At 38.7% G+C, this 70984-nt stretch overlaps 3 protein-coding genes across 3 annotated transcripts; all 3 read left to right on the top strand.

Annotated features, from left to right (window-relative positions):
* Nucleotides 1-42850: 42850 nt before the first annotated feature.
* Nucleotides 42851-45394, top strand: LOC115136968 (apolipoprotein A-I-1). The gene is made up of 4 exons (XM_029672910.2): nucleotides 42851-42901; nucleotides 43734-43785; nucleotides 43986-44130; nucleotides 44444-45394. The coding sequence occupies exons 2-4, from the start codon at nucleotides 43743-43745 to the stop codon at nucleotides 45042-45044; spliced, it is 789 nt and encodes a 262-aa protein (XP_029528770.1). The 5' UTR covers nucleotides 42851-42901; nucleotides 43734-43742; the 3' UTR covers nucleotides 45045-45394.
* A 2009-nt stretch (nucleotides 45395-47403) lies between these two features.
* LOC115137810 (T-box transcription factor TBX1-B) lies at nucleotides 47404-52566 on the top strand. The gene is given in 8 exon segments (XM_029674121.2): nucleotides 47404-47410; nucleotides 47512-47686; nucleotides 47836-47937; nucleotides 48276-48447; nucleotides 48663-48818; nucleotides 51377-51444; nucleotides 51899-52017; nucleotides 52150-52566. Coding segments are annotated over 8 exon segments (990 nt in total). The 3' UTR covers nucleotides 52341-52566.
* Nucleotides 52567-52772: 206 nt separating this feature from the next.
* Nucleotides 52773-69706, top strand: LOC115136967 (beta-secretase 1-like). The gene is made up of 9 exons (XM_029672909.2): nucleotides 52773-53747; nucleotides 58259-58347; nucleotides 58627-58843; nucleotides 59618-59755; nucleotides 61512-61646; nucleotides 61992-62093; nucleotides 62352-62501; nucleotides 63008-63179; nucleotides 66955-69706. Exons 1-9 carry the CDS (start codon nucleotides 53433-53435, stop codon nucleotides 67197-67199), a joined length of 1563 nt encoding a protein of 520 aa, XP_029528769.1. The 5' UTR covers nucleotides 52773-53432; the 3' UTR covers nucleotides 67200-69706.
* The last annotated feature ends 1278 nt before the right edge of the window (nucleotides 69707-70984 follow it).

Genomic DNA, 70984 nt, shown 5'->3' with positions numbered 1-70984 from the left:
TGAGATTCTAGGGGTTAGGTTTGTATAGGCTGAGATTCTAAATTGTTAGGTTTGTATAGGCTGAGATTCTAAATTGTTAGGTTTGTATAGGCTGAGATTCTAAATTGTTAGGTTTGTATAGGCTGAGATTCTAAATTGTTAGGTTTGTATAGGCTGAGATTCTAAATTGTTAGGTTTGTATAGGCTGAGATTCTAAATTGTTAGGTTTGTATAGGCTGAGATTCTAAGGGGTTAGGTTTGTATAGGCTGAGATTCTAAATTGTTAGGTTTGTATAGGCTGAGATTCTAAATTGTTAGGTTTGTATAGGCTGAGATTCTAAATTGTTAGGTTTGTATAGGCTGAGATTCTAAATTGTTAGGTTTGTATAGGCTGAGATTCTAAATTGTTAGGTTTGTATAGGCTGAGATTCTAAATGGTTAGGTTTGTATAGGCTGAGATTCTAAATTGTTAGGTTTGTATAGGCTGAGATTCTAAATTGTTAGGTTTGTATAGGCTGAGATTCTAAATTGTTAGGTTTGTATAGGCTGAGATTCTAAATTGTTAGGTTTGTATAGGCTGAGATTCTAAATTGTTAGGTTTGTATAGGCTGAGATTCTAAATTGTTAGGTTTGTATAGGCTGAGATTCTAAATTGTTAGGTTTGTATAGGCTGAGATTCTAAATTGTTAGGTTTGTATAGGCTGAGATTCTAAATTGTTAGGTTTGTATAGGCTGAGATTCTAAATTGTTAGGTTTGTATAGGCTGAGATTCTAAATTGTTAGGTTTGTATAGGCTGAGATTCTAAATTGTTAGGTTTGTATAGGCTGAGATTCTAAATTGTTAGGTTTGTATAGGCTGAGATTCTAGGGGTTAGGTTTGTATAGGCTGAGATTCTAAATTGTTAGGTTTGTATAGGCTGAGATTCTAAATTGTTAGGTTTGTATAGGCTGAGATTCTAAATTGTTAGGTTTGTATAGGCTGAGATTCTAAATTGTTAGGTTTGTATAGGCTGAGATTCTAAATTGTTAGGTTTGTATAGGCTGAGATTCTAAATTGTTAGGTTTGTATAGGCTGAGATTCTAAATTGTTAGGTTTGTATAGGCTGAGATTCTAAATTGTTAGGTTTGTATAGGCTGAGATTCTAAATTGTTAGGTTTGTATAGGCTGAGATTCTAAATTGTTAGGTTTGTATAGGCTGAGATTCTAAATTGTTAGGTTTGTATAGGCTGAGATTCTAAATTGTTAGGTTTGTATAGGCTGAGATTCTAGGGGTTAGGTTTGTATAGGCTGAGATTCTAAATTGTTAGGTTTGTATAGGCTGAGATTCTAAATTGTTAGGTTTGTATAGGCTGAGATTCTAAATTGTTAGGTTTGTATAGGCTGAGATTCTAAATTGTTAGGTTTGTATAGGCTGAGATTCTAAATTGTTAGGTTTGTATAGGCTGAGATTCTAAATTGTTAGGTTTGTATAGGCTGAGATTCTAAATTGTTAGGTTTGTATAGGCTGAGATTCTAAATTGTTAGGTTTGTATAGGCTGAGATTCTAGGGGTTAGGTTTGTATAGGCTGAGATTCTAAATTGTTAGGTTTGTATAGGCTGAGATTCTAAATTGTTAGGTTTGTATAGGCTGAGATTCTAAATTGTTAGGTTTGTATAGGCTGAGATTCTAAATTGTTAGGTTTGTATAGGCTGAGATTCTAAATTGTTAGGTTTGTATAGGCTGAGATTCTAAATTGTTAGGTTTGTATAGGCTGAGATTCTAAATTGTTAGGTTTGTATAGGCTGAGATTCTAAATTGTTAGGTTTGTATAGGCTGAGATTCTAAATTGTTAGGTTTGTATAGGCTGAGATTCTAAATTGTTAGGTTTGTATAGGCTGAGATTCTAAATTGTTAGGTTTGTATAGGCTGAGATTCTAAATTGTTAGGTTTGTATAGGCTGAGATTCTAGGGGTTAGGTTTGTATAGGCTGAGATTCTAAATTGTTATTTTTGTATAGGCTGAGATTCTAGGGGTTAGGTTTGTATAGGCTGAGATTCTAAATTGTTAGGTTTGTATAGGCTGAGATTCTAAATTGTTAGGTTTGTATAGGCTGAGATTCTAAATTGTTAGGTTTGTATAGGCTGAGATTCTAAATTGTTAGGTTTGTATAGGCTGAGATTCTAGGGGTTAGGTTTGTATAGGCTGAGATTCTAAATTGTTAGGTTTGTATAGGCTGAGATTCTAAATTGTTAGGTTTGTATAGGCTGAGATTCTAAATTGTTAGGTTTGTATAGGCTGAGATTCTAAATTGTTAGGTTTGTATAGGCTGAGATTCTAAATTGTTAGGTTTGTATAGGCTGAGATTCTAAATTGTTAGGTTTGTATAGGCTGAGATTCTAAATTGTTAGGTTTGTATAGGCTGAGATTCTAGGGGTTAGGTTTGTATAGGCTGAGATTCTAAATTGTTAGGTTTGTATAGGCTGAGATTCTAAATTGTTAGGTTTGTATAGGCTGAGATTCTAAATTGTTAGGTTTGTATAGGCTGAGATTCTAAATTGTTAGGTTTGTATAGGCTGAGATTCTAAATTGTTAGGTTTGTATAGGCTGAGATTCTAAATTGTTAGGTTTGTATAGGCTGAGATTCTAGGGGTTAGGTTTGTATAGGCTGAGATTCTAGGGGTTAGGTTTGTATAGGCTGAGATTCTAAAGGGGTTAGGTTTGTATAGGCTGAGATTCTAAATTGTTAGGTTTGTATAGGCTGAGATTCTAAATTGTTAGGTTTGTATAGGCTGAGATTCTAAATTGTTAGGTTTGTATAGGCTGAGATTCTAAATTGTTAGGTTTGTATAGGCTGAGATTCTAGGGGTTAGGTTTGTATAGGCTGAGATTCTAAATTGTTAGGTTTGTATAGGCTGAGATTCTAAATTGTTAGGTTTGTATAGGCTGAGATTCTAAATTGTTAGGTTTGTATAGGCTGAGATTCTAAATTGTTAGGTTTGTATAGGCTGAGATTCTAAATTGTTAGGTTTGTATAGGCTGAGATTCTAAATTGTTAGGTTTGTATAGGCTGAGATTCTAAATTGTTAGGTTTGTATAGGCTGAGATTCTAAATTGTTAGGTTTGTATAGGCTGAGATTCTAGGGGTTAGGTTTGTATAGGCTGAGATTCTAAATTGTTAGGTTTGTATAGGCTGAGATTCTAGGGGTTAGGTTTGTATAGGCTGAGATTCTAAATTGTTAGGTTTGTATAGGCTGAGATTCTAAATTGTTAGGTTTGTATAGGCTGAGATTCTAAATTGTTAGGTTTGTATAGGCTGAGATTCTAAATTGTTAGGTTTGTATAGGCTGAGATTCTAGGGGTTAGGTTTGTATAGGCTGAGATTCTAAATTGTTAGGTTTGTATAGGCTGAGATTCTAAATTGTTAGGTTTGTATAGGCTGAGATTCTAAATTGTTAGGTTTGTATAGGCTGAGATTCTAAATTGTTAGGTTTGTATAGGCTGAGATTCTAAATTGTTAGGTTTGTATAGGCTGAGATTCTAAATTGTTAGGTTTGTATAGGCTGAGATTCTAAATTGTTAGGTTTGTATAGGCTGAGATTCTAGGGGTTAGGTTTGTATAGGCTGAGATTCTAAATTGTTAGGTTTGTATAGGCTGAGATTCTAAATTGTTAGGTTTGTATAGGCTGAGATTCTAAATTGTTAGGTTTGTATAGGCTGAGATTCTAAATTGTTAGGTTTGTATAGGCTGAGATTCTAAATTGTTAGGTTTGTATAGGCTGAGATTCTAAATTGTTAGGTTTGTATAGGCTGAGATTCTAGGGGTTAGGTTTGTATAGGCTGAGATTCTAGGGGTTAGGTTTGTATAGGCTGAGATTCTAGGGGTTAGGTTTGTATAGGCTGAGATTCTAAATTGTTAGGTTTGTATAGGCTGAGATTCTAAATTGTTAGGTTTGTATAGGCTGAGATTCTAAATTGTTAGGTTTGTATAGGCTGAGATTCTAAATTGTTAGGTTTGTATAGGCTGAGATTCTAGGGTTAGGTTTGTATAGGCTGAGATTCTAAATTGTTAGGTTTGTATAGGCTGAGATTCTAAATTGTTAGGTTTGTATAGGCTGAGATTCTAAATTGTTAGGTTTGTATAGGCTGAGATTCTAAATTGTTAGGTTTGTATAGGCTGAGATTCTAAATTGTTAGGTTTGTATAGGCTGAGATTCTAAATTGTTAGGTTTGTATAGGCTGAGATTCTAAATTGTTAGGTTTGTATAGGCTGAGATTCTAAATTGTTAGGTTTGTATAGGCTGAGATTCTAAAGGGGTTAGGTTTGTATAGGCTGAGATTCTAAATTGTTAGGTTTGTATAGGCTGAGATTCTAAAGGGTTAGGTTTGTATAGGCTGAGATTCTAAATTGTTAGGTTTGTATAGGCTGAGATTCTAAATTGTTAGGTTTGTATAGGCTGAGATTCTAAATTGTTAGGTTTGTATAGGCTGAGATTCTAGGGGTTAGGTTTGTATAGGCTGAGATTCTAAATTGTTAGGTTTGTATAGGCTGAGATTCTAAGGGGTTAGGTTTGTATAGGCTGAGATTCTAAATTGTTAGGTTTGTATAGGCTGAGATTCTAAATTGTTAGGTTTGTATAGGCTGAGATTCTAAATTGTTAGGTTTGTATAGGCTGAGATTCTAAATTGTTAGGTTTGTATAGGCTGAGATTCTAAATTGTTAGGTTTGTATAGGCTGAGATTCTAAATTGTTAGGTTTGTATAGGCTGAGATTCTAGGGGTTAGGTTTGTATAGGCTGAGATTCTAAATTGTTAGGTTTGTATAGGCTGAGATTCTAAATTGTTAGGTTTGTATAGGCTGAGATTCTAAATTGTTAGGTTTGTATAGGCTGAGATTCTAAATTGTTAGGTTTGTATAGGCTGAGATTCTAAATTGTTAGGTTTGTATAGGCTGAGATTCTAAATTGTTAGGTTTGTATAGGCTGAGATTCTAAATTGTTAGGTTTGTATAGGCTGAGATTCTAAATTGTTAGGTTTGTATAGGCTGAGATTCTAAATTGTTAGGTTTGTATAGGCTGAGATTCTAAATTGTTAGGTTTGTATAGGCTGAGATTCTAAATTGTTAGGTTTGTATAGGCTGAGATTCTAAATTGTTAGGTTTGTATAGGCTGAGATTCTAAATTGTTAGGTTTGTATAGGCTGAGATTCTAGGGGTTAGGTTTGTATAGGCTGAGATTCTAAATTGTTAGGTTTGTATAGGCTGAGATTCTAAATTGTTAGGTTTGTATAGGCTGAGATTCTAAATTGTTAGGTTTGTATAGGCTGAGATTCTAAATTGTTAGGTTTGTATAGGCTGAGATTCTAAATTGTTAGGTTTGTATAGGCTGAGATTCTAAATTGTTAGGTTTGTATAGGCTGAGATTCTAAATTGTTAGGTTTGTATAGGCTGAGATTCTAAATTGTTAGGTTTGTATAGGCTGAGATTCTAAATTGTTAGGTTTGTATAGGCTGAGATTCTAGGGGTTAGGTTTGTATAGGCTGAGATTCTAAATTGTTAGGTTTGTATAGGCTGAGATTCTAAATTGTTAGGTTTGTATAGGCTGAGATTCTAAATTGTTAGGTTTGTATAGGCTGAGATTCTAAATTGTTAGGTTTGTATAGGCTGAGATTCTAAATTGTTAGGTTTGTATAGGCTGAGATTCTAAATTGTTAGGTTTGTATAGGCTGAGATTCTAAATTGTTAGGTTTGTATAGGCTGAGATTCTAAATTGTTAGGTTTGTATAGGCTGAGATTCTAAATTGTTAGGTTTGTATAGGCTGAGATTCTAAATTGTTAGGTTTGTATAGGCTGAGATTCTAGGGGTTAGGTTTGTATAGGCTGAGATTCTAAATTGTTAGGTTTGTATAGGCTGAGATTCTAAATTGTTAGGTTTGTATAGGCTGAGATTCTAAATTGTTAGGTTTGTATAGGCTGAGATTCTAAATTGTTAGGTTTGTATAGGCTGAGATTCTAGGGGTTAGGTTTGTATAGGCTGAGATTCTAAATTGTTAGGTTTGTATAGGCTGAGATTCTAAATTGTTAGGTTTGTATAGGCTGAGATTCTAAATTGTTAGGTTTGTATAGGCTGAGATTCTAAATTGTTAGGTTTGTATAGGCTGAGATTCTAAATTGTTAGGTTTGTATAGGCTGAGATTCTAAATTGTTAGGTTTGTATAGGCTGAGATTCTAAATTGTTAGGTTTGTATAGGCTGAGATTCTAGGGGTTAGGTTTGTATAGGCTGAGATTCTAAATTGTTAGGTTTGTATAGGCTGAGATTCTAAATTGTTAGGTTTGTATAGGCTGAGATTCTAAATTGTTAGGTTTGTATAGGCTGAGATTCTAAATTGTTAGGTTTGTATAGGCTGAGATTCTAAATTGTTAGGTTTGTATAGGCTGAGATTCTAGGGGTTAGGTTTGTATAGGCTGAGATTCTAAATTGTTAGGTTTGTATAGGCTGAGATTCTAAGGGGTTAGGTTTGTATAGGCTGAGATTCTAAGGGGTTAGGTTTGTATAGGCTGAGATTCTAGGGGTTAGGTTTGTATAGGCTGAGATTCTAAATTGTTAGGTTTGTATAGGCTGAGATTCTAAATTGTTAGGTTTGTATAGGCTGAGATTCTAAATTGTTAGGTTTGTATAGGCTGAGATTCTAAATTGTTAGGTTTGTATAGGCTGAGATTCTAAATTGTTAGGTTTGTATAGGCTGAGATTCTAAATTGTTAGGTTTGTATAGGCTGAGATTCTAAATTGTTAGGTTTGTATAGGCTGAGATTCTAAATTGTTAGGTTTGTATAGGCTGAGATTCTAAATTGTTAGGTTTGTATAGGCTGAGATTCTAAATTGTTAGGTTTGTATAGGCTGAGATTCTAAATTGTTAGGTTTGTATAGGCTGAGATTCTAAATTGTTAGGTTTGTATAGGCTGAGATTCTAAATTGTTAGGTTTGTATAGGCTGAGATTCTAAGGGGTTAGGTTTGTATAGGCTGAGATTCTAAATTGTTAGGTTTGTATAGGCTGAGATTCTAAATTGTTAGGTTTGTATAGGCTGAGATTCTAAATTGTTAGGTTTGTATAGGCTGAGATTCTAAATTGTTAGGTTTGTATAGGCTGAGATTCTAAATTGTTAGGTTTGTATAGGCTGAGATTCTAAATTGTTAGGTTTGTATAGGCTGAGATTCTAGGGGTTAGGTTTGTATAGGCTGAGATTCTAAATTGTTAGGTTTGTATAGGCTGAGATTCTAAATTGTTAGGTTTGTATAGGCTGAGATTCTAAATTGTTAGGTTTGTATAGGCTGAGATTCTAAATTGTTAGGTTTGTATAGGCTGAGATTCTAAATTGTTAGGTTTGTATAGGCTGAGATTCTAAATTGTTAGGTTTGTATAGGCTGAGATTCTAAATTGTTAGGTTTGTATAGGCTGAGATTCTAGGGGTTAGGTTTGTATAGGCTGAGATTCTAAGGGGTTAGGTTTGTATAGGCTGAGATTCTAAATTGTTAGGTTTGTATAGGCTGAGATTCTAAATTGTTAGGTTTGTATAGGCTGAGATTCTAAATTGTTAGGTTTTAGGCTGAGATTCTAAATTGTTAGGTTTGTATAGGCTGAGATTCTAAATTGTTAGGTTTGTATAGGCTGAGATTCTAAATTGTTAGGTTTGTATTGAGATTCTATTGTTAGGTTTGTATAGGCTGAGATTCTAAATTGTTAGGTTTGTATAGGCTGAGATTCTAAATTGTTAGGTTTGTATAGGCTGAGATTCTAAATTGTTAGGTTTGTATAGGCTGAGATTCTAAATTGTTAGGTTTGTATAGGCTGAGATTCTAAATTGTTAGGTTTGTATAGGCTGAGATTCTAGGGGTTAGGTTTGTATAGGCTGAGATTCTAAATTGTTAGGTTTGTATAGGCTGAGATTCTAGGGGTTAGGTTTGTATAGGCTGAGATGAGGCTCTAGGGGTTAGGTTTGTATAGGCTGAGATTCTAAATTGTTAGGTTTGTATAGGCTGAGATTCTAAATTGTTAGGTTTGTATAGGCTGAGATTCTAAATTGTTAGGTTTGTATAGGCTGAGATTCTAAATTGTTAGGTTTGTATAGGCTGAGATTCTAAATTGTTAGGTTTGTATAGGCTGAGATTCTAAATTGTTAGGTTTGTATAGGCTGAGATTCTAAATTGTTAGGTTTGTATAGGCTGAGATTCTAAATTGTTAGGTTTGTATAGGCTGAGATTCTAAATTGTTAGGTTTGTATAGGCTGAGATTCTAAATTGTTAGGTTTTAAATTGTTAGGTTTGTATAGGCTGAGATTCTAAATTGTTAGGTTTGTATAGGCTGAGATTCTAAATTGTTAGGTTTGTATAGGCTGAGATTCTAAATTGTTAGGTTTGTATAGGCTGAGATTCTAAATTGTTAGGTTTGTATAGGCTGAGATTCTAGGGGTTAGGTTTGTATAGGCTGAGATTCTAAATTGTTAGGTTTGTATAGGCTGAGATTCTAGGGGTTAGGTTTGTATAGGCTGAGATTCTAAATTGTTAGGTTTGTATAGGCTGAGATTCTAAATTGTTAGGTTTGTATAGGCTGAGATTCTAAATTGTTAGGTTTGTATAGGCTGAGATTCTAAATTGTTAGGTTTGTATAGGCTGAGATTCTAGGGGTTAGGTTTGTATAGGCTGAGATTCTAAATTGTTAGGTTTGTATAGGCTGAGATTCTAAATTGTTAGGTTTGTATAGGCTGAGATTCTAAATTGTTAGGTTTGTATAGGCTGAGATTCTAAATTGTTAGGTTTGTATAGGCTGAGATTCTAAATTGTTAGGTTTGTATAGGCTGAGATTCTAAATTGTTAGGTTTGTATAGGCTGAGATTCTAATGGTTAGGTTTGTATAGGCTGAGATTCTAGGGGTTAGCTTTGTATAGGCTGAGATTCTAAATTGTTAGGTTTGTATAGGCTGAGATTCTAAATTGTTAGGTTTGTATAGGCTGAGATTCTAAATTGTTAGGTTTGTATAGGCTGAGATTCTAAATTGTTAGGTTTGTATAGGCTGAGATTCTAAATTGTTAGGTTTGTATAGGCTGAGATTCTAGGGGTTAGGTTTGTATAGGCTGAGATTCTAGGGGTTAGGTTTGTATAGGCTGAGATTCTAAATTGTTAGGTTTGTATAGGCTGAGATTCTAGGGGTTAGGTTTGTATAGGCTGAGATTCTAAATTGTTAGGTTTGTATAGGCTGAGATTCTAAATTGTTAGGTTTGTATAGGCTGAGATTCTAAATTGTTAGGTTTGTATAGGCTGAGATTCTAAATTGTTAGGTTTGTATAGGCTGAGATTCTAGGGGTTAGGTTTGTATAGGCTGAGATTCTAAATTGTTAGGTTTGTATAGGCTGAGATTCTAAATTGTTAGGTTTGTATAGGCTGAGATTCTAAATTGTTAGGTTTGTATAGGCTGAGATTCTAAATTGTTAGGTTTGTATAGGCTGAGATTCTAAATTGTTAGGTTTGTATAGGCTGAGATTCTAAATTGTTAGGTTTGTATAGGCTGAGATTCTAAATTGTTAGGTTTGTATAGGCTGAGATTCTAAATTGTTAGGTTTGTATAGGCTGAGATTCTAAATTGTTAGGTTTGTATAGGCTGAGATCTAAAGGGGTTAGGTTTGTATAGGCTGAGATTCTAAATTGTTAGGTTTGTATAGGCTGAGATTCTAAATTGTTAGGTTTGTATAGGCTGAGATTCTAAATTGTTAGGTTTGTATAGGCTGAGATTCTAAATTGTTAGGTTTGTATAGGCTGAGATTCTAAATTGTTAGGTTTGTATAGGCTGAGATTCTAAAGTTAGGTTTGTATAGGCTGAGATTCTAAATTGTTAGGTTTGTATAGGCTGAGATTCTAAATTGTTAGGTTTGTATAGGCTGAGATTCTAAATTGTTAGGTTTGTATAGGCTGAGATTCTAAATTGTTAGGTTTGTATAGGCTGAGATTCTAAATTGTTAGGTTTGTATAGGCTGAGATTCTAAATTGTTAGGTTTGTATAGGCTGAGATTCTAAATTGTTAGGTTTGTATAGGCTGAGATTCTAAGGGGTTAGGTTTGTATAGGCTGAGATTCTAAATTGTTAGGTTTGTATAGGCTGAGATTCTAAATTGTTAGGTTTGTATAGGCTGAGATTCTAAATTGTTAGGTTTGTATAGGCTGAGATTCTAAATTGTTAGGTTTGTATAGGCTGAGATTCTAAATTGTTAGGTTTGTATAGGCTGAGATTCTAGGGGTTAGGTTTGTATAGGCTGAGATTCTAAATTGTTAGGTTTGTATAGGCTGAGATTCTAGGGGTTAGGTTTGTATAGGCTGAGATTCTAAATTGTTAGGTTTGTATAGGCTGAGATTCTAAATTGTTAGGTTTGTATAGGCTGAGATTCTAAATTGTTAGGTTTGTATAGGCTGAGATTCTAATGGTTAGGTTTGTATAGGCTGAGATTCTAAATTGTTAGGTTTGTATAGGCTGAGATTCTAAGGGGTTAGGTTTGTATAGGCTGAGATTCTAAATTGTTAGGTTTGTATAGGCTGAGATTCTAAATTGTTAGGTTTGTATAGGCTGAGATTCTAAATTGTTAGGTTTGTATAGGCTGAGATTCTAAATTGTTAGGTTTGTATAGGCTGAGATTCTAAATTGTTAGGTTTGTATAGGCTGAGATTCTAAATTGTTAGGTTTGTATAGGCTGAGATTCTAAATTGTTAGGTTTGTATAGGCTGAGATTCTAGGGGTTAGGTTTGTATAGGCTGAGATTCTAAATTGTTAGGTTTGTATAGGCTGAGATTCTAAATTGTTAGGTTTGTATAGGCTGAGATTCTAAATTGTTAGGTTTGTATAGGCTGAGATTCTAAATTGTTAGGTTTGTATAGGCTGAGATTCTAAATTGTTAGGTTTGTATAGGCTGAGATTCTAAATTGTTAGGTTTGTATAGGCTGAGATTCTAGGGGTTAGGTTTGTATAGGCTGAGATTCTAAATTGTTAGGTTTGTATAGGCTGAGATTCTAGGGGTTAGGTTTGTATAGGCTGAGATTCTAAATTGTTAGGTTTGTATAGGCTGAGATTCTAAATTGTTAGGTTTGTATAGGCTGAGATTCTAAATTGTTAGGTTTGTATAGGCTGAGATTCTAAATTGTTAGGTTTGTATAGGCTGAGATTCTAAATTGTTAGGTTTGTATAGGCTGAGATTCTAAATTGTTAGGTTTGTATAGGCTGAGATTCTAAATTGTTAGGTTTGTATAGGCTGAGATTCTAAATTGTTAGGTTTGTATAGGCTGAGATTCTAAATTGTTAGGTTTGTATAGGCTGAGATTCTAAATTGTTAGGTTTGTATAGGCTGAGATTCTAAATTGTTAGGTTTGTATAGGCTGAGATTCTAAATTGTTAGGTTTGTATAGGCTGAGATTCTAAATTGTTAGGTTTGTATAGGCTGAGATTCTAAATTGTTAGGTTTGTATAGGCTGAGATTCTAAATTGTTAGGTTTGTATAGGCTGAGATTCTAAATTGTTAGGTTTGTATAGGCTGAGATTCTAAATTGTTAGGTTTGTATAGGCTGAGATTCTAAATTGTTAGGTTTGTATAGGCTGAGATTCTAAATTGTTAGGTTTGTATAGGCTGAGATTCTAAGGGGTTAGGTTTGTATAGGCTGAGATTCTAAATTGTTAGGTTTGTATAGGCTGAGATTCTAAATTGTTAGGTTTGTATAGGCTGAGATTCTAAATTGTTAGGTTTGTATAGGCTGAGATTCTAAATTGTTAGGTTTGTATAGGCTGAGATTCTAAATTGTTAGGTTTGTATAGGCTGAGATTCTAAATTGTTAGGTTTGTATAGGCTGAGATTCTAAATTGTTAGGTTTGTATAGGCTGAGATTCTAAATTGTTAGGTTTGTATAGGCTGAGATTCTAAATTGTTAGGTTTGTATAGGCTGAGATTCTAGGGGTTAGGTTTGTATAGGCTGAGATTCTAAATTGTTAGGTTTGTATAGGCTGAGATTCTAAATTGTTAGGTTTGTATAGGCTGAGATTCTAAATTGTTAGGTTTGTATAGGCTGAGATTCTAAATTGTTAGGTTTGTATAGGCTGAGATTCTAAATTGTTAGGTTTGTATAGGCTGAGATTCTAAATTGTTAGGTTTGTATAGGCTGAGATTCTAAATTGTTAGGTTTGTATAGGCTGAGATTCTAAATTGTTAGGTTTGTATAGGCTGAGATTCTAGGGGTTAGGTTTGTATAGGCTGAGATTCTAAATTGTTAGGTTTGTATAGGCTGAGATTCTAAATTGTTAGGTTTGTATAGGCTGAGATTCTAAATTGTTAGGTTTGTATAGGCTGAGATTCTAAATTGTTAGGTTTGTATAGGCTGAGATTCTAAATTGTTAGGTTTTTATAGGCTGAGATTCTAAATTGTTAGGTTTGTATAGGCTGAGATTCTAGGGGTTAGGTTTGTATAGGCTGAGATTCTAAATTGTTAGGTTTGTATAGGCTGAGATTCTAAATTGTTAGGTTTGTATAGGCTGAGATTCTAAATTGTTAGGTTTGTATAGGCTGAGATTCTAAATTGTTAGGTTTGTATAGGCTGAGATTCTAAATTGTTAGGTTTGTATAGGCTGAGATTCTAAATTGTTAGGTTTGTATAGGCTGAGATTCTAAATTGTTAGGTTTGTATAGGCTGAGATTCTAGGGGTTAGGTTTGTATAGGCTGAGATTCTAAATTGTTAGGTTTGTATAGGCTGAGATTCTAAATTGTTAGGTTTGTATAGGCTGAGATTCTAAATTGTTAGGTTTGTATAGGCTGAGATTCTAAATTGTTAGGTTTGTATAGGCTGAGATTCTAAATTGTTAGGTTTGTATAGGCTGAGATTCTAGGGGTTAGGTTTGTATAGGCTGAGATTCTAGGGGTTAGGTTTGTATAGGCTGAGATTCTAGGGGTTAGGTTTGTATAGGCTGAGATTCTAGGGGTTAGGTTTGTATAGGCTGAGATTCTAGGGGTTAGGTTTGTATAGGCTGAGATTCTAAATTGTTAGGTTTGTATAGGCTGAGATTCTAAATTGTTAGGTTTGTATAGGCTGAGATTCTAAATTGTTAGGTTTGTATAGGCTGAGATTCTAGGGGTTAGGTTTGTATAGGCTGAGATTCTAAATTGTTAGGTTTGTATAGGCTGAGATTCTAAATTGTTAGGTTTGTATAGGCTGAGATTCTAAATTGTTAGGTTTGTATAGGCTGAGATTCTAAATTGTTAGGTTTGTATAGGCTGAGATTCTAAATTGTTAGGTTTGTATAGGCTGAGATTCTAAATTGTTAGGTTTGTATAGGCTGAGATTCTAAATTGTTAGGTTTGTATAGGCTGAGATTCTAAGGGGTTAGGTTTGTATAGGCTGAGATTCTAAATTGTTAGGTTTGTATAGGCTGAGATTCTAAATTGTTAGGTTTGTATAGGCTGAGATTCTAAATTGTTAGGTTTGTATAGGCTGAGATTCTAAATTGTTAGGTTTGTATAGGCTGAGATTCTAAATTGTTAGGTTTGTATAGGCTGAGATTCTAAATTGTTAGGTTTGTATAGGCTGAGATTCTAAATTGTTAGGTTTGTATAGGCTGAGATTCTAAATTGTTAGGTTTGTATAGGCTGAGATTCTAGGGGTTAGGTTTGTATAGGCTGAGATTCTAAATTGTTAGGTTTGTATAGGCTGAGATTCTAAATTGTTAGGTTTGTATAGGCTGAGATTCTAAATTGTTAGGTTTGTATAGGCTGAGATTCTAAATTGTTAGGTTTGTATAGGCTGAGATTCTAAATTGTTAGGTTTGTATAGGCTGAGATTCTAAATTGTTAGGTTTGTATAGGCTGAGATTCTAAATTGTTAGGTTTGTATAGGCTGAGATTCTAAATTGTTAGGTTTGTATAGGCTGAGATTCTAGGGGTTAGGTTTGTATAGGCTGAGATTCTAAATTGTTAGGTTTGTATAGGCTGAGATTCTAAATTGTTAGGTTTGTATAGGCTGAGATTCTAAATTGTTAGGTTTGTATAGGCTGAGATTCTAAATTGTTAGGTTTGTATAGGCTGAGATTCTAAATTGTTAGGTTTGTATAGGCTGAGATTCTTGTTAGGTTTGTATAGGCTGAGATTCTAAATTGTTAGGTTTGTATAGGCTGAGATTCTAAATTGTTAGGTTTGTATAGGCTGAGATTCTAAATTGTTAGGTTTGTATAGGCTGAGATTCTAAATTGTTAGGTTTGTATAGGCTGAGATTCTAAATTGTTAGGTTTGTATAGGCTGAGATTCTAAATTGTTAGGTTTGTATAGGCTGAGATTCTAGGGGTTAGGTTTGTATAGGCTGAGATTCTAAATTGTTAGGTTTGTATAGGCTGAGATTCTAGGGGTTAGGTTTGTATAGGCTGAGATTCTAGGGTTTAGGTTTGTATAGGCTGAGATTCTAAATTGTTAGGTTTGTATAGGCTGAGATTCTAAATTGTTAGGTTTGTATAGGCTGAGATTCTAAATTGTTAGGTTTGTATAGGCTGAGATTCTAAATTGTTAGGTTTGTATAGGCTGAGATTCTAAATTGTTAGGTTTGTATAGGCTGAGATTCTAAATTGTTAGGTTTGTATAGGCTGAGATTCTAAATTGTTAGGTTTGTATAGGCTGAGATTCTAAATTGTTAGGTTTGTATAGGCTGAGATTCTAAATTGTTAGGTTTGTATAGGCTGAGATTCTAAATTGTTAGGTTTGTATAGGCTGAGATTCTAAATTGTTAGGTTTGTATAGGCTGAGATTCTAAATTGTTAGGTTTGTATAGGCTGAGATTCTAAATTGTTAGGTTTGTATAGGCTGAGATTCTAAATTGTTAGGTTTGTATAGGCTGAGATTCTAAATTGTTAGGTTTGTATAGGCTGAGATTCTAAATTGTTAGGTTTGTATAGGCTGAGATTCTAAATTGTTAGGTTTGTATAGGCTGAGATTCTAAATTGTTAGGTTTGTATAGGCTGAGATTCTAAATTGTTAGGTTTGTATAGGCTGAGATTCTAAATTGTTAGGTTTGTATAGGCTGAGATTCTAAATTGTTAGGTTTGTATAGGCTGAGATTCTAAATTGTTAGGTTTGTATAGGCTGAGATTCTAAATTGTTAGGTTTGTATAGGCTGAGATTCTAAATTGTTAGGTTTGTATAGGCTGAGATTCTAAATTGTTAGGTTTGTATAGGCTGAGATTCTAAATTGTTAGGTTTGTATAGGCTGAGATTCTAAATTGTTAGGTTTGTATAGGCTGAGATTCTAAATTGTTAGGTTTGTATAGGCTGAGATTCTAAATTGTTAGGTTTGTATAGGCTGAGATTCTAAATTGTTAGGTTTGTATAGGCTGAGATTCTAAATTGTTAGGTTTGTATAGGCTGAGATTCTAAATTGTTAGGTTTGTATAGGCTGAGATTCTAAATTGTTAGGTTTGTATAGGCTGAGATTCTAAAGGGGTTAGGTTTGTATAGGCTGAGATTCTAAATTGTTAGGTTTGTATAGGCTGAGATTCTAAGGGGTTAGGTTTGTATAGGCTGAGATTCTAAATTGTTAGGTTTGTATAGGCTGAGATTCTAAATTGTTAGGTTTGTATAGGCTGAGATTCTAAATTGTTAGGTTTGTATAGGCTGAGATTCTAAATTGTTAGGTTTGTATAGGCTGAGATTCTAAATTGTTAGGTTTGTATAGGCTGAGATTCTAAATTGTTAGGTTTGTATAGGCTGAGATTCTAAATTGTTAGGTTTGTATAGGCTGAGATTCTAAATTGTTAGGTTTGTATAGGCTGAGATTCTAAATTGTTAGGTTTGTATAGGCTGAGATTCTAAATTGTTAGGTTTGTATAGGCTGAGATTCTAAATTGTTAGGTTTGTATAGGCTGAGATTCTAAATTGTTAGGTTTGTATAGGCTGAGATTCTAAATTGTTAGGTTTGTATAGGTTTGAGATTCTAGGGGTTAGGTTTGTATAGGCTGAGATTCTAAATTGTTAGGTTTGTATAGGCTGAGATTCTAAATTGTTAGGTTTGTATAGGCTGAGATTCTAAATTGTTAGGTTTGTATAGGCTGAGATTCTAAATTGTTAGGTTTGTATAGGCTGAGATTCTAAATTGTTAGGTTTGTATAGGCTGAGATTCTAAATTGTTAGGTTTGTATAGGCTGAGATTCTAAATTGTTAGGTTTGTATAGGCTGAGATTCTAAATTGTTAGGTTTGTATAGGCTGAGATTCTAAGGGGTTAGGTTTGTATAGGCTGAGATTCTAAATTGTTAGGTTTGTATAAGCTGAGATTCTAAATGGTTAGGTTTGTATAGGCTGAGATTCTAAATTGTTAGGTTTGTATAGGCTGAGATTCTAAATTGTTAGGTTTGTATAGGCTGAGATTCTAGGGGTTAGGTTTGTATAGGCTGAGATTCTAAATTGTTAGGTTTGTATAGGCTGAGATTCTAGGGGTTAGGTTTGTATAGGCTGAGATTCTAGGGGTTAGGTTTGTATAGGCTGAGATTCTAAATTGTTAGGTTTGTATAGGCTGAGATTCTAAATTGTTAGGTTTGTATAGGCTGAGATTCTAAATTGTTAGGTTTGTATAGGCTGAGATTCTAAATTGTTAGGTTTGTATAGGCTGAGATTCTAAATTGTTAGGTTTGTATAGGCTGAGATTCTAAATTGTTAGGTTTGTATAGGCTGAGATTCTAAATTGTTAGGTTTGTATAGGCTGAGATTCTAAATTGTTAGGTTTGTATAGGCTGAGATTCTAAATTGTTAGGTTTGTATAGGCTGAGATTCTAAATTGTTAGGTTTGTATAGGCTGAGATTCTAAATTGTTAGGTTTGTATAGGCTGAGATTCTAAATTGTTAGGTTTGTATAGGCTGAGATTCTAAATTGTTAGGTTTGTATAGGCTGAGATTCTAAATTGTTAGGTTTGTATAGGCTGAGATTCTAAATTGTTAGGTTTGTATATTGTTAGGTTTGGCTGAGATTCTAAATTGTTAGGTTTGTATAGGCTGAGATTCTAGGGGTTAGGTTTGTATAGGCTGAGATTCTAAATTGTTAGGTTTGTATAGGCTGAGATTCTAAATTGTTAGGTTTGTATAGGCTGAGATTCTAAATTGTTAGGTTTGTATAGGCTGAGATTCTAAATTGTTAGGTTTGTATAGGCTGAGATTCTAAATTGTTAGGTTTGTATAGGCTGAGATTCTAGGGGTTAGGTTTGTATAGGCTGAGATTCTAAATTGTTAGGTTTGTATAGGCTGAGATTCTAAATTGTTAGGTTTGTATAGGCTGAGATTCTAAATTGTTAGGTTTGTATAGGCTGAGATTCTAAATTGTTAGGTTTGTATAGGCTGAGATTCTAAATTGTTAGGTTTGTATAGGCTGAGATTCTAAATTGTTAGGTTTGTATAGGCTGAGATTCTAAATTGTTAGGTTTGTATAGGCTGAGATTCTAAATTGTTAGGTTTGTATAGGCTGAGATTCTAAATTGTTAGGTTTGTATAGGCTGAGATTCTAAATTGTTAGGTTTGTATAGGCTGAGATTCTAAATTGTTAGGTTTGTATAGGCTGAGATTCTAAATTGTTAGGTTTGTATAGGCTGAGATTCTAAATTGTTAGGTTTGTATAGGCTGAGATTCTAGGGGTTAGGTTTGTATAGGCTGAGATTCTAGGGGTTAGGTTTGTATAGGCTGAGATTCTAGGGGTTAGCTTTGTATAGGCTGAGATTCTAAATTGTTAGGTTTGTATAGGCTGAGATTCTAAATTGTTAGGTTTGTATAGGCTGAGATTCTAAATTGTTAGGTTTGTATAGGCTGAGATTCTAAATTGTTAGGTTTGTATAGGCTGAGATTCTAAATTGTTAGGTTTGTATAGGCTGAGATTCTAAATTGTTAGGTTTGTATAGGCTGAGATTCTAAATTGTTAGGTTTGTATAGGCTGAGATTCTAAATTGTTAGGTTTGTATAGGCTGAGATTCTAAATTGTTAGGTTTGTATAGGCTGAGATTCTAAATTGTTAGGTTTGTATAGGCTGAGATTCTAAATTGTTAGGTTTGTATAGGCTGAGATTCTAAATTGTTAGGTTTGTATAGGCTGAGATTCTAAATTGTTAGGTTTGTATAGGCTGAGATTCTAAATTGTTAGGTTTGTATAGGCTGAGATTCTAAATTGTTAGGTTTGTATAGGCTGAGATTCTAGGGGTTAGGTTTGTATAGGCTGAGATTCTAAATTGTTAGGTTTGTATAGGCTGAGATTCTAAATTGTTAGGTTTGTATAGGCTGAGATTCTAAATTGTTAGGTTTGTATAGGCTGAGATTCTAAATTGTTAGGTTTGTATAGGCTGAGATTCTAAATTGTTAGGTTTGTATAGGCTGAGATTCTAAATTGTTAGGTTTGTATAGGCTGAGATTCTAAATTGTTAGGTTTGTATAGGCTGAGATTCTAAATTGTTAGGTTTGTATAGGCTGAGATTCTAAATTGTTAGGTTTGTATAGGCTGAGATTCTAGGGGTTAGGTTTGTATAGGCTGAGATTCTAAATTGTTAGGTTTGTATAGGCTGAGATTCTAAATTGTTAGGTTTGTATAGGCTGAGATTCTAAATTGTTAGGTTTGTATAGGCTGAGATTCTAAATTGTTAGGTTTGTATAGGCTGAGATTCTAAATTGTTAGGTTTGTATAGGCTGAGATTCTAAATTGTTAGGTTTGTATAGGCTGAGATTCTAAATTGTTAGGTTTGTATAGGCTGAGATTCTAAATTGTTAGGTTTGTATAGGCTGAGATTCTAGGGGTTAGGTTTGTATAGGCTGAGATTCTAAATTGTTAGGTTTGTATAGGCTGAGATTCTAGGGGTTAGGTTTGTATAGGCTGAGATTCTAAATTGTTAGGTTTGTATAGGCTGAGATTCTAAATTGTTAGGTTTGTATAGGCTGAGATTCTAAATTGTTAGGTTTGTATAGGCTGAGATTCTAAATTGTTAGGTTTGTATAGGCTGAGATTCTAAATTGTTAGGTTTGTATAGGCTGAGATTCTAAATTGTTAGGTTTGTATAGGCTGAGATTCTAAATTGTTAGGTTTGTATAGGCTGAGATTCTAAATTGTTAGGTTTGTATAGGCTGAGATTCTAAATTGTTAGGTTTGTATAGGCTGAGATTCTAAATTGTTAGGTTTGTATAGGCTGAGATTCTAAATTGTTAGGTTTGTATAGGCTGAGATTCTAAATTGTTAGGTTTGTATAGGCTGAGATTCTAAATTGTTAGGTTTGTATAGGCTGAGATTCTAAATTGTTAGGTTTGTATAGGCTGAGATTCTAAATTGTTAGGTTTGTATAGGCTGAGATTCTAAATTGTTAGGTTTGTATAGGCTGAGATTCTAAATTGTTAGGTTTGTATAGGCTGAGATTCTAGGGGTTAGGTTTGTATAGGCTGAGATTCTAAATTGTTAGGTTTGTATAGGCTGAGATTCTAAATGGTTAGGTTTGTATAGGCTGAGATTCTAAATTGTTAGGTTTGTATAGGCTGAGATTCTAGGGGTTAGGTTTGTATAGGCTGAGATTCTAAATGGTTAGGTTTGTATAGGCTGAGATTCTAAATTGTTAGGTTTGTATAGGCTGAGATTCTAAATTGTTAGGTTTGTATAGGCTGAGATTCTAAATTGTTAGGTTTGTATAGGCTGAGATTCTAGGGGTTAGGTTTGTATAGGCTGAGATTCTAGGGGTTAGGTTTGTATAGGCTGAGATTCTAGGGGTTAGGTTTGTATAGGCTGAGATTCTAGGGGTTAGGTTTGTATAGGCTGAGATTCTAAATTGTTAGGTTTGTATAGGCTGAGATTCTAAATTGTTAGGTTTGTATAGGCTGAGATTCTAAATTGTTAGGTTTGTATAGGCTGAGATTCTAGGGGTTAGGTTTGTATAGGCTGAGATTCTAAATTGTTAGGTTTGTATAGGCTGAGATTCTAAATTGTTAGGTTTGTATAGGCTGAGATTCTAAATTGTTAGGTTTGTATAGGCTGAGATTCTAAATTGTTAGGTTTGTATAGGCTGAGATTCTAAATTGTTAGGTTTGTATAGGCTGAGATTCTAAATTGTTAGGTTTGTATAGGCTGAGATTCTAAATTGTTAGGTTTGTATAGGCTGAGATTCTAAATTGTTAGGTTTGTATAGGCTGAGATTCTAGGGGTTAGGTTTGTATAGGCTGAGATTCTAAATTGTTAGGTTTGTATAGGCTGAGATTCTAGGGGTTAGGTTTGTATAGGCTGAGATTCTAAATTGTTAGGTTTGTATAGGCTGAGATTCTAAATTGTTAGGTTTGTATAGGCTGAGATTCTAAATTGTTAGGTTTGTATAGGCTGAGATTCTAAATTGTTAGGTTTGTATAGGCTGAGATTCTAAATTGTTAGGTTTGTATAGGCTGAGATTCTAAATTGTTAGGTTTGTATAGGCTGAGATTCTAGGGGTTAGGTTTGTATAGGCTGAGATTCTAAATTGTTAGGTTTGTATAGGCTGAGATTCTAAATTGTTAGGTTTGTATAGGCTGAGATTCTAAATTGTTAGGTTTGTATAGGCTGAGATTCTAAATTGTTAGGTTTGTATAGGCTGAGATTCTAAATTGTTAGGTTTGTATAGGCTGAGATTCTAGGGGTTAGGTTTGTATAGGCTGAGATTCTAAATTGTTAGGTTTGTATAGGCTGAGATTCTAAATTGTTAGGTTTGTATAGGCTGAGATTCTAAATTGTTAGGTTTGTATAGGCTGAGATTCTAAATTGTTAGGTTTGTATAGGCTGAGATTCTAAATTGTTAGGTTTGTATAGGCTGAGATTCTAAATTGTTAGGTTTGTATAGGCTGAGATTCTAAATTGTTAGGTTTGTATAGGCTGAGATTCTAAATTGTTAGGTTTGTATAGGCTGAGATTCTAAATTGTTAGGTTTGTATAGGCTGAGATTCTAGGGGTTAGGTTTGTATAGGCTGAGATTCTAAATTGTTAGGTTTGTATAGGCTGAGATTCTAGGGGTTAGGTTTGTATAGGCTGAGATTCTAAATTGTTAGGTTTGTATAGGCTGAGATTCTAAATTGTTAGGTTTGTATAGGCTGAGATTCTAAATTGTTAGGTTTGTATAGGCTGAGATTCTAAATTGTTAGGTTTGTATAGGCTGAGATTCTAAATTGTTAGGTTTGTATAGGCTGAGATTCTAAATTGTTAGGTTTGTATAGGCTGAGATTCTAAATTGTTAGGTTTGTATAGGCTGAGATTCTAAATTGTTAGGTTTGTATAGGCTGAGATTCTAAATTGTTAGGTTTGTATAGGCTGAGATTCTAAATTGTTAGGTTTGTATAGGCTGAGATTCTAAATTGTTAGGTTTGTATAGGCTGAGATTCTAAATTGTTAGGTTTGTATAGGCTGAGATTCTAAATTGTTAGGTTTGTATAGGCTGAGATTCTAAATTGTTAGGTTTGTATAGGCTGAGATTCTAAATTGTTAGGTTTGTATAGGCTGAGATTCTAAATTGTTAGGTTTGTATAGGCTGAGATTCTAAATTGTTAGGTTTGTATAGGCTGAGATTCTAAATTGTTAGGTTTGTATAGGCTGAGATTCTAGGGGTTAGGTTTGTATAGGCTGAGATTCTAAATTGTTAGGTTTGTATAGGCTGAGATTCTAAATTGTTAGGTTTGTATAGGCTGAGATTCTAAATTGTTAGGTTTGTATAGGCTGAGATTCTAAATTGTTAGGTTTGTATAGGCTGAGATTCTAAATTGTTAGGTTTGTATAGGCTGAGATTCTAAATTGTTAGGTTTGTATAGGCTGAGATTCTAGGGGTTAGGTTTGTATAGGCTGAGATTCTAAATTGTTAGGTTTGTATAGGCTGAGATTCTAAATTGTTAGGTTTGTATAGGCTGAGATTCTAAATTGTTAGGTTTGTATAGGCTGAGATTCTAAATTGTTAGGTTTGTATAGGCTGAGATTCTAAATTGTTAGGTTTGTATAGGCTGAGATTCTAGGGGTTAGGTTTGTATAGGCTGAGATTCTAAATTGTTAGGTTTGTATAGGCTGAGATTCTAAATTGTTAGGTTTGTATAGGCTGAGATTCTAAATTGTTAGGTTTGTATAGGCTGAGATTCTAAATTGTTAGGTTTGTATAGGCTGAGATTCTAAATTGTTAGGTTTGTATAGGCTGAGATTCTAGGGGTTAGGTTTGTATAGGCTGAGATTCTAAATTGTTAGGTTTGTATAGGCTGAGATTCTAAATTGTTAGGTTTGTATAGGCTGAGATTCTAAATTGTTAGGTTTGTATAGGCTGAGATTCTAAATTGTTAGGTTTGTATAGGCTGAGATTCTAAATTGTTAGGTTTGTATAGGCTGAGATTCTAAATTGTTAGGTTTGTATAGGCTGAGATTCTAAATTGTTAGGTTTGTATAGGCTGAGATTCTAAATTGTTAGGTTTGTATCGGCTGAGATTCTAAATTGTTAGGTTTGTATAGGCTGAGATTCTAGGGGTTAGGTTTGTATAGGCTGAGATTCTAAATTGTTATTTTTGTATAGGCTGAGATTCTAGGGGTTAGGTTTGTATAGGCTGAGATTCTAAATTGTTAGGTTTGTATAGGCTGAGATTCTAAATTGTTAGGTTTGTATAGGCTGAGATTCTAAATTGTTAGGTTTGTATAGGCTGAGATTCTAAATTGTTAGGTTTGTATAGGCTGAGATTCTAAATTGTTAGGTTTGTATAGGCTGAGATTCTAAATTGTTAGGTTTGTATAGGCTGAGATTCTAAATTGTTAGGTTTGTATAGGCTGAGATTCTAAATTGTTAGGTTTGTATAGGCTGAGATTCTAAATTGTTAGGTTTGTATAGGCTGAGATTCTAAATTGTTAGGTTTGTATAGGCTGAGATTCTAAATTGTTAGGTTTGTATAGGCTGAGATTCTAAATTGTTAGGTTTGTATAGGCTGAGATTCTAAATTGTTAGGTTTGTATAGGCTGAGATTCTAAATTGTTAGGTTTGTATAGGCTGAGATTCTAAATTGTTAGGTTTGTATAGGCTGAGATTCTAAATTGTTAGGTTTGTATAGGCTGAGATTCTAAATTGTTAGGTTTGTATAGGCTGAGATTCTAAATTGTTAGGTTTGTATAGGCTGAGATTCTAGGGGTTAGGTTTGTATAGGCTGAGATTCTAAATTGTTAGGTTTGTATAGGCTGAGATTCTAAATTGTTAGGTTTGTATAGGCTGAGATTCTAGGGGTTAGGTTTGTATAGGCTGAGATTCTAAATTGTTAGGTTTGTATAGGCTGAGATTCTAAATTGTTAGGTTTGTATAGGCTGAGATTCTAAATTGTTAGGTTTGTATAGGCTGAGATTCTAAATTGTTAGGTTTGTATAGGCTGAGATTCTAAATTGTTAGGTTTGTATAGGCTGAGATTCTAAATTGTTAGGTTTGTATAGGCTGAGATTCTAAATTGTTAGGTTTGTATAGGCTGAGATTCTAAATTGTTAGGTTTGTATAGGCTGAGATTCTAGGGGTTAGGTTTGTATAGGCTGAGATTCTAAATTGTTAGGTTTGTATAGGCTGAGATTCTAGGGGTTAGGTTTGTATAGGCTGAGATTCTAGGGGTTAGGTTTGTATAGGCTGAGATTCTAAATTGTTAGGTTTGTATAGGCTGAGATTCTAAATTGTTAGGTTTGTATAGGCTGAGATTCTAAATTGTTAGGTTTGTATAGGCTGAGATTCTAGGGGTTAGGTTTGTATAGGCTGAGATTCTAGGGGTTAGGTTTGTATAGGCTGAGATTCTAGGGGTTAGGTTTGTATAGGCTGAGATTCTAGGGGTTAGGTTTGTATAGGCTGAGATTCTAAATTGTTAGGTTTGTATAGGCTGAGATTCTAAATTGTTAGGTTTGTATAGGCTGAGATTCTAAATTGTTAGGTTTGTATAGGCTGAGATTCTAAATTGTTAGGTTTGTATAGGCTGAGATTCTAAATTGTTAGGTTTGTATAGGCTGAGATTCTAGGGGTTAGGTTTGTATAGGCTGAGATTCTAAATTGTTAGGTTTGTATAGGCTGAGATTCTAGGGGTTAGGTTTGTATAGGCTGAGATTCTAAATTGTTAGGTTTGTATAGGCTGAGATTCTAAATTGTTAGGTTTGTATAGGCTGAGATTCTAAATTGTTAGGTTTGTATAGGCTGAGATTCTAAATTGTTAGGTTTGTATAGGCTGAGATTCTAAATTGTTAGGTTTGTATAGGCTGAGATTCTAAATTGTTAGGTTTGTATAGGCTGAGATTCTAAATTGTTAGGTTTGTATAGGCTGAGATTCTAAATTGTTAGGTTTGTATAGGCTGAGATTCTAGGGGTTAGGTTTGTATAGGCTGAGATTCTAAATTGTTAGGTTTGTATAGGCTGAGATTCTAAATTGTTAGGTTTGTATAGGCTGAGATTCTAAATTGTTAGGTTTGTATAGGCTGAGATTCTAAATTGTTAGGTTTGTATAGGCTGAGATTCTAAATTGTTAGGTTTGTATAGGCTGAGATTCTAAATTGTTAGGTTTGTATAGGCTGAGATTCTAAATTGTTAGGTTTGTATAGGCTGAGATTCTAAATTGTTAGGTTTGTATAGGCTGAGATTCTAAATTGTTAGGTTTGTATAGGCTGAGATTCTAAATTGTTAGGTTTGTATAGGCTGAGATTCTAAATTGTTAGGTTTGTATAGGCTGAGATTCTAAATTGTTAGGTTTGTATAGGCTGAGATTCTAGGGGTTAGGTTTGTATAGGCTGAGATTCTAAATTGTTAGGTTTGTATAGGCTGAGATTCTAAATTGTTAGGTTTGTATAGGCTGAGATTCTAAATTGTTAGGTTTGTATAGGCTGAGATTCTAAATTGTTAGGTTTGTATAGGCTGAGATTCTAAATTGTTAGGTTTGTATAGGCTGAGATTCTAAATTGTTAGGTTTGTATAGGCTGAGATTCTAAATTGTTAGGTTTGTATAGGCTGAGATTCTAAATTGTTGGTTTGTATAGGCTGAGATTCTAAATTGTTAGGTTTGTATAGGCTGAGATTCTAAATTGTTAGGTTTGTATAGGCTGAGATTCTAAATTGTTAGGTTTGTATAGGCTGAGATTCTAAATTGTTAGGTTTGTATAGGCTGAGATTCTAAATTGTTAGGTTTGTATAGGCTGAGATTCTAAATTGTTAGGTTTGTATAGGCTGAGATTCTAAATTGTTAGGTTTGTATAGGCTGAGATTCTAAATTGTTAGGTTTGTATAGGCTGAGATTCTAAATTGTTAGGTTTGTATAGGCTGAGATTCTAAATTGTTAGGTTTGTATAGGCTGAGATTCTAGGGGTTAGGTTTGTATAGGCTGAGATTCTAAATTGTTAGGTTTGTATAGGCTGAGATTCTAAATTGTTAGGTTTGTATAGGCTGAGATTCTAGGGGTTAGGTTTGTATAGGCTGAGATTCTAAATTGTTAGGTTTGTATAGGCTGAGATTCTAAATTGTTAGGTTTGTATTGTATAGGCTGAGATTCTAAATTGTTAGGTTTGTATAGGCTGAGATTCTAAGGGGTTAGGTTTGTATAGGCTGAGATTCTAAATTGTTAGGTTTGTATAGGCTGAGATTCTAAATTGTTAGGTTTGTATAGGCTGAGATTCTAAATTGTTAGGTTTGTATAGGCTGAGATTCTAAATTGTTAGGTTTGTATAGGCTGAGATTCTAAATTGTTAGGTTTGTATAGGCTGAGATTCTAGGGGTTAGGTTTGTATAGGCTGAGATTCTAAATTGTTAGGTTTGTATAGGCTGAGATTCTAAATTGTTAGGTTTGTATAGGCTGAGATTCTAAATTGTTAGGTTTGTATAGGCTGAGATTCTAAATTGTTAGGTTTGTATAGGCTGAGATTCTAAATTGTTAGGTTTGTATAGGCTGAGATTCTAGGGGTTAGGTTTGTATAGGCTGAGATTCTAAATTGTTAGGTTTGTATAGGCTGAGATTCTAAATTGTTAGGTTTGTATAGGCTGAGATTCTAAATTGTTAGGTTTGTATAGGCTGAGATTCTAAATTGTTAGGTTTGTATAGGCTGAGATTCTAAATTGTTAGGTTTGTATAGGCTGAGATTCTAAATTGTTAGGTTTGTATAGGCTGAGATTCTAAATTGTTAGGTTTGTATAGGCTGAGATTCTAAATTGTTAGGTTTGTATAGGCTGAGATTCTAAATTGTTAGGTTTGTATAGGCTGAGATTCTAGGGGTTAGGTTTGTATAGGCTGAGATTCTAAATTGTTAGGTTTGTATAGGCTGAGATTCTAGGGGTTAGGTTTGTATAGGCTGAGATTCTAAATTGTTAGGTTTGTATAGGCTGAGATTCTAAATTGTTAGGTTTGTATAGGCTGAGATTCTAAATTGTTAGGTTTGTATAGGCTGAGATTCTAAATTGTTAGGTTTGTATAGGCTGAGATTCTAAATTGTTAGGTTTGTATAGGCTGAGATTCTAAATTGTTAGGTTTGTATAGGCTGAGATTCTAAATTGTTAGGTTTGTATAGGCTGAGATTCTAAATTGTTAGGTTTGTATAGGCTGAGATTCTAAATTGTTAGGTTTGTATAGGCTGAGATTCTAAATTGTTAGGTTTGTATAGGCTGAGATTCTAAATTGTTAGGTTTGTATAGGCTGAGATTCTAAATTGTTAGGTTTGTATAGGCTGAGATTCTAAATTGTTAGGTTTGTATAGGCTGAGATTCTAAATTGTTAGGTTTGTATAGGCTGAGATTCTAAATTGTTAGGTTTGTATAGGCTGAGATTCTAAATTGTTAGGTTTGTATAGGCTGAGATTCTAAATTGTTAGGTTTGTATAGGCTGAGATTCTAAATTGTTAGGTTTGTATAGGCTGAGATTCTAGGGGTTAGGTTTGTATAGGCTGAGATTCTAAATTGTTAGGTTTGTATAGGCTGAGATTCTAAATTGTTAGGTTTGTATAGGCTGAGATTCTAGGGGTTAGGTTTGTATAGGCTGAGATTCTAAATTGTTAGGTTTGTATAGGCTGAGATTCTAAATTGTTAGGTTTGTATAGGCTGAGATTCTAAATTGTTAGGTTTGTATAGGCTGAGATTCTAGGGGTTAGGTTTGTATAGGCTGAGATTCTAAATTGTTAGGTTTGTATAGGCTGAGATTCTAAATTGTTAGGTTTGTATAGGCTGAGATTCTAAATTGTTAGGTTTGTATAGGCTGAGATTCTAAATTGTTAGGTTTGTATAGGCTGAGATTCTGTTAGGTTTGTATAGGCTGAGATTCTAGGGGTTAGGTTTGTATAGGCTGAGATTCTAGGGGTTAGGTTTGTATAGGCTGAGATTCTATTGTTAGGTTTGTATAGGCTGAGATTCTAAATTGTTAGGTTTGTATAGGCTGAGATTCTAAATTGTTAGGTTTGTATAGGCTGAGATTCTAAATTGTTAGGTTTGTATAGGCTGAGATTCTAGGGGTTAGGTTTGTATAGGCTGAGATTCTAGGGGTTAGGTTGTGCTGAGATAGGCTGAGATTCTAAGGGGTTAGGTTTGTATAGGCTGAGATTCTAAAGGGGTTAGGTTTGTATAGGCTGAGATTCTAAATTGTTAGGTTTGTATAGGCTGAGATTCTAAATTGTTAGGTTTGTATAGGCTGAGATTCTAAATTGTTAGGTTTGTATAGGCTGAGATTCTAAATTGTTAGGTTTGTATAGGCTGAGATTCTAAATTGTTAGGTTTGTATAGGCTGAGATTCTAGGGGTTAGGTTTGTATAGGCTGAGATTCTAAATTGTTAGGTTTGTATAGGCTGAGATTCTAAAGGGGTTAGGTTTGTATAGGCTGAGATTCTAAATTGTTAGGTTTGTATAGGCTGAGATTCTAAATTGTTAGGTTTGTATAGGCTGAGATTCTAAATTGTTAGGTTTGTATAGGCTGAGATTCTAAATTGTTAGGTTTGTATAGGCTGAGATTCTAAATTGTTAGGTTTGTATAGGCTGAGATTCTAAATTGTTAGGTTTGTATAGGCTGAGATTCTAAATTGTTAGGTTTGTATAGGCTGAGATTCTAGGGGTTAGGTTTGTATAGGCTGAGATTCTAAATTGTTAGGTTTGTATAGGCTGAGATTCTAAATTGTTAGGTTTGTATAGGCTGAGATTCTAAATTGTTAGGTTTGTATAGGCTGAGATTCTAAATTGTTAGGTTTGTATAGGCTGAGATTCTAAATTGTTAGGTTTGTATAGGCTGAGATTCTAAATTGTTAGGTTTGTATAGGCTGAGATTCTAAATTGTTAGGTTTGTATAGGCTGAGATTCTAAATTGTTAGGTTTGTATAGGCTGAGATTCTAAATTGTTAGGTTTGTATAGGCTGAGATTCTAAGGGGTTAGGTTTGTATAGGCTGAGATTCTAAATTGTTAGGTTTGTATAGGCTGAGATTCTAGGGGTTAGGTTTGTATAGGCTGAGATTCTAAATTGTTAGGTTTGTATAGGCTGAGATTCTAAATTGTTAGGTTTGTATAGGCTGAGATTCTAAATTGTTAGGTTTGTATAGGCTGAGATTCTAAATTGTTAGGTTTGTATAGGCTGAGATTCTAAATTGTTAGGTTTGTATAGGCTGAGATTCTAAATTGTTAGGTTTGTATAGGCTGAGATTCTAAATTGTTAGGTTTGTATAGGCTGAGATTCTAAATTGTTAGGTTTGTATAGGCTGAGATTCTAAATTGTTAGGTTTGTATAGGCTGAGATTCTAAATTGTTAGGTTTGTATAGGCTGAGATTCTAAATTGTTAGGTTTGTATAGGCTGAGATTCTAAATTGTTAGGTTTGTATAGGCTGAGATTCTAAATTGTTAGGTTTGTATAGGCTGAGATTCTAAATTGTTAGGTTTGTATAGGCTGAGATTCTAAATTGTTAGGTTTGTATAGGCTGAGATTCTAAATTGTTAGGTTTGTATAGGCTGAGATTCTAAATTGTTAGGTTTGTATAGGCTGAGATTCTAAATTGTTAGGTTTGTATAGGCTGAGATTCTAGGGGTTAGGTTTGTATAGGCTGAGATTCTAAATTGTTAGGTTTGTATAGGCTGAGATTCTAAATTGTTAGGTTTGTATAGGCTGAGATTCTAAATTGTTAGGTTTGTATAGGCTGAGATTCTAAATTGTTAGGTTTGTATAGGCTGAGATTCTAAATTGTTAGGTTTGTATAGGCTGAGATTCTAAATTGTTAGGTTTGTATAGGCTGAGATTCTAATAGGCTGAGATTCTAAATTGTTAGGTTTGTATAGGCTGAGATTCTAAATTGTTAGGTTTGTATAGGCTGAGATTCTAAATTGTTAGGTTTGTATAGGCTGAGATTCTAAATTGTTAGGTTTGTATAGGCTGAGATTCTAGGGGTTAGGTTTGTATAGGCTGAGATTCTAGGGGTTAGGTTTGTATAGGCTGAGATTCTAGGGGTTAGGTTTGTATAGGCTGAGATTCTAGGGGTTAGGTTTGTATAGGCTGAGATTCTAAATTGTTAGGTTTGTATAGGCTGAGATTCTAAATTGTTAGGTTTGTATAGGCTGAGATTCTAAATTGTTAGGTTTGTATAGGCTGAGATTCTAGGGGTTAGGTTTGTATAGGCTGAGATTCTAAATTGTTAGGTTTGTATAGGCTGAGATTCTAAGGGGTTAGGTTTGTATAGGCTGAGATTCTAAATTGTTAGGTTTGTATAGGCTGAGATTCTAAATTGTTAGGTTTGTATAGGCTGAGATTCTAAATTGTTAGGTTTGTATAGGCTGAGATTCTAAATTGTTAGGTTTGTATAGGCTGAGATTCTAAATTGTTAGGTTTGTATAGGCTGAGATTCTAAATTGTTAGGTTTGTATAGGCTGAGATTCTAAATTGTTAGGTTTGTATAGGCTGAGATTCTAAATTGTTAGGTTTGTATAGGCTGAGATTCTAGGGGTTAGGTTTGTATAGGCTGAGATTCTAAATTGTTAGGTTTGTATTGAGATTCTAAATTGTTAGGTTTGTATAGGCTGAGATTCTAAATTGTTAGGTTTGTATAGGCTGAGATTCTAAATTGTTAGGTTTGTATAGGCTGAGATTCTAAATTGTTAGGTTTGTATAGGCTGAGATTCTAAATTGTTAGGTTTGTATAGGCTGAGATTCTAAATTGTTAGGTTTGTATAGGCTGAGATTCTAAATTGTTAGGTTTGTATAGGCTGAGATTCTAAATTGTTAGGTTTGTATAGGCTGAGATTCTAGGGGTTAGGTTTGTATAGGCTGAGATTCTAAATTGTTAGGTTTGTATAGGCTGAGATTCTAGGGGTTAGGTTTGTATAGGCTGAGATTCTAAATTGTTAGGTTTGTATAGGCTGAGATTCTAAATTGTTAGGTTTGTATAGGCTGAGATTCTAAATTGTTAGGTTTGTATAGGCTGAGATTCTAAATTGTTAGGTTTGTATAGGCTGAGATTCTAAATTGTTAGGTTTGTATAGGCTGAGATTCTAAATTGTTAGGTTTGTATAGGCTGAGATTCTAAATTGTTAGGTTTGTATAGGCTGAGATTCTAAATTGTTAGGTTTGTATAGGCTGAGATTCTAAATTGTTAGGTTTGTATAGGCTGAGATTCTAGGGGTTAGGTTTGTATAGGCTGAGATTCTAAATTGTTAGGTTTGTATAGGCTGAGATTCTAAGGGGTTAGGTTTGTATAGGCTGAGATTCTAAATTGTTAGGTTTGTATAGGCTGAGATTCTAAATTGTTAGGTTTGTATAGGCTGAGATTCTAAATTGTTAGGTTTGTTAGGCTGAGATTCTAAATTGTTAGGTTTGTATAGGCTGAGATTCTAAATTGTTAGGTTTGTATAGGCTGAGATTCTAGGGGTTAGGTTTGTATAGGCTGAGATTCTAAATTGTTAGGTTTGTATAGGCTGAGATTCTAAAGGGGTTAGGTTTGTATAGGCTGAGATTCTAAATTGTTAGGTTTGTATAGGCTGAGATTCTAAATTGTTAGGTTTGTATAGGCTGAGATTCTAAATTGTTAGGTTTGTATAGGCTGAGATTCTAAATTGTTAGGTTTGTATAGGCTGAGATTCTAAATTGTTAGGTTTGTATAGGCTGAGATTCTAAATTGTTAGGTTTGTATAGGCTGAGATTCTAAATTGTTAGGTTTGTATAGGCTGAGATTCTAAATTGTTAGGTTTGTATAGGCTGAGATTCTAAATTGTTAGGTTTGTATAGGCTGAGATTCTAAATTGTTAGGTTTGTATAGGCTGAGATTCTAAATTGTTAGGTTTGTATAGGCTGAGATTCTAAATTGTTAGGTTTGTATAGGCTGAGATTCTAAATTGTTAGGTTTGTATAGGCTGAGATTCTAAATTGTTAGGTTTGTATAGGCTGAGATTCTAAATTGTTAGGTTTGTATAGGCTGAGATTCTAAATTGTTAGGTTTGTATAGGCTGAGATTCTAAATTGTTAGGTTTGTATAGGCTGAGATTCTAGGGGTTAGGTTTGTATAGGCTGAGATTCTAAATTGTTAGGTTTGTATAGGCTGAGATTCTAGGGGTTAGGTTTGTATAGGCTGAGATTCTAAATTGTTAGGTTTGTATAGGCTGAGATTCTAAATTGTTAGGTTTGTATAGGCTGAGATTCTAAATTGTTAGGTTTGTATAGGCTGAGATTCTAAATTGTTAGGTTTGTATAGGCTGAGATTCTAAATTGTTAGGTTTGTATAGGCTGAGATTCTAATTGTTAGGTTTGTATAGGCTGAGATTCTAAATTGTTAGGTTTGTATAGGCTGAGATTCTAAATTGTTAGGTTTGTATAGGCTGAGATTCTAAATTGTTAGGTTTGTATAGGCTGAGATTCTAAATTGTTAGGTTTGTATAGGCTGAGATTCTAAATTGTTAGGTTTGTATAGGCTGAGATTCTAAATTGTTAGGTTTGTATAGGCTGAGATTCTAAATTGTTAGGTTTGTATAGGCTGAGATTCTAAATTGTTAGGTTTGTATAGGCTGAGATTCTAAATTGTTAGGTTTGTATAGGCTGAGATTCTAAATTGTTAGGTTTGTATAGGCTGAGATTCTAAATTGTTAGGTTTGTATAGGCTGAGATTCTAAATTGTTAGGTTTGTATAGGCTGAGATTCTAGGGGTTAGGTTTGTATAGGCTGAGATTCTAAATTGTTAGGTTTGTATAGGCTGAGATTCTAAATTGTTAGGTTTGTATAGGCTGAGATTCTAGGGGTTAGGTTTGTATAGGCTGAGATTCTAAATTGTTAGGTTTGTATAGGCTGAGATTCTAGGGGTTAGGTTTGTATAGGCTGAGATTCTAAATTGTTAGGTTTGTATAGGCTGAGATTCTAGGGGTTAGGTTTGTATAGGCTGAGATTCTAAATTGTTAGGTTTGTATAGGCTGAGATTCTAAATTGTTAGGTTTGTATAGGCTGAGATTCTAAATTGTTAGGTTTGTATAGGCTGAGATTCTAAATTGTTAGGTTTGTATAGGCTGAGATTCTAGGGGTTAGGTTTGTATAGGCTGAGATCTGAGATTCTAAGGGGTTAGGTTTGTATAGGCTGAGATTCTAAGGGGTTAGGTTTGTATAGGCTGAGATTCTAAGGGGTTAGGTTTGTATAGGCTGAGATTCTAAATTGTTAGGTTTGTATAGGCTGAGATTCTAAATTGTTAGGTTTGTATAGGCTGAGATTCTAAATTGTTAGGTTTGTATAGGCTGAGATTCTAAAGGGGTTAGGTTTGTATAGGCTGAGATTCTAGGGGTTAGGTTTGTATAGGCTGAGATTTAGGGGTTAGGTTTGTATAGGCTGAGATTCTAAATTGTTAGGTTTGTATAGGCTGAGATTCTAAATTGTTAGGTTTGTATAGGCTGAGATTCTAAATTGTTAGGTTTGTATAGGCTGAGATTCTAAATTGTTAGGTTTGTATAGGCTGAGATTCTAAATTGTTAGGTTTGTATAGGCTGAGATTCTAAATTGTTAGGTTTGTATAGGCTGAGATTCTAAATTGTTAGGTTTGTATAGGCTGAGATTCTAAATTGTTAGGTTTTTGTTAGGTTTGAGATTCTAGGGGTTAGGTTTGTATAGGCTGAGATTCTAAATTGTTAGGTTTGTATAGGCTGAGATTCTAAATTGTTAGGTTTGTATAGGCTGAGATTCTAAATTGTTAGGTTTGTATAGGCTGAGATTCTAAATTGTTAGGTTTGTATAGGCTGAGATTCTAAATTGTTAGGTTTGTATAGGCTGAGATTCTAAATTGTTAGGTTTGTATAGGCTGAGATTCTAAATTGTTAGGTTTGTATAGGCTGAGATTCTAAATTGTTAGGTTTGTATAGGCTGAGATTCTAAATTGTTAGGTTTGTATAGGCTGAGATTCTAGGGGTTAGGTTTGTATAGGCTGAGATTCTAAATTGTTAGGTTTGTATAGGCTGAGATTCTAGGGGTTAGGTTTGTATAGGCTGAGATTCTAAATTGTTAGGTTTGTATAGGCTGAGATTCTAAATTGTTAGGTTTGTATAGGCTGAGATTCTAAATTGTTAGGTTTGTATAGGCTGAGATTCTAAATTGTTAGGTTTGTATAGGCTGAGATTCTAAATTGTTAGGTTTGTATAGGCTGAGATTCTAAATTGTTAGGTTTGTATAGGCTGAGATTCTAGGGGTTAGGTTTGTATAGGCTGAGATTCTAAATTGTTAGGTTTGTATAGGCTGAGATTCTAAATTGTTAGGTTTGTATAGGCTGAGATTCTAAATTGTTAGGTTTGTATAGGCTGAGATTCTAAATTGTTAGGTTTGTATAGGCTGAGATTCTAAATTGTTAGGTTTGTATAGGCTGAGATTCTAAATTGTTAGGTTTGTATAGGCTGAGATTCTAAATTGTTAGGTTTGTATAGGCTGAGATTCTAGGGGTTAGGTTTGTATAGGCTGAGATTCTAAATTGTTAGGTTTGTATAGGCTGAGATTCTAGGGGTTAGGTTTGTATAGGCTGAGATTCTAGGGGTTAGGTTTGTATAGGCTGAGATTCTAAATTGTTAGGTTTGTATATAGGCTGAGATTCTAAATTGTTAGGTTTGTATAGGCTGATTCTAAAGAGGTTTTATAGGCTGAGATTCTAGGGGTTAGGTTTGTATAGGCTGAGATTCTAAATTGTTAGGTTTGTATAGGCTGAGATTCTAAATTGTTAGGTTTGTATAGGCTGAGATTCTAAATTGTTAGGTTTGTATAGGCTGAGATTCTAAATTGTTAGGTTTGTATAGGCTGAGATTCTAAATTGTTAGGTTTGTATAGGCTGAGATTCTAAATTGTTAGGTTTGTATAGGCTGAGATTCTAAATTGTTAGGTTTGTATAGGCTGAGATTCTAAATTGTTAGGTTTGTATAGGCTGAGATTCTAGGGGGTTAGGTTTGTATAGGCTGAGATTCTAAATTGTTAGGTTTGTATAGGCTGAGATTCTAAATTGTTAGGTTTGTATAGGCTGAGATTCTAAATTGTTAGGTTTGTATAGGCTGAGATTCTAAATTGTTAGGTTTGTATAGGCTGAGATTCTAAATTGTTAGGTTTGTATAGGCTGAGATTCTAAATTGTTAGGTTTGTATAGGCTGAGATTCTAGGGGTTAGGTTTGTATAGGCTGAGATTCTAAATTGTTAGGTTTGTATAGGCTGAGATTCTAAATTGTTAGGTTTGTATAGGCTGAGATTCTAAATTGTTAGGTTTGTATAGGCTGAGATTCTAAATTGTTAGGTTTGTATAGGCTGAGATTCTAAATTGTTAGGTTTGTATAGGCTGAGATTCTAAATTGTTAGGTTTGTATAGGCTGAGATTCTAAATTGTTAGGTTTGTATAGGCTGAGATTCTAAATTGTTAGGTTTGTATAGGCTGAGATTCTAAATTGTTAGGTTTGTATAGGCTGAGATTCTAAATTGTTAGGTTTGTGAGATTCTAAATTGTTAGGCTGAGATTCTAAATTGTTAGGTTTGTATAGGCTGAGATTCTAAATTGTTAGGTTTGTATAGGCTGAGATTCTAAATTGTTAGGTTTGTATAGGCTGAGATTCTAAGGGGTTAGGTTTGTATAGGCTGAGATTCTAAATTGTTAGGTTTGTATAGGCTGAGATTCTAAATTGTTAGGTTTGTATAGGCTGAGATTCTAAATTGTTAGGTTTGTATAGGCTGAGATTCTAAATTGTTAGGTTTGTATAGGCTGAGATTCTAAATTGTTAGGTTTGTATAGGCTGAGATTCTAAATTGTTAGGTTTGTATAGGCTGAGATTCTAGGGGTTAGGTTTGTATAGGCTGAGATTCTAAATTGTTAGGTTTGTATAGGCTGAGATTCTAAATTGTTAGGTTTGTATAGGCTGAGATTCTAAATTGTTAGGTTTGTATAGGCTGAGATTCTAAATTGTTAGGTTTGTATAGGCTGAGATTCTAAATTGTTAGGTTTGTATAGGCTGAGATTCTAAATTGTTAGGTTTGTATAGGCTGAGATTCTAGGGGTTAGGTTTGTATAGGCTGAGATTCTAAATTGTTAGGTTTGTATAGGCTGAGATTCTAAATTGTTAGGTTTGTATAGGCTGAGATTCTAAATTGTTAGGTTTGTATAGGCTGAGATTCTAAATTGTTAGGTTTGTATAGGCTGAGATTCTAGGGGTTAGGTTTGTATAGGCTGAGATTCTAGGGGTTAGGTTTGTATAGGCTGAGATTCTAGGGGTTAGGTTTGTATAGGCTGAGATTCTAGGGGTTAGGTTTGTATAGGCTGAGATTCTAAATTGTTAGGTTTGTATAGGCTGAGATTCTAAATTGTTAGGTTTGTATAGGCTGAGATTCTAAATTGTTAGGTTTGTATAGGCTGAGATTCTAGGGGTTAGGTTTGTATAGGCTGAGATTCTAGGGGTTAGGTTTGTATAGGCTGAGATTCTAGGGGTTAGGTTTGTATAGGCTGAGATTGTTAGGTTTGTATAGGCTGAGATTCTAAATTGTTAGGTTTGTATAGGCTGAGATTCTAAATTGTTAGGTTTGTATAGGCTGAGATTCTAAATTGTTAGGTTTGTATAGGCTGAGATTCTAAATTGTTAGGTTTGTATAGGCTGAGATTCTAAATTGTTAGGTTTGTATAGGCTGAGATTCTAGGGGTTAGGTTTGTATAGGCTGAGATTCTAAATTGTTAGGTTTGTATAGGCTGAGATTCTAAAGGGGTTAGGTTTGTATAGGCTGAGATTCTAAATTGTTAGGTTTGTATAGGCTGAGATTCTAAATTGTTAGGTTTGTATAGGCTGAGATTCTAAATTGTTAGGTTTGTATAGGCTGAGATTCTAAATTGTTAGGTTTGTATAGGCTGAGATTCTAAATTGTTAGGTTTGTATAGGCTGAGATTCTAAATTGTTAGGTTTGTATAGGCTGAGATTCTAAATTGTTAGGTTTGTATAGGCTGAGATTCTAAATTGTTAGGTTTGTATAGGCTGAGATTCTAAATTGTTAGGTTTGTATAGGCTGAGATTCTAGGTTTGTTAGGTTTGTATAGGCTGAGATTCTAAATTGTTAGGTTTGTATAGGCTGAGATTCTAGGGGTTAGGTTTGTATAGGCTGAGATTCTAAATTGTTAGGTTTGTATAGGCTGAGATTCTAAATTGTTAGGTTTGTATAGGCTGAGATTCTAAATTGTTAGGTTTGTATAGGCTGAGATTCTAAATTGTTAGGTTTGTATAGGCTGAGATTCTAGGGGTTAGCTTTGTATAGGCTGAGATTCTAGGGGTTAGGTTTGTATAGGCTGAGATTCTAAATTGTTAGGTTTGTATATGCTGAGATTCTAAATGGTTAGGTTTGTATAGGCTGAGATTCTAAATTGTTAGGTTTGTATAGGCTGAGATTCTAAATTGTTAGGTTTGTATAGGCTGAGATTCTAAATTGTTAGGTTTGTATAGGCTGAGATTCTAGGGGTTAGGTTTGTATAGGCTGAGATTCTAAATTGTTAGGTTTGTATAGGCTGAGATTCTAAATTGTTAGGTTTGTATAGGCTGAGATTCTAAATTGTTAGGTTGGTATAGGCTGAGATTCTAAATTGTTAGGTTTGTATAGGCTGAGATTCTAAATTGTTAGGTTTGTATAGGCACATTGAATCAATGTCATCAAATAGATTTTTTTGGGGTTGAAATTATATGCAAACAACGTTGATTCAACCAGTTTTTGGGCAGTGGAAAGATTTTGATACTAATATAGTTATTTCCTATTTTATTTCATCTCATATCAGGTAACAAATGGTAAAACAGTCCAAGGCCCAGTTTCCTAGGTGGAGTCATGCAGGCTGGGTCAGGTGACAAGACAGGAGACAGGCCCCATCAGCCACTCTGTCTTCAACTGCTCATAAAGCTCAATGGGGTTTCAGTAACCAACAGGGGAAAGTGATCCAGGAAGAATAGATTCAACAAGGGAGAGGTGGGGGTAAAAGAGGACACGGGGAATGAGTGTGAAAATATGCATAAGAAAAGAAGAAGTGCAAACAGGAAATAGGGCATCTGAATAGGCTGAGAAAGAATAGATGTTCAGTAGAATAACCATACAGAGGTTGGAAAGGAAACACATTCAAATATACCACAGGAGCTGTGTGATACAGATCGTGATATGAGCCATTACATGCAGAAGAAAGTAATCTCACTGATTTTGTGGGGCACAATGGGTGCTGAGAGCCACCATTGTCAAATGAGGTGTAATTCCATGCAACTCAACAATTACAATGTGTTGAAGTTATGGCTGTCAGAGTTCATCAAATAACACTAGTTCATTTGAATGCAAAACTATTTTTTTGATTGGGATTAATCCTATTGTCTGAAAGTGTTCAAAATGCACTGAAAATATCCAAAGTGCATCTATAACAATCAGAACAAGGTGATGTCAAAACAAGATGACATTGAGGTTAAAGAAATTATACGTTTGTCAATGTACCTCATTTTTATAACCGTTACTTTGGACAAAACCAAGACGTCAGTTGGCTTTTTGTATTAAAAAAATCATAAATTACAGTTCAATTTGAGCAAATTCCGAATTTGCGATTAATCATGATGAATCACAGCAAATCCAGCGATTAACTCAATACATTTTTTAAAATAATTTGAGAGCCCTGGTTGAAATACATTGCATGTTGCACGAGAAGCTGTGCTGTAGTCGCCATCTCTCTATCAAGTTCTAAATTGTTTTGAGGAAAATAATGGGATGAAATCCCACTGGGCACAGACGTCAGTTCAACGTCTAGTTTTGATTGACATTTGGATGAGTTGTCAACTAACGTGTATTGAATGTGAAATCAACAGAACAATTGTCATTGGATTTAGGTTAAATGTTGGGTGAAATAAGGCAGAAATGCCCTTATGTTGATGACTTTTGGCTAATCTAATCAGTTTTCCACATTGATTCAACCTGTTTTTTTCCCCAGTGGTATTTTATTATTAATTATACTTCATTCCTAACTTAGAACGCTGAACTATTTTACAGTTATTGCACACATGTCCAATGACTGCTCTGGACCTTCCCAGATAGAAGCCACCTATTGGAACTGTAATGTTAGCTACCCAATGTAACCCTCAGTTGTGTCATTATAATATACAGTTGCTGACTGCTCTAGTCTAGACAAAGTGCATTCCAGCACATTTCTCCTGCTTCACATAATTGACCATTCTGAGAAAAGAGAGATATGGATGAAATGTATTTCCTCAGCACACTGATTTGGCATTCAACAAATGACAATCAATCTTGGTGTATTCATCTGAGAAGTACATACAGAGCATTTGGAAAGTATTCAGAGCCCTTGACTTTTTCCACATTTTGTTACGTTACAGCCTTATTGTAAAATTGATTAAATTGTTTTTTTCCCTCATCAATTATACACAATAGCCCATAATGACAAAGCAAAAAACAGATGTAGAAATGTTTGCACATTTATCGAAAAGAAAAAACTGAAATATCACATTAACATAAGTATTCAGACACTTTACTGATTATTTTGTTGAGGCACCTTTGGCAGCGATTACAGCTTCGAGTCTTCTTGGGTATGATGCTACAAGCTTGGCACACCTGTATTCGGGGAGTTTCTCCCATTCTTTTCTGTAGATCCTCTCAAGCTCTGTCAGGTTGGATGTGGAGCGTCGCTGCACAGCTATTTTCAGGTCTCTCCCCGATGTTCGGGTTCAAGTCCGGGCTCTCGTTGGGCCACTCAAGGACATTCAGAGACTTGTCCCGAAGCCACTCCTGTGTTGTCTTGGCTGTGTGCTTAGGGTCATTGCATACAGGCCAAATAGTTCAAACTTTGTTTCATCAGACCAGAGAATCTTGTTTATCATGGTCTGAGAGTCCTTTAGGGGCCTTTTGACAAACTCCAAGCGGACTGTTGTGCCTTTTACTGAGGAATGGCTTCCGTCTGACCACCATAAAGGCCTGATTGGTGGAGTGCTGCAGAGATGGGAGAACATTCCAGAAAGACAACCATCTCCACAGAGGAACTCTTGAGCACTGTCAGAGTGACCATCGGGTTCATGGTCACCTCTCTGACCAAGACTCTTCTCCCCCGATTACTCAGTTTGGCCGGGCGGTCAGCTCTAGGAAGAGTCTTGGTGGTTCCAAATTTCTTCTATTTAAGTTTGATGGAGGCCACTGTGTTCTTGGGGACCTTCAATGTTGTAGACATTTTTTGGTACCCTTCCCCAGATCTGTGCCGCGACACAATCCTGTCTTGGAGCTCTACAGACAATTCCTTCGTCCTCATGGCTTGGGTTTTGCTCTGACATGCATTGTCAACTGTGGGACCTTATATAGACAGGAGTGTGCCTTTCCAAATCATGTCCAATCAATTCAATTTACCACAGGTGGACTCCAATCAAGTTGTAGAAACATCTCAAGGATGATCAATGGAAACAGGATGCACCTGAGTTTAATTTCAAGTCTCATAGCAAAGTGTCTGAATACTTATGTAAATAAGATATTTCTGTTTTACATTTTTTATAAATTAGCAACGAAAAATAAATGTTTTCACTTTGTCATTATGGGGTATTGTGTGTAGATTGATGAGTTTTTATTTTTTATTTAATACATTTTAGAATTAGGCTGTAATGTAACAAAATGTGGAAAATATCTAGGGGTCTGAATACTTTCTGAATGCACTGTATACAACTCCAATCAAATTAGAATTGATATTCTTCATGAACTGTTTTCATACCACAGAACGCTCAAATTTCAACTAGAACTCAAGCCCAGGGGTCTGCATGGTTGTCCCACTAATAAATGAACAAGTTCTATGGAGCTCACCAATTCAGTGTGGAAAACTTGAAGTTCAAATCAATTTAAAAATGTTTAATTTTATTTAACTTAGCAAGTCAGTTAAGAACAAATTCTTATTTACAATGACGGCCTACCCCAGATGACAGTGAGCCAATTGTGTGTCCCCTATGGTACTCCCAATCACTGCTGGTTGTGAACCAGGGTCTGTAGTGACGCCTCTAGCACTGAGATGCAGTGCCTTAGACAGCGGCACCACTTTAGAGACCCATTTTTTGTATTACCTTTATTTAACTAGGCAAGCCAGTTAAGAACAAACTCTTATTTACAATGACAGCCTAGGAACAGTGGATGTCATAAGGTGAATGCACCAATTTGTAAGTCGCTCTGGATAAGAGCGTCTGCTAAATGACTTAAATGTAAATGTAATGTAACAGTGGGTTAACTGCCTTGTTCAGGGGCAGAAGGACATATTTTTACCTTGCCAGCTAGCGGATTCGATCCAGCAACCATTCGGTTATAGGCACAACACTCTAACCACTAGGCTACCTGTGACCAAGTGTATTGGTTACATTCGCAGGCTACCTGTGACCAAGTGTAGACTTTACAGTGAAATGCTTACTTATGAGCCCATTCCCAACAATGCAGAGTTAAAAAAGTAAGACAAATGTTTGCTAAGAAAAAAGGAAATAGTAACACAATAAAAACAATAACGAGGCCATATACAAGTTTGCGTACAATATATCAATGGATATCTGATGACACACAAACACTACGATGACACACTCAATCCTCTATCCCCAAAGAAATTCCAATTCCTCCGATTGACATGAAGCCATAGTGACAAAGTCCGTTGATGACGGAACAAGTCACAGCTCAACACTGAACCTTTAACCTATTAATCACCATGGAACATGCGGTCTCTCTCTCTCTCTCTCTCTCTCACACACACACACACACACACACACACACACACACACACACACACACACACACACAACTGGCAATACTTTCAATGGAGTGATATAGAAACACTGTGTTCCAATGGAAATTACAACATACTCTATGACACTGGGGTTTATGGCCCTGGACCTGATGCCCTCTCTGTGTGTCTTATCAGTGATCTCGATCAAGACAGCAAACGCTGTCCAACCCCCACACAGGCACCAACGCAACAGTCAACACACAAGAGAAGGAGTCAGAATGGATAGCAGAATGTTATTAGGTTGATTGCATTCAACTAACTCTCTTCTCTTTGACAGGGTTGCCAAAGTTCTACCAGATTTAAATAACTGGTACCTTAAAAAAAAATGAAGAAAGCGATACATGTACACTCTGACGTACTGTAGGTCTCCACAAATCAAACCATGGAGGCAACCAATAGTGATAATGCAGTATTTTAAACCTTTCAGTATTTAAAACTAGACAACTCTCACTTATCTCTTTAAAATCTTATTATATATTAGTATGTTTATTTTTGCTTTATTTCAGTGTTGAATCAGGGACAAATCTCATGTGTCCCTCATTTGGTAACCCTAACCCCTCCAATAATGTATAATCCATTCTCTTTTTAGTGAACAATGCAGTGAACAAATGAACAAGATAGCTTGAGGTCAATTAAGTTTAGTTAAAAAAAACAGCACACATAGAACTTGAAAAAGCCATACATGCACATGAATAAAATCATGGAGGACAACACACAATAAAGTCTGGGACTTATTTCCATTGTGCTCCTCTTGAGACATCCAGGGTGTATCACACCCGGCCGTGATTGGGAGTCCCACAGGGCGGCACACGGTTTGGCCGGGGTAGGCCGTTATTGCAAATAAGAATTTGTTCTTAACTGGCTTGCCTAGTTAAATAAAGGTGAAATAAAATACAAATGAAAGACAAGATGGCTAGACAAGTTCCAACGCGGTTGAACACGGTATGACACAAAGAAGAAGAACATATATCTCATCATTGCAGTTACATCGTAGGGTACAGATGATCCTCCTTGAATGGTGAATGTTCTTTGGTAGCATCAAGATGCTAACGCATCCTCAGGGTGCTCCTGTCACCTCTCTCTCCCATGCTGTCTGGCCCGTCTCCCTGGCTCCTGCTCAGTATGTCTGGCCCTTTCATGTCTCACAGTAATGCCACAGGAGATAGCAGCTCAGGTCGACCAGCAGGACCAGGCAAGAATGGCCATTGTCCTGGAGGCCAAATGTCCCAAGCAATCATGGAGCACATGGTGGTTGTTTTGTGTGTGAAAGTTTTACCATCGCACAAGGGGATTGAGTTGAATGTGGCATTGGGAGCACAGCCAGAGTGGAGATTGTAATTATTCACCTGAAAATTAAACCATATCCCAATTAGAATAGATAGCCATTTAGAAAGACACAAGAACATTGGATTATCCAAGATAATGCACACACAGACAAGTGTGTGTGCGTACGAGTGTGTGTGTGTGTGTGTGCGCTTACACTAGTGTGGGAGTGTTTGTCCACAGCATTTCACTTTGCTGACTCCCCTTGAATGCACACAGCAGGTGACCATTGTACCCGGCTCCTCCCTGTGAGACGGTGTGGGGGTGAGGTCCACCTCCACGGAGGCACACAACCTCTCACACCTCTCCCCCCTCCTGCTGCTCCATCCCTATAAAAAAACAGAGCTGGCTCTCCTGTTCCCCAGTCTCATAACGACCAATCACCCACCAGGTAAGAGAACAGACTGGGAGAGCTAAGGGCTGGGGCTAGAGGCCAAAGACTTGGTCTGCATACGCAGAGGACTGAGGAACTAGGAGAGGGAAATGCAGACTAGAATTTTTCAGGAAACTTTTTTTGTCTGTTATTTGGAATGCTTATTACCACTTTGATATGAACTGTTACAAATACATTAGGCAGCAGTTATCGCTTTAGCAATACTTCTTTCAGACAGTTTACTATAATTTACTAGAGAAATGGAAGGGAACAATGGAGAAATAATGTTATTAAATGTCCTAGAAAAAAAGATGTCGCTAATTCTCTTCCTATGCCAATAGCTTTCTGGAATTACTCTCAACAACTGTTTAAGTGTAACCTCTGTCCGGGCCACAGTGATCCAGTGATGTGTCTGTCTTAGTGCAGGGATTGGGGATTAGGTGGTATGAGTTGAGGGTTAATCTCTTTGTAGGAACAGTATAGCTCTATCCAGCTCTGTGTAATCTGACCAGATTAGAGGTCCTTTTAATAGGCTGACATATGGCATGGGGTGAACTGATTGAGGGCAGCCTGGAGTTACGTGTCTTTGTGGGTTTGCTCCTTGTGATTCTCCAAATAACTGGAGAATGACTTTGAATTATTGGCTTGTTTGGTTTTGGTGACATTTAAAGTTTAATTTAGAGTGTTTTGCAATTAGTCATTTGTTGCACTGTTCAAATATTGTTAGCTCTAAATGTATTTTTAACCATTCAATCTTGACTTCCCATGGTTCCCTGTTTCAATTGCGAATATTGGAATTCTTGTCGGGCTCATTGCTCACCATCCGTTCTCTTCTTCTTTTTCCTCTCAGACCTCCATCATGAAATTCCTGGCTCTCGCACTAACCATCCTGCTGGCCGCAGGTTAGTATCCCAGCCTTGTCATAGTGCCGCCGGATTGATCATGTAGTAATGACATTTTAATGCATCGTGTGTGTGTGTGTACCATGCTCTGGTATATTGAACAATTCAAAATGAAATCTTACTCAATACTTAAAGTGCTGGGCCATTCACCACTGTTTCCCAACCAATGCCTGACCCTCTCCCTCTCTCTCCTCTCCCAGGTACCCAGGCTTTTCCTATGCAGGCTGATGCTCCCTCTCAGCTGGAGCATGTGAAGGCAGCCTTGAGCATGTACATAGCTCAGGTGAAGTTGACCGCACAGAGGTCCATTGACCTTCTGGATGACACAGAGTACAAACAGTACAAGTAAGGACATGTTTAATTTAGTCTTCTCTATCTTCTCGTTCCCTCTTCACTCACTCACTCACTCACTCACTCACTCACTCACTCACTCACTCACTCACTCACCACTCACTCACTCACTCACTCACTCACTCCATTCAAATTTTAAAGGTTCAATTCAATAGTGCCCAACCTCCACAGATAACTAAACCAATATCTCTCTCCCACCCTCTCTCTCTCTCCCTCCCTCTCCCTCTCTCTCCCTCCCTCTCCATCTCTCTCTCTCTCTCTCTCTCTCTCTCTCTCTCTCTCTCTCTCTTCTTGGTGTTCCTCACAGGATGCAGCTGACCCAGAGCCTTGACAACCTCCAGCAGTATGCTGATGCCACCTCCCAGTCCCTGGCCCCCTACAGCGAAGCCTTCGGCACCCAGTTGACTGACGCCACCGCCGCCGTGCGCGCTGAGGTCATGAAGGACGTGGAGGAGCTGCGCTCCCAGCTGGAGCCCAAGCGCGCCGAACTCAAGGAAGTCCTGGACAAGCACATAGATGAGTACCGCAAGAAGCTGGAGCCCCTGATCAAGGAGCACATCGAACTGCGCCGCACCGAGATGGAGGCTTTCAAGGCCAAGATGGAGCCCGTTGTAGAGGAGTTGCGCGCCAAGGTGGCCATCAACGTGGAGGAGACCAAGACCAAGCTCATGCCCATTGTGGAGATTGTCCGTGCCAAGCTGACCGAACGTCTGGAGGAGCTGAGGACCCTGGCCGCCCCCTACGCTGAGGAGTACAAGGAGCAGATGATCAAGGCTGTTGGTGAGGTGCGTGAGAAGGTGTCTCCCCTGTCTGAGGACTTCAAGGGCCAGGTGGGCCCCGCAGCCGAACAGGCCAAGCAAAAGCTCCTGGCTTTCTACGAGACCATCAGCCAGGCCATGAAGGCATAAACACGCTCTCAGCCGGACCCTCCCTCCCTTCCCGTCTCACTCACACTGACTCACACACCATACATACCACGCCAATGCCAAACTGATGCACTTCCTCTGCAGCGGCATGGCAGGACTCTTGCGCACTCTAACGCACCACCATATGCGCTCAAGCACACGCAAGCGCAGACACTAACGCACTATTGCATACATTCAGTTTTGAGTTGTGTTCAAGGCCCGTGTGCACAATCCTGGGCCTGCATAATGTTGACTGTACTATGAACATCAAGTGTGAATATTCTAGTGTTGCTGCTTGTTCAAGATAGCTGTGTGCTTCAAAACAGCTCAATAAACATCACTGTTTCATACTATTTCATTCTCTGAGTTTGACTTCTTTGGATTGTATTGTTTAGAACAAGCTTTTACATGTGGCTCTCACAACTAACATGCGCTCTGTGACAAAATAGCCATGTTTGGTTTATGTATGAACGTCTCGTATCACACACTTCTGTGTTCTAAAACGATATGCGTTCTATGATTTTTCTATTTTCTATGATCGCAACATGATCAAAATGAAGTGATGCAACTATTGCATGTAATGAAATGAACGAACGTCTCTTACACGGATATCACGTCACTGTAACAGTATTGGTTCAAAAGAACGGTTCATCTGAAAGTTAGATTTTTTTAAACGAATGGACTTTTCTAATAATTTTCTCTGAAAACCAGCGACCATTCATGGAGATCATGGGAGTTCATGTGAGTCGTGGTGTTAATAGCCATAGAGGGTTGATGAATGGGTTAATAAGGAGGAGGTGTCAGTGTGTTGGCAGGCTGTGACCCGTAGAGTTTCATTAGAGACGGTGTTAGATGGATGGGGTGCTACTCAGCACCTCTCAGGCTGAGCCCCATCATCACCCTCCCATCACAGAGTACACACACACACACACACACACACACACACACTGGAGCATTGGGAGGGGGTATGACTGTGGAGAAAACATTTTTACTCCTTGAGTTAACACTTGACTTCTACGGTTGATTATCAGTCATGCCATCTAAACATAAGTTGGTTCTTTATAGAGTGGACTTCTTCCACCAATACCAACTTCTGTTCCCTCACAGGTAACAATCCTTGATAATAAGCAAGAGGGTAGGAATGGGCCTTCAACGGCTGAGTTGGTAGAGTATGGTGCTTCTAACATCAGGATTGTGGGTGCTGTTATCTGCACCGACAGTATTATCAAATAATATCTGCTGCTATCCACTGCTAAGTTGTAATAGTTTGATAATAAACCTACATGAATTCTACTATAAACTTTTATTTGCTGCTATCTACTGCTCAGTTGTAATAGTTGTGATAATAAACCTGTACTAACTGGACTATAAACTTGTATCCACTGCTATTTGGTTTTGGGTTTGTTTTTAATGTGTTTTGCAACGTGATTCTCTTACTGTTTTCGTGGTTTGTCTTAACTGTTCTTTTTGTTGTTGTTAATGACTGAGTTCGCTTCCCCAGGCCACCCATAGGACAAATATATACGCGCATGACTGTAGGTTGCTTTGGATAAAAGCATCTTTTAAATGGCAGATGTTGTTATTATATTATTCCTATGGATACGGCACGTATAAGAATTCCTCCCAGACGAGACACGGTGAAGCTCTTTTGGTGACCATCTCAAGGCAACTTTAGATTAGAGTTGAAGATAGCAATTAGCATGGTGTTGAAGAGATTTTGTTTTTTCATCAATAGCAGCAGCGGCTCTCTGTCGGATGTCTGTCCTCACTCAATAACGGAGGACAACTAGTGTAATTAATGGCCTACTTCTAAAAAGTGAAGTGCATCTCAACGAAAATAACACTTTGTGCATCCTATCATGGTATAAAACTGTAAAGAATTGTCTGAAAGCAGTAGTAAATGTTTTCATTCCTCCTCTGTCACATCTCATGTGCATGTATCTATGTATATGTGCAGAGTGTGTGTTTTTATCCCTCTCAGTGTGTGTGCGTGTGTGTGTCCTTGTGTGTGCGAGTATGTTAATATTGCATGTCAGTGGGCTTTATTACAGTGTAATGGATGAGGTGGGATCGAGGGTCCCTTGAGTGTCCCAGCCTGTATAAAGCCTGCTTGGTGTTCCAGTCCTCTGTGTCCCAGACCCAGTCAGTGGTACCCTCAACCACACAGACACTCTGCTTCTCCAAGGACAGCTAACGGTCTGAGACTAAAGCAGGGGATTTGATGTGGTCACAGTTCTACTCTAAACTGGACATCAGACTGGTCAGTGAACAGTGGAACAGAAGACCAATTGATGGAAATTGAAAGTGGAGAAATCTGAAGCGTTTCCCCACCACTGGAGATTCTGACTGTAACACAAACAGTATGGATGGTACTGGAGCTTCACTGCGTTAGTTTGAATTCATTGGTTCCTACCTGACTTTTCTTGGGAAATCCTGTTTTTCATGTGTTTTTTCCTCCTCTCCTCTCCAGTTCCCCAGCTGTCTCACAGGTGTGCCCTCACGCTGCCCTGCTGTGCAGAAGCTGGTGGGGCCACCTGTGCCAAAGCCCCCCAGGTCACGGGGGTCACAGTTCAGCTGGAGATGCACACGCTGTGGCAACAGTTTGACCAGCTGGGCACAGAGATGATCGTCACCAAGGCTGGGAGGTAGGAACATGCTAACACAAATGGACACACACACACACACACACACACACACACACACGTAAACACACACACATAAACACACACACTCACTGTGGTTGAACTAATCACATATCACTGTGTTGCTGCTGAGTCATGCATGGTCCTTGTAGGAGGATGTTCCCTACCTTCCAGGTGAGTATCTCAGGGATGGACCCTGCAGCGGAGTATGTGCTGCTCATGGACTTCATCCCTGTGGATGACAAGAGATACAGGTGAGTTTTCTCCATAGACTTACATAGAATGTGATTTATAGGCTCTGTGGTTTTACCCACACTCTGCCAGCATAAGAGACATACACTAGATCTACACATAATAGTGTTTGTGTGGAATCATCATATGGTATATTGTGGTTATGGTGTACAGTACATACCCTGGCAGCCTCTTCTTGATTGTACCACATAATATGTACCAGATAATGCACAAAATCTTAATCAGCGCCAATGGAGAATGTATTGAGTAGAACTTTCAGCCTGATGTAACAGAACTTTCAATAGTGGAGTGACACAACTTGCAACCAATGAATATAGTATCTTTGCTCTCCTGTATGTAGATATGCGTTCCACAGCTCCTCGTGGCTGGTGGCAGGCCGGGCCGACGTGGCGGCCCCGGGGAGGATGCACTTCCACCCTGACTCCCCCGCCAGAGGCTCCCAGTGGATGAAACAGATGGTCTCCTTCGACGCACTCAAACTGACCAACAACCTGCTGGATGACAATGGGCATGTAAGACAAGCACACACACATACACACACACACACCGACCAGTCCAGACGCAGACACACACACACCGACCAGTCCAGACACAGACACACATGCACGCACACACACATCTTTACAATCAGTACTTGCTCGTGTTCTTTATACATTCTTTGTATTTCTGAGTCTTTGTGCCTGTGTGTGGATGTAATGTGCATTGTGATTGTTTGTCAAACACCCAGATGATCTTGAACTCCATGCATCGTTACCAGCCTCGATTCCATGTGGTGTATGTGGACCCACGGCGGGATAGCCAGCTTCATGCCCACCGCAACTTCTGCACCTTCTCCTTCCCGGAAACACGCTTCATAGCCGTCACTGCCTACCAGAACCACAGGGTAATGTAATGACTATGTTATAACTGTCACTACATATGATGTTGCAGAGACAAAATAGTCCAGTCTGGTATGAATTATGTCTATTGGAGATTCACCCTACATGCTGCCTTGAAATTGATGACAGATGATGTTCTCTCTCTCTTTCTCTCTCTCTCTCTCTCTCTCTTTACCTAGGAAAGGGCAAAAATACCCCATATTAATATATGTAGCCTTAGAAATAAAGTTAAAATGTGACATGCTTGATAGAGTATGTGATGTAAACAGAGAGGTCTACTTTCATGGGGACCTAAATATTGACAGATTTTCATCAAGGGGAAGATTCTCACTGTAACCAGTAACTGTAATCTGGTTCAGGTTATTAATCAATTTACCAGGTTGTTTACAAACACAACAGGAACTATATCATCCACATTTTTACTAACACTGTAGAACTTTGTTCTAAAGCTGTATCCGTACCCATTGGATGCAATGATCACAGTATAGTGGCTATATCCAGGAAAGCCAAAGTTCCAAAAGCTGGGCCTAAAGTAGTGTATGAGATCATACAAAAGATTTAGCTGACTCTTATGTGGATGATGTTAAAAATATGTGTTGTTCTGATGTGATAAATAAGAAGCATCCAGACGCTGCACTTGATGAATTTATGAAATTGCTCCTTACAATTATTGATAAACGTCCACTTGTTAAGAAGCTGTTAGAGCTGTTAAGGCTTCATGGATTGACGAGGAATTTAAAAACTGTATGGTTGAAATAGATGGGGCAAAAGGAGTGGCTATTAAGTCTGGCTGACTTACTGCAAATTTAGAAATTATATGACTAAAGTTAACAAAAAGAAGAAGAAACTGTATTATGAAGCCAAGATCAATGATATAAAGATGATCACATTACTTTAAATGAAATTATGGGCAGAAAGACAAATTCAACTCCATCTTTCATCTAATCAGATGCCTTATTCATCACAAAACCATTTGATGTTGCCAATTACTTTACTGATTACTTAATTGGTGAAGTGGGCAACCTTAGGCAGGAAATGCCAACAACAAACAGTGAGACATCGTATTCATGCATAAAAAAATGAATAATGAAAGAAAAGCATAAAACGTTTGTATTTGGTAAAGTTTGTGTGGGAGAGGTGGGAAAATGATTGTTATCGATCAATAATGTCAAACCTCCTATCTGTCATATATTTAATCTGAGCCTAGCGGAAAGTGTTTGTCCTCAGGCCTGGAGGGATGCCAAAGTCATTCCGCTACCAAAGAATGGACCTTTACTGTTTCTAACAGCCAACCTATCAGCTTGCTGCCAGCTCTTAGCAAACTGTAGGAAAAAACTGTGTTTGACCAAATACAATGCTTTTCTCTGTAAACAAATTAACAACAGACTTTCAGCATATCGTGGATTCAGAGCTATCTAACCAGAACACAGTGGGTTTTCTTTAATGGAAGCGTCTCTAATGTTAAACAGTGTTGTAAAATGTAAAATGACCTTAAACAAAGCCTGTATGATGATTCCTCCTGTACGTGTCAGCAACCCCAGCTAGAGAAATCACTGCAACCCTAAACAAAGAGTTTACAGTCAGTTTTAGAATGGGTGGCCAGCAATAATCTGGTCCTGAACATCTCTAAAACTAAGAGCATTCTATTTGGTACATGTATATCATTCCCTGTTCTAAACCTCAGCTGAATCTGAATGGCATGGCTGTTTAGCCAGTTGAAGTAGGCTAAATTACTCAGTGTTTGTTACCTTAGATTGATTCAATGGTTGTAAAGATGGGGAGTGTCTGTCCGTGATAAAGAGATGCTCAGCTTTTTGGAGACCACACTCCTGCAGACTCTAGTTTAATCTTATCTTGATTATTGTCCAGTCATATGGTCAAGTGTCGCAAAGAAGGACCTTGTTAAGCTGCAGCTGGCCTTGAACAGAGCGGCAAGTTTTGCTCTTCATTGTAATCAGAGGGCTAATATCAATACTATGCATGATTGTCTCTTTTGGCTAAGAGTTGAGGAAAGACTGACTGCATCACTTCTAGTTTTTATAAGAAATAATGTATTGGAAATTCCAAACTGTTTTCATAGTCAACTTATATACAGCACCGACACACAAAATTACACCACCAGACATGCCACCACGGGTCTTTTCACTGTCCCCCAGGTCCAGAACAAATTCAAGGAAACGTACAGAATTATAAAGAGCCATGATTGCATGGAACTCCCTCCCATCTCATGTAGCGCAAGTGAACAGCAAACCTGGTTTCAAAACGCGAATAAAGCAACACCTCGCAGCAAAACGACTGCCTCCCATGTGACCTACTTTTTGTGTGTATGTGCTGAAATGTATGTGTAGCTGATAGATAAACACACACACACACACACACACTACATGTTAATGTTTTTAAATGTATGTACATTTGAAAGTCTTTTGTCTATAATGTATGTACATTTGAAAGTCTTTTGTCTATAATGTCTTTTTCATTATGTGTCAGACCCCAATGAGACTAGCTGTCGCCATTGACGAGGGATCCTGTTCAAATCAAAAATCTCTCTCTCTCTCTCTCTCAGATCACCCAGTTGAAGATAGCCAGTAACCCGTTTGCCAAGGGCTTCCGAACTACTGATCCTGACGCCTGGTAAAATAAATAAACACGTTCTTTGTTCGTGATTTTGGTGATACGTTGAACACAAAAGTCAAAGGACAACAACCATATTCAGACATTGAGGACTGATTGTTGGATTCAGGGGGTTTCCCTCCTACAGTTAACATCAAATCTAGATTGTTCCACGAAAACGCTCAACTAAATAATAACTGCACCATTGTACATCCTTATCGCTCTCTCCCTTATCACCTGATATTCAGGTTAAGGATCAATCGCAATATGATACCTGAACTTTGACTCTGGCCTCTACATATGACAACACAGCAGACACTCAATTAGGCTTGATAAAGCAAGCCATCGGTTATTAAAGCCAAGCATATCGGATCGGATAAAAGGTGACTAATGGTGGTAACCTGTTTTGAACCTGTTTCAATTCTGCCTAACACTCCTTTGATTGTAATGTGACTGTGTGTTGTTGTGTGTTCAGGGTGGGCAGTGCCAGGCCCCTGCGTCACTCTCTGCCCACCTGGCAGCCACAGGAGGGCAGCCACGAGCCTGACAGTATGTCAGGAGAGCAGCGAGCACAGAACCTAAAGAGTCTATCAAGTGAGCGACTGAGACCCAGGAATGAAATACAATATACAGTCCTTAATACGTCACTGTCACTCCACAATGTGAACTAATCTTGGTCAGAGAAATGATATTTTACATAGGTGCTCTTGGTTTCCTCCTCTGTAGGATTAGAGGATTAAAACATTGCCTCTCTATCAACAGCGCATCGTGAACTAGGCCACCACAGCAGGGAAGACATCAACTGTACCAGTGAGAGAAAGGATGTGGAGAATAATATTTTTCCACCTTTGACTTTCATCCCCCTTCCCACTCTCTGGGAATGTCCAGGCATTTCAGAGAGACTGAACCTGGGATGAGAGGAGGGAATGTCTTACATAGTCCCATTGCTAAAGATCTTCCTACAGTAGCCCACATTCTCCTTCAATATGTGAATATCTCTCTTCATTATTTCTCAAAGGAACCAAGTGAAAATGTTCTATTATGAGCTCAATCATTTAGCCTATTTTCTTTGATTGTTTCATCTTGGGCTGGTGATTTTAGATATGACTTTTTACACAAAGCACACGAGGCAATATAGGGGGATTAATTGTTTAAAGTGGAAAATATTGTTATTCAAATGATGTCAATAAAGACCAATTTAAAATAATTTGCTCTTTTGCTTTATGATTTATTATAAGCTATTTTTTTTAAAGGCTATTTGTTATGTTATGCCAATGATTACATAGAAAAACTACTATACCCACAATGCCCTGTGCGCTCCTATTTCCCAACTGAGGTTGCGCTTGCAAGGAGATGCTCCGCTCAATTACAAGATGATGCAGGATTGATGGAGGAAGCGGGTGAATGCGGGAAGGTAGCGGAGAGAATGCACAGAGGAGTGATGCGGATTATGTTGGTCTATTTGACTGGGATTTTTGGTCGTGTGACAGAAGGATGATCGGACGGGTGACGGGACGGGCCTCTAGATTGTTGATGTTGGGACTACAGCCCTTTTTGGACAATCTCTAATTCAGGCGTTCTCTGTTTTCTCTGTTTCTTTTATTATCGGCCTATTTGCGCAGTTGTTGGTTTTATTATACTGAATTGGATTGTTTTGTCGACAACTATAGACTATTGGCACATGGATATTATCAAAGATTTTGTAAATTATTGTTATTTTTCTTATAAGGTGTGGACAAGGTATATGGTCGCGGTAGCAACGCGCTCGATACGACAGCATCTGTACACGGACAGATCTTCAAATCAAGGGAACTCCGCTGTATTTTAATAAAGATGTCAATATTATTGCATTATGGCTGCAACTATCAATTGTTTTGCAGCATCAGCGTTTGATCTTGGTGCTATAAACAACAATTCTGCAGCATTTCTAATGATGCCAAACCGAAAGGAGACGGTCGAGCGCGCAAATTAAGTGTCCTAAAATATAAAGCCTAAAATAACATTTCAAAATGGATGCACTTTGTCCTCGCTGGATGGTATTTTTATGGACGATTGTCGCCCTGTTTGTGGGTGTCAGCTTCGGCACCAACGAGGCTGAAGTTGAACCAAACACCTCTGGTCCACTGACTCTCCACTTCCCACTGCGGCAGGGCCCTCTCTCCGAAACCCAACCCCCGCACGTGGCCCCGCAACGCTCCTCGAGGGCTGCGCGGAGGCGCAGAGGGGTCAGGGACATCAATTTCGTGGACATGATCGACAACCTCCGTGGGAAATCTGGACAGGGCTACTACGTGGAGATGGCAGTGGGTTCACCGCCACAGAAGGTGACTGACTGACTCTCTCACTCTCTCTCTGTCTCTCTCTCTCTTATTGAGACGCCCATTCCATTGACCCTGTATGACGTTTTGCGCACCTGTGCCCTATATCCTCTGCATTGTGGCACGTCAAACCTACCCTATCAAACTTCTGATTAGTGCAATCAGGTGATGAGTAGTAGGGAAAAAACATGTACACCTGTTTGGGTCCCCAGGACCAGAATTAAGAAACACTGGCCTTCGTAAACCTTGGTAACCTGGCCTTTAAAATGACAGAGGGTGAAGAAGGAGAAGGACAATAATAAATGTGTGTGTCTGTGCCTGTGTTTGCATGTGAGAGAAGGAGAGAGAAAGAAGGAGAGAATGAAGCCTTTAATTCTGCAGAGAGTGAGAGAGGGAGGGGGGGATAATTCCCAGTGTGATGCAGTTAAGCAGCTGCAGGGTACAGACTGGCACACCACAGGGATTACTGTGTGACAGAGCCAATGTTATGCCCTGCCTAGGACACTCTCATTATGCCACTAGGAGGATAAACCATCACTGGCTTCCATCCACTCACTAACATTTAGAGACATTGATACAAATACAACCATAGAGATGAATCCAGTGTTAATACCTATTTATGCAACACACTAAAATACACTCAAAGGGGATACCATTACCATACTGCTTTGTTACAGTAATACAAACCAAACAAAGTGCCACAAAGGCCTACTGTATAGACTACTAAACTCAGCAAAAAAAGAAACATCCCCTTTTCAGGACCATGTCTTTCAAAGATAATTAGTAAAAATCCAAATAACTTCTTTATAAAGGGTTTAAACACTGTTTCCCATGCTTGTTCAATGAACCATGAACAATTCATGAACATGCCCCTGTGGAACGGTTGTCAAGACACTAACAGCTTATAGACGGTAGGCAATTAAGGTCACAGTTATGAAAACTTGGGACACTAAAGAGGCCTTTCTACTGACTCTGAAAAACACCAAAAGAAAGATGCCCAGGGTCCCTGCTCATCTGCATGAGGACTGCAATTGTGGCCAGGGCAATAAATTGCAATGTCCGAACTGTGAGATACCTAAGACAGAGCTACAGGGCGGACAGCTGATCGTCCTCGAAGTGGCAGACCACGTGTAACAACACCTGCACAGGGATCGGTACATCCGAACATCACACCTGCAGGGCAGGTACAGGATGGCAACAACAACTGCAAAAACTAGTTACACCAGGAACGCACAATCCCTCCATCAGTGCTCAGACTGTCCGCAATAGGCTGAGAGAGCCTGGACTCAGGGCTTTTAGGCCTGTTGTAAGGCAGGTCCTCACAAACCCACCGTCGCTGGACCAGACATGACTGTAAAAAGTGCTCTTCACTAACGTGAGTCGCGGTTTTGTCTCACCAGGGGTGATGGTTGTATTCGCATTTATCGTTGAAGGAATGAGCGTTACACCGAGGCCTGTACTCTGGAGCGGGATCGATTTGGAGGTGGAGGGTCCGTCATGGTCTGGGGCGGTGTGTTACAGCATCATCGGACTGAGCTTATTGTCATTGCAGGCAATCTCAACGCTGTGCATTACAGGGAAGACATCCTCCTCCCTCATGTGGTACCCTTCCTGCAGGCTCATCCTGACATGACCCTCCAGCATGACAATGCCACCAGTCATACTGCTCGTTCTGCGCATGATTTCCTGCAAGACAGGAATGTCAGTGTTCTGCCATGGCCAGCGAAGAGCCCAGATCTCAATCCCATTGAGCACGTCTGGGACCTGTTGGATCGGAGGGTGAGGGATAGTGCCATTCCCCCCAGAAATGTCTGGGAACTTGCAGGTGCCTTGGTGGAAGAGCGGAGTAACATATCACAATAAGAACGGGCAAATCTGGTGAAGTCCATGAGGAGAAGATGCACTGCAGTATTTAATGCAGCTGGTGACCACACCAGATACGGACTGTTACTTTTGATTTTGACCCCCCCTTTGTTCAGGGACACATTATTCAATTTCTGTTAGTCACATGTCTGTGGAACTTGTTCAGTTTATGTCTCAGTTGTTCAATCTAGTTATGTTCATACAAATATTTACACATGTTAAGTTTGCTGAAAAGAAATACAGTTGACGGTGAGAGGACGTTTCTTTTTTTGCTGAGTTTATAAGACTTAAATGTGTGACTGTTAAATCAACTTCAAGATGTAAACCAGGGGCTGTTTGTATCAATCATCACAGAGTAGAAGTGCTGATCTAGGATCAGGTCCCCCCTGTAATCTTATTCATGATCTAAAAGGCTCAACTGATCCTAAATCAGCACTCCTCTGAGATGCTTCATGCATACAGTCCCTAAAATAATAGATGAGGTTTGCAACAGGGATTCTAGGCTTCTGCCAGCTAGAGGAAGTTTAGAAGGGTCGTAGCAAGAGTGAAGTGTGTGTGTGTGTGTGTGTCAGGATGCAGCCGCGGGCCAGGCGTCTCGGGTGGTGTGTCTGAAGGGAAGCAGGATGCGGGCAGGACAAATCAATTGTGAGCCGTCAGCGTATTCCTCACCAAAATACACCCGCTACACTACAATCAGAGAGAGAAAGGGCCAGAGAGCGGGCCAAGAGGCTGACAGGGAGAGTTTATGCAGGTTAAAGTTAAATCACTCTTTACAGTACTACCTCATAATGCTAAGGTGATTATTTATTTATTTCAATATCATATAACATGCAAATGGGTCCACACAGACTGTTATGCACAATCTCCCTAGTAACCCTCTTTAATTTACATTTGATTGGGGTTTCCCCCACAATTCATTGCAATGTATGTGTGTTTGCATGGCTTAGTGTTTTTATGTGATATGTGTACATAGTAGAACATAATTTCAGCTGCTGTAAACCCAGGGAATGGATGGTAAAGGGACATACTCCTCTAAGCAATGTTTAGAAAACTGAAGCTCATTTGCTGTATTTCTACAAAATGTAAAAATTCTAAAATGCATTTGGAGCACAGCAAAAACAAGCTTACATGACTCCAGACATGATCAGTTTGTTGCTGTAGCTTCATTCACCTCGGTCAATAGGGGACTGAACATTCTAGAAACCAGTGGAGGCTGCTGAGGGGAGTACGGCTCATTTTAATGGCTGGAATGGAGCAAATGGAATGGCATCAAACACATGGAAACGTGTTGGATGTATTCGATGCCATTCCACCAATTCCGCTGAAGCCATTACCACGAGCCACCAGCCTCCTGTGCTACAAACACGTCATACAAGAATTAGCTGCTACTCACTAGCTCAGCACCGGGATTAAAACTCTAGTTTAGTTTCATATCAAGTCAAACAGCAGTTACCTAGCCAAAGCAATCTACTACATCCATCTGTACCTCTGCACTGTTTTGAGAAAAAGTGGCGCTGTTCCCTGCAGCTGCGTGATGCTCTCTCCATAAAGCCAGCCAGCCATCCATACAAACAGCCTTCCCTCCTGCTCCCAGGTGTCTGCATGGTCCTAAAGTCAGCCAGCCAGTTCCGGAAAAATGCATTTGCCTTCTAATCGGGATTTAAATGATTTTAGTAGCCTATTTTAAATTGTTTGTGTTGTAGGGTAGGGCGACTGCCATACCCAATTAACACTTCTGTGATAGAGGGTTAGAAGACGACATGGATATGTTATGGAACACCAGGGTGCATGTGATGAGTGTATCTCAAGTGACATGTTTCTGTTAGTTGGAGTGTGTGTGTGCATGTGGCATTTGTGTGGAGAGTGTGTGTGGGACCGGGTGAGAGACTAAGGCAGGCTGGGGGTTCTTCCATGCACACAGTCCTCCAGGCTCTTGGCTCTGCCACTGAGAAGAAGAACTTTCCTGGGCTATGTCCCAATTGGCACCCTATTCCCTACATAGTGCATTACTTGGACTCTGGTCAAAAGTAGTGCACTATATAGGGAATAGGGTGCCAGTTGAGGATGCATCCCTGGATATTTCTGGAGCAGATCTATTATTGATCAGGGTCCTGCTGGTCACCAGAGAGACAACATGGCTGCCAGTCTGATTGACTGACTGCGCAAAATGTGATACTCACACTGAAAGGAGAGGGAAGGTGGGAGACAGAGAGAGAGAGAGAAAGGGCAATCTGAGAACAGCCTAGGGGTTGGATGCAGAGGGAAAGGAAAAGAGAAGGACATTTGGAGCAAAAGAAACCAATACATAGCAACTGCCAGTTGCAAATGAGCTTCAACTGCCAGTACCACAATGCCAGGAGGTGAGGGAGAGAGAAAGTGACTCCAAATGGCTGAAATGAAGTGCTTTTAGCAGCAGCTGCAGGGAATCATTTTATGAATAGGCATGGTTGTCTCCAAGGTAACCGGGATAATGTCCTTATCATCAGTGTATTTCAATGTATTCTGTCCTTTAACACTGGAAGACTCGATAACGCACACACACACACACCTACCTACACCACATATAGCTACCACATAATATAGGCCTAGCATTGGAAAAATGCCCAGTGAATATGTAATGACAACTATGTTGTGTTTGTGTGTTTGGGAATCAGTTGAATATTCTGGTGGACACAGGCAGCAGTAACTTTGCAGTCGGGGCAGCTGCTCACCCTTTCCTCTGCAGATACTACCATCGCTCACTGTGAGTACCATGGGATCTTATTACAATACACTGAAAGTGCTCTTTCTTGAAAACTTTACTGCTGACATGCGCAATGCTTTGGGACCCTATCAACAGTGGCCGGATGGGCAAAATACTAAAACATGTTTTTTGAGTAAACTATCCCTTTAAATATAATATTAAATATGAATCCCATTGACGAGTGAATCTCAGTGGGATCTCTCCCTTTTAGATGACTCTGCACATACTTCCCTTGGTGGGCTTATACAGTAAGCCCCTTTTCTCCGCTGCTGTTCATAGGTCCAACTCCTACCGCGACCTTGGGCGCAGTGTCTACGTACCCTACACCCAGGGCCGCTGGGAGGGTGAGCTGGGCACTGACCTGGTGTCTGTGCCACACGGCCCCAACGCCTCGCTCCGTGCCAACATCGCTGCCATTACCCAGTCGGACCGCTTCTTCATCAACGGATCCAACTGGGAGGGCATTCTGGGCCTGGCCTACGCCGAGATCGCCCGGGTGAGAGGAGGGGAGAGAGAAGGAGGGAATGGGAAATGGTCTGGGTAGAAAACACATGGGTGAGAGGAGGGGAGAGAGAAGGAGGGAATGGGAAATGGTCTGGGTAGAAAACACATGGGTGAGAGGAGGGGAGAGAGAAGGAGGGAATGGGAAATGGTCTGGGTAGAAAACACATGGGTGAGAGGAGGGGAGAGAGAAGGAGGGAATGGGAAATGGTCTGGGTAGAAAACACATGGGTGAGAGGAGGGGAGAGAGAAGGAGGGAATGGGGAATGGTCTGGGTAGAAAACACATGGGTGAGAGGGGGAGAGAGAAGGAGGGAATGGGAAATGGTCTGGGTAGAAAACACATGGGTGAGAGGGGGGGAGAGAAGGAGGGAATGGGAAATGGTCTGGGTAGAAAACACATGGGTGAGAGGGGGAGAGAGAAGGAGGGAATGGGAAATGGTCTGGGTAGAAAACACATGGGTGAGAGGGGGAGAGAGAAGGAGGGAATGGGAAATGGTCTGGGTAGAAAACACATGGGTGAGAGGGGGGAAGAGGGAGAGTGAGAATGATCAGCTAGAGGGTCACTGGTGAGGGTAGAGAGACAGCACTGTTCAGTAATGTGAAAAATGCACAGTGATGGATTTGTGGAGATACAATATCAGTTTAGGCTTGTTGTCAACAAGATGGCTAAAATGACCACAGGATTGTTTTAGATGTTTTCCCCCTCACTTTAATGTAGTTATCATTTTCCCATCTTTAAATCCTTTAACCCCCCCCTTTCTGTTTAGCCTGATGAGATGCTGGAGCCTTTCTTTGACTCGCTGGTGCGGCAGACCCCCGTGCCTAACCTGTTCTCCCTGCAGATGTGTGGTGCAGGGTTCACCCAGAACTACAGCCTGGGCAGTGCTACCGTGGGTGGCAGCATGGTGAGATGAGAGAGATAGAGAAAGAGAAATAGACATACAGTAGATAGGAAAAGACACAGACACATTTTCTGTTTTAGGGAAATACACAGAAGCGGTGTATTGTGTTAGTGTAACCAAGAGAGTTATAAACTCAGCAAAAAAAAGAAACGTCCCTTTTTCAGGACCCTGTCTTTCAAAGATAATTCATAAAAATCCAAATAACTTCACAGATCTTCATTGTAAAGGGTTTAAACACTGTTTCCCATGCTTGTTCAATGAACCATAAACAATTAATGAACATACACCTTTAGAACGGTCGTTAAGACACTAACAGCTTACAGACGGTAGGCAACTATGGTCACAGTAATGAAAACTTAGAACACTAAAGAGGCCTTTCTACTGACTCTGAAAAACACCAAAATAAAGATGCCCAGGGTCCCTGCTCATCTGTATGAACGTGCCTTAGGCATGCTGCAAGGAGGCATGAGGACTGCAGATGTGGCCAGGGCAATAAATAGCAATGTCCATACTGTGAGACGCCTAAGACAGCGCTACAGGGAGACAGGATGGACAGCTGATCGTCCTCGCAGTGGCAGACCACGTGTAACATCACCTGCACAGGATTGGTACATCCGAACATTACACCTGTGGGACAGGTACAGGATGGCAACAACAACTGCCCGAGTTACACCAGGAACGCACAATCCCTCCATCAGTTCTCAGACTGTCTGCAATAGGCTGAGAGAGGCTGGACTGAGGGCTTGCAGGCCTGTTGTAAGGCAGGTCCTCACCAGACATCACCGGCAACAACGTCACCTATGGACACAAACCCACTGTTGCTGGACCAGGACTGTAAAAAGTGCTCTTCACTGACGAGTCGCAGTTTTGTCTCACCAGGGGTGATGGTCGGATTCATGTTTGTCATTGAAGGAATGAGCGTTACACCGAGGCTTGTACTCTGGAGCGGGATCGATTTGGAGATGGAGGGTCCGTCATGGTCTGGGGCGGTGTGTCACAGCATCATCGGACTGAGCTTGTTGTCATTGCAGGCAATCTCAAAGCTGTGCGTTACAAGGAAGACATCCTCCTTCCTCATGTGGTACCCTTCCTGCAGGCTCATCCTGACCTGACCCTCCAACATAACAATGCCACCAGCCATACTGCTTGTTCTGTGTGTGATTTCCTGCAAGACATGAATGTCAGTGTTCTGCCATGGCCAGTGAAGAGCCTGGATCTCAATCCCATTGAGCACACCTGGGACCTGTTGGATCGGAGGGTGAGGGATAGGCATTCCCCCCAGAAATGCCCGGGAACTTGCAGGTGCCTTGGGGGAAGAGCGGAGTAACATCTCACAGTAAGAACGGGCAAATCTGGTGCAGTCCATGAGGAGGAGATGCACTGCAGTGCTTAATGCAGCTGGTGGCCACACTAGATACTGACTGTAACTTTTGATTTTGACCCCCCTTTGTTCAGGGACACATTATTCCATTTCTGTTAGTCACATGTCTGTGGAACTTGTTCAGTTTATGCCTCAGTTGTTGAATCTTATGTTCATACAAATATTTACACATGTTAAGTTTTCTGAAAATAAACGCAGTTGACAGTGAGAGGACGTTTCTTTTTTTTGCTGAGTTTATATAGAGATGGTATGTGCCAGGTAGGTACTGTATGTCGGTATTGTTTAGTTATAATCTGTATTGCAAAGGCAATATGAGATAGGAAGTGTGTTGAGAGTTTGGACCCATCCTATGATACTGTCTGATTTCCGTTTCCTCAGATCATCGGTGGAGTGGATTCTTCTCTCTATGTTGGGGACCTGTGGTACACCCCGATCCGCCGGGAGTGGTATTATGAGGTCATCATTGTGCGCATTGAGGTCAATGGTCAGGATCTCAATATGGACTGCAAGGAGGTACTGGAGCTAACTGATAACATTTTTTGCTGATAACATTTAGTTTTTCTGATGATCCTTCAATCAACATTTTCCTCTCTATTCCATAAAATTGTTCTCTTTAATATAATAATATAATATATGCCATTAGGCAGATGCTTTTATCCAAAACGACGTATAGTCATGTGTGCGTACATTTGAAGTATGAGTGGTTCCTTCTCTTTTTCTCTTTAGTTTGCTCCTGTATTCTCTTTAGTTAACCCTGAATATCTGTCTGTTTACCTTTTATCACTAATACTGGTGCGGTAAGTGACAGTGAATAAAGAATGACAATTTGTTTCCTCTCTTGGCTTGTGGTTCTATCAGTACAACTATGATAAGAGCATTGTGGACAGTGGCACCACTAACCTCCGGCTCCCTCGTAAAGTGTTCCAGGCAGCCGTGAAGGCCATCGAGGCAGCCTCGTCTGTGAGTTCCTCCTCATACCTTTTCTTCTCTCTCACACACTCCCCCTCTCTGTTGTTTTGTTCTTTCTCATCTTTCTAGCTGCCAGTTTCAGCTAGTGTCATGTGATATCCCCTTTCTCAGGTCTAATGTCTGTAATACTTTCATGGCTATCAACTTTCTCTAGTTTCTAGTTTCTGCAGTTGCTAAATATTCTTTCTATCCCTCTCTCCCACACACACACACACACAAACATACACAAACCCCATGTCTCCCTATCAGACAGAGCAGTTTCCCTCTGGGTTCTGGTTGGGGGAGCAGCTGGTGTGCTGGCAGGCTGGCACCACCCCATGGCACATCTTCCCTGTCATCTCGCTCTACCTAATGAGTGAGAACCGCAACCAGTCCTTCCGCATCTCCATTCTCCCACAGGTAACAGTGTCTGTCTGTGTACTTACCTTCAATTCATCAATTCAATGAGCTAGTGATGATCCTCTCTTAAACTCCTTTCACTGTTCATTCAATTTAGATGTGTTGAGAACGTCAGAGAGTATTTGATGTATGTTATTCCTATGAGAGACTGGACCTTGGAGATAGTGGTGATTAGTGGAATCCCTGTTTCAATGGAAATGAGATAGAAGTGGAGAGCAGCTTGTATATTGGGACAGTAGAGGCAGCCAGCTCTGGCTTTGAACCTTCGACTAGCAACAGTTGACATTGATAATATGCTTGTATAAAAATGTGAAAGAAGTGAGTAAATTCCTCACTCATGCGTGGACTGGTTAATTCATGCTTACACCAAACCCAGACTGCATAGACAAGCACAAAACAGTGCAGTGAGCTTATTAGCCTATTGCTGTATTTCTCCTGGTTTATACTTAACGTACATTGTTGTTGTTCTCTACTGACTGTCCACTGTTTCTTTGTGCCCCCTGCAGCAGTACCTGCGGCCCGTGGAGGACGTAGCCTCGGCCCAGGAGGACTGCTATAAGTTTGCCGTGTCCCAGTCCAGCACGGGCACCGTCATGGGCGCCGTCATCATGGAGGGCTTCTATGTGGTGTTCGACCGCCAGAGGAAACGCATCGGATTTGCCGTCAGTACCTGCCATGGTGAGGGGGGATGGAGGAAGTATGAGAAGGAGGGAGAGAGGGAGATGGTATATATATATATATATATATATATATATATATTCACACACACACTACCATTCAAATGTTTGGGGTCACTTAAAAATGTCCTTGTTTTTGTCCATTAAAATAACATCAAATTAAACTGAAATACAGTCTAGACATTGTTAATGTTGTAAATGACTATTGTAGCTGGAACTGACAGATTCTTTATGGAATATCCACATAGGCGTACAGAGGCCCATTATCAGCAACAATCAAGAAACGGAAGCTCTTGTACAACGCTGTGTGCTACTCCCTTCACATAACAGCACAAACTGGCTCTAACCAAATAGAAAGAGGAGTGTGAGACCCCGGTTCACAACTGAGGAAGAGGACAAGTACATTAGAGTGTCTAGTTTGAGAAACAGACGCCTCACAAGTCCACAACCGGCAGCTTGATTAAATAGTACCCACAAAACACCAGTCTCAACATCAACAGTGAAGAGATGACTCCGAGATGTTGGCATGCAACAATTTATAATAAATAAATATAAATGCAACATGCAACAATTTCAATGATTATAGCTCCTAGTTGCCAGGGATTTTAATGTAGGGAAACTTAAATCCATTTTACCTAATTTCTACCAGCATGTTACTTGTGCAACCAGAGGAAATAAACTCTAGACCACCTTTACTCCACACACAGAGACGCATACAAATCTCTCCCTCGCTCTCCATTTGGCAAATCTGACCATAATTCTATCCTCCTGATTCCTGCTTACAGGCAAAAACTAAAGCAGGAAGTAGCACTGACTCGCTTAATATGGAAGTGGTCAGATGACGCAGATGCTAAGCTACTGGACTGTTTTGCTAGCAGACTGGAATATGTTACGGGAAATATCCGATGGCATTGAGGAGTACACCACATCAGTCAACGGCTTCATCAATAAGTGCATCGATGACATCGCAACACAGTGACCATACGTACATATACCCCAATCAGAAGTCATGGATTTATGGCAACATCCGCACTGAGCTTAAGGGTAGAGCTGCCGCTTTCAAGGAGTGCGACTCTAACCCGGATGCTTATAAGACATAACGCTATGCCCTATGACAAACCATCAAATCAAATCAAAGTTTATTTGTCACTTGCGCCGAATACAACAGGTGTAGACCTTACAGTGAAATGCTTACTTACAGGCTTTAACCAATAGTGCAAAAAAGGTATTAGGTGAACAATAGGTGAGTAAAGAAATAAAACGAACAGTAAAAAGACAGGCTATATACAGTAGCGAGGCTACATACAGACACCGGTTAGTCAGGCTGATTGAGGTAGTTTGTACATGTAGATATGGTTAAAGTGACTATGCATATATGATGAACAGAGAGTAGCAGCAGCGTGAAAAGAGGGGTTGGGGGGTGGCACACAATGCAAATAGTCTGGGTAGCCATTTGATTACCTGTTAAGGAGTCTTATGGCTTGGGGGTAAAAACTGTTGAGAAGCCTTTTTGTCCTAGACTTGGCACTCCGGTACCGCTTGCCATGCGGTAGTAGAGAGAACAGTCTATGACTGGGGTGGCTGGGGTCTTTGACAATTTTTAGGGCCTTCCTCTGACATCGCCTGGTGTAGAGGTCCTGGATTGCAGGCAGCTTAGCCCCAGTGATGTACTGGGCCGTACGCACTTCCCTCTGTAGTGCCTTGCGGTCAGAGGCCGAGAAATTGCCGTACCAGGCAGTGATGCAACCGGTCAGGATGCTCTTGATGTTGCAGCTGTAGAACCTTTTGAGGATCTCAGGACCCATGCCACATCTTTTTAGTTTCCCGGGGGGGAATAGGCTTTGTCGTGCCCTCTTCACGACTGTCTTGGTGTGTTTGGACCATTCTAGTTTGTTGTTGATGTGGACACCAAGGAACTTGAAGCTCTCAACCTGCTTCACGACAGCCCCGTCAATGAGAATGGGGGCGTGCTCGGTCCTTCTTTTCCTGTAGTCCACAATCATCTCCTTAGTCTTGGTTACGTTGAGGGATAGGTTGTTATTCTGGCACCACCCGGCTAGGTAGCTGACCTCCTCCCTATAGGCTGTCTCGTTGTTGTCGGTGATCAGGCCTACCTACCACTGTTGTGTCGTCTGCAAACTTAATGATGGTGTTGGAGTTGTGCCTGGCCATGCAGTCGTGGGTGAACAGGGAGTACAGGAGGGGACTGAGCACGCACCCCTGCGGAGCTCCTGTGTTGAGGATCAGCGTGGCAGATGTGTTGCTACATACCCTTACCACATGGGGGTGGCTTGTCAAGTGCAGGATCCAGTTGCAGAGGAAGGTGTTTAGTCCCAGGATCCTAAGCTTAGTGATGAGCTTAAGGGTAGTATGGTGTTTAAATCTGAGCTGTAGTCAACGAATAGCATTCTCACATAGGTGTTCCATATGGGAAAGGGCAGTGTGGAGTGCAATAGAGAGTGCAATCAGAATGAGTTTTTCTCCACAAAAGGGCTTTATTACAGACAGAAATACTATTCAGTTTCATCAGCTGTCCAGGTGGCTGGTCTTTGACGATCCCGCAGCTGAAGAAGCCGGAGGTGGAGGTCCTGGGCGGTCCTAGTTACACATGGTCTGCGGTTGTGAGCAGTGGTGTAAAGTACTTAAATAAATATACTTTTAAGTACTACTTAAGTTGTTTTTTTGGGGTATCTGTACTTTACTTTACTATTTATATTTTTTACAACTTTTACCTTTACTCTACTATATTCCTAAAGACACCAAAAAGTACTCGTTACATTTAGAATGTTTAGCAGGACAGGAATATGGTCTAATTCACGCACTTATCAAGAGAACATCCCTGGTCATCCCTTCTGCCTCTGATCTGACTCACTAAACATAAATGCTTTGTTTGTAAATTACGTCTGTGCCCCTGGCTATCCGTAAATTTAAAAAAAGAATAATAAATTGTGTCATCAGGTTTGCTGAATATAAGACATTTTAAATTATTTATACTTTTACTTTTGAGACTTAAGTACATGTAAAACCAAATGCTTTTAGGCTGCTACTCAAGTATTATTTTACTGGGTGACTTTCATTTTTACTTGAGTAATTTTCTTTTAAGGTATATTTACTTTTACTTATTAAGTATGAAAATTGGGTACTTTTCCACCGCTGGTTGTGAGGCCAGTTAAACGTACTGCCAAATTCTCTAAAATGACATTGGAGGCGGCTTATGGTAGAGAAATGAACATTAAATGATCTAGCAACATCTCTGGTGGACATTCCTGCAGTCAGCATGCCAATTACATACTCCCTCAAAACTTGAGACATCTATGTCATTGTGTTTTGTGACAAAACTGCACATTTTAGAGTGGCCTTTTATTGTCCCCAGCACAGGTGCACCTGTCAGGTGGATGGACTATCTTGGAAAAGGATAAATTCTCACTAACAGGGGTGTAAACAAATTTGTGCACAAAATTGGAGAGAAATAAACTTTTTGTGCGTATGGAAAATTCCTGGGACCATGAAACATGGGTCCAACACTTTACATGTTGCGTTTATATTTTTGTTCAGTGTATATACACTGAGTGTACAAAACATTATGAACACCTGCTCTTTCTATGACATAGACTGACCAGGTGAATCCAGATGAAAGCTATGATCCCTTATTGATGTCACTTTTTAAATCCACTTCGATCAGTGTAGATGAAGTGGAGGAGACAGATTAAAGATGGATTTATGTGTGTGTGTGCCTGTATGTATGTTCCTGATCTATGTGTATTTCTATGCCACAGTGCACGATGAGTTCCGGACGGCCTCCGTCGAGGGGCCTTTCCACGGCGTGGATCTGGAGGACTGCGGCTACAACATCCCGCAGACGGACGAGTCCACCCTGATGACAATTGCCTACATCATGGCAGGCATCTGTGCCCTCTTCATGCTGCCACTGTGCCTCATGCTGTGCCAGTGGCGCTTCTCCCGCTGTCTCCGCCCATCTGGAGCTGGGGACTTCGCTGATAATATCTCACTCCTCAAATGATAGAAAGGCATGGAAATACAGTACACAGGAGAGGCAAGCCTACCAGGAATGGCTATGGAGGCTTTTCTAATGGTTATTGAGGACGCATCAGCCTCATTGAGTAATGCAGAAACAGATTATCATGTAGGATGGTGTTAGTTGTGGCTTGGGAGGGTAGCACAATGACCAAACAAGCCCATGGCCACTTACTTTGGATTCATCAAAGGTGGATATACCAGCAAGCTGGGTTAAATTGCTTCCTGGACTCAGTGGACAACTTTATTGATAGAAGGGCATGATATAAATATGCAGTATTTATAGATGTGTGTGAGTGTTCGTGATTGTATATGTATGTATGTATGAACAGCACCAGTCAAAAGTTTGGACACACCTACACATTCAAGGGTTTTTCTTTATTTGTACTATTTTCTACATTGTAGAATAATAGTGAAGACATCAAAACAATTAAATAACACATGGAATCATGTAGTAACCAAAAAAGTGTTAAACAAATCAAAATATATTTTAAATTCTTCAAAGTAGCCAACCTTTGCCTTCATGAAAGCTTTGCACTCTTGGCATTCTCTCAACCAGTTTCATCTGGAACGATTTTCCAACAGTCTTGAAGGAGTTCCCACATTTGCTGAGCACTTGTTGGCTGCTTTTCCTTTACTCTGCAGTCCAACTCTTCCCAAACCATCTCAATTGGGATGAGGTCAGATGATTGTGGAGGCCAACTCATCTGATGCAGCACTCCATCGCTCTCCTTCTTGGTCAAATAGCCCTTACACAGCCTGGAGGTGTCTTGGGTCATTGTCCTGTTGAAAAACAAATGATAGTCCCACTAAGCGCAAACCAGATGGGATGGCATATCGCTGCAGAATGTTGTGGTAGCCATGCTGGTTAAGTGTGACTTGAATTCTAAATAAATCTCAGACAGTGTCACCAGCAAAGCACCCCCACACCATCAGACCTTCTCAATGCTTCACGGTGTGAACCACACATAAAGAGATCATCCGTTCACCTACTCTGTCTCACAAAGACACGCCTGCTGGAACCAAAAATCTCAAATTTGCACTCATCAGACCAAAGGACAGATTTCCACCGGTCTACTGTCCATTGCTCGTGTTTCTTGGCCCAAGCAAGTCTCTTCTTCTTATTGATGTCCTTTAGTAGTGGTTTCTTTGCAGCAATTAGATCATGAAGGCCTGATTCACGCAGTCTCTTCTGAACAGTTGACGTTGAGATGTGTCTGTTACTTGAACTCTGTGAAGCATTTATTTGGGCTGCAATTTCTGAGGCTAGTAACTCTAATGAACTTATCCTTTGCAGCAGAAGTAACTCTGGGTCTTCCTTTCCTGTGGTGGCCCTCATGAGAGCCAGTTTCATCATAGCGTTTGATGGTTTTTGCGACTGCACTTGAAGAAACTTTAAAAATTCTTGAAATTTTCCGGATTGACTGACCATCATGTCTTAAAGTAACGATGGACTGTCATTTCTCTTTGCTTATTTGAGCTGTTCTTGTCATTATATGGACTTGGTCTTTTACCAAATAGGGCTATCTTCTGTATACCACCCCTACATGGTTACAACACAACTGATTGGCTCAAACGCATTAAGGAATTAAATTCCACAAACTTTTAACAAGGCACACCTGTTAATTGAAATGCATTCCAGGTGACTACCTGAGCATGCCAAGAGTGTGCAAAGCTGTCAAGGCAATGGGTGGCTACTTTAAGAGTCTCAAATATAAAATAGATTTTGATTTAACACTTTTTTGTTACTACATGATTCCATGTGTTATTTCATAGTTTTGATGTCTTCACTAATTGTACAATGTAGAAAATAGTAAAAATTCTGAAAAACCCTTGAATCAGGTGTGTCCAAACTTGGCGGGTACTGTGTGTTTATTGATCACATATACACGAGGTGATCTAGAATTTAAGGATGGACCCGAATGAATATATTTGATTTTACATCAACAGTACCAGCTAAGCAACGCTAATCATAAGTGCTAATTGGGTGAACTTTTCAAGAGTAAAATTAGCACTCAAATATCAGATGCAGTGAAATTTATGGTGAAGCCATGTTACTTGGTGTACATTAAAAAGCTTAGATTATGTATTTAATACAGTTAATATCAGATATGACACTTTTATAAGTTGGTACCTCACTGCTTGTGAATGTACTAATTCACACAGAAAGAGACGCACAGACACACACAATCATTCTCCCACACAAACAGAGGTCTTCAAAACCTCCAAACAGCTTGATCTCAGCCAGCCCTTTAACAGCTCACATACAAAAACTCACCGGCACAGCCCCGGACAGTAACACACGTTCATGTGCTCCAGTCTACTGCACTATCCCCATGGTGTGCTTGAATATAAATCGTTGTGTGGTGATTTTATGTAAATGAAACACAATTTCGCAATTACACACAGATTCTTCTTTCATAGACCTGCTGTAAATAAATAAACGCACCTGACACAGCACTACCAATAAATAAAGTAACAAATATAATTTAATCTGTGTCATGACATGAATTCCCCTTCCTTAATGAGTGGGATACAGACATCTAGACCTATAATGTCACTATCAGCTTCTTACAGGGCAGGCGGCGTGGGAGGTTCCTGGTAGAAAGCCAGACACGATCCCCAGGGTGGTACACAGGAGTGGCGGTCTGGTACACAGGAGTGGCGGTCTCACTGCAGTGGCGGTCTGCCTATCCATTTGACGCGCTGGAGTCTCACGTGAGCGTCGCTCCACATACTGCGAGCCTGAACCACTCATCAACCGTAGGAGTGTCGGTCTGACCTGGGGTCCATGGAGCCAGGGCCAGCTGAAAACCCAGAACACACACTGGGAAATACCTGGATGTCCAACGACAGCTGTGTGTGCCCAGGTCAGCAGCCAATCCCTTATCCCTGTGGGAACATAGATGAGCTCGGGAGGACAGTTAGTGGGTGAGGGCTCCCTCTCCAGAGCCTGGCAAATGTCCATATCTACGTCCCAGACCACAGGGGATACGACTCGGGAGGATGGGATTATAGGCTGGTGAGGATGAGGAATGGTTCCTTGGCGCCCTCCAGCCAGTGTCTCCACTTCTCTAATGCCAACTTCACCGCCAGAAGCTCTCGATCACCAACATCCTAATTCCTCTCTGCAGGGGACAGTTTCTTAGAGTAATATGCACATGGATACAATTTATGTGGATTACCCTGTCGTTGAGAGAACTGCCCCCACGCTCACCTCTGAAGCGTCCACCTCCACCACTAAGGAGATAGTGGGATCTGGGTGTTTGCGCAATGGGGCGGATGTGAAACGTATCTTGAGTAGATGGAAGGGGACCACCCTTGAGGTGAGAGGGGCGGCGACGGAGCTGAAGTTCCTGATGAAACAGCGGTAGAAGTTGGCAAACCCCAAAAAACGTTGTAACCCCTTTATGGTGGTTGGGACTGTCAGTGATCTGACCACATCTGCCTTCATGTCGTCCATCCTCAATCCCCGCAGTCTGATTTGGTAGCCTAAGGAGACTGCCTTCTGATGAAATTGGCACTTCTCAGTCTTGACGAACAGTTGGTTAGCCAGGAGGCGTTCCAGGACTGCTCGGACGTGAGTGATGTGATCCTCCAGGGTAGCCGAGTAGACCAGAAAGTAATCGATATACATGACCACCTGGCGTCCGAGCAGGTCCCTGAACACCTTGTTAACGAATGCCTAGAACACTGACGGAACATTGCTAAACCAAATGGCAACACCAAGTACTCGTAGTGACCAGACATCATGCTGAACGCAGTCTTCCA

Source organism: Oncorhynchus nerka, linkage group LG11 (genome assembly GCF_034236695.1).
Source record: "Oncorhynchus nerka isolate Pitt River linkage group LG11, Oner_Uvic_2.0, whole genome shotgun sequence".
Lineage (NCBI taxonomy): Eukaryota > Metazoa > Chordata > Actinopteri > Salmoniformes > Salmonidae > Oncorhynchus > Oncorhynchus nerka.
The sequence above is the reverse complement of the archived record's forward strand: the minus strand, read 5'-3'. Positions and strand labels throughout refer to the sequence as shown.

What these genes read in the sequence shown, in the direction of transcription:
- LOC115136968 (XM_029672910.2), top strand. Translation starts at nt 43,743, where the DNA reads ATGAAATTCCTGGCTCTCGCACTAACCATCCTGCTGGCCGCAG. An exon ending in AACCATCCTGCTGGCCGCAG is followed by an intron (nt 43,786 to 43,985) that starts GTTAGTATCCCA and finishes CTCCTCTCCCAG; the next exon opens with GTACCCAGGCTTTTCCTATG. An exon ending in ACAGAGTACAAACAGTACAA is followed by an intron (nt 44,131 to 44,443) that starts GTAAGGACATGT and finishes TGTTCCTCACAG; the next exon opens with GATGCAGCTGACCCAGAGCC.
- LOC115136967 (XM_029672909.2), top strand. Translation starts at nt 53,433, where the DNA reads ATGGATGCACTTTGTCCTCGCTGGATGGTATTTTTATGGACGATTGTC. An exon ending in TGGGTTCACCGCCACAGAAG is followed by an intron (nt 53,748 to 58,258) that starts GTGACTGACTGA and finishes TTTGGGAATCAG; the next exon opens with TTGAATATTCTGGTGGACAC. An exon ending in TCAATATGGACTGCAAGGAG is followed by an intron (nt 61,647 to 61,991) that starts GTACTGGAGCTA and finishes TGGTTCTATCAG; the next exon opens with TACAACTATGATAAGAGCAT.